The sequence below is a fragment of the Nyctibius grandis genome, chromosome 5, assembly GCF_013368605.1.
Source record: "Nyctibius grandis isolate bNycGra1 chromosome 5, bNycGra1.pri, whole genome shotgun sequence".
In the NCBI taxonomy this organism is placed as follows: domain Eukaryota; kingdom Metazoa; phylum Chordata; class Aves; order Nyctibiiformes; family Nyctibiidae; genus Nyctibius; species Nyctibius grandis.
In genome coordinates this window covers 44,415,745-44,487,833 of record NC_090662.1, presented here as the reverse complement: position 1 = coordinate 44,487,833, position 72,089 = coordinate 44,415,745, and positions in this window count along the sequence as shown.

The following is a 72,089-nucleotide window of genomic DNA, read 5'->3' as shown; positions in this document are numbered from 1 at the left end:
TATTTGCTTGCTGAGCTGTCTGCTGCCGGTTTACAAACAGTGGTGCTTGACCCCTTGGGCTCTGTGAGTGATAGCTAAGAAAACAAGATGCACTGTCAGTGGATTTAATTTCCCTACTCAAAGTTTCCTGCACTCCTAGGAAAAAAAATCTTAGGGATCTTCAAACTGGAAAAAGATCTAAAAATCACTGATGGAGGTTCTAAGTAATACATTCTTGAGTGATGATATTTTTATTTAATCCTTAATATTTTAGCATACAAAACAAATCAGCATCTTCATAGTATTAAATCTTTCACCCACATACCAGAGTGACAGTTCCTCGGGTATTATCTAGAAGAGTAATATTTGCTCAAGTCATTTACCTCCAAGCAAGACTACTCATCCAATAGCTCAGGAAGGAAAGAAAGAGCACATGTTACCTCTTCAGCTCTGTGTTCAGCATTGGGGCACAGAAGCCTGTGTGATCTTTGACTGTATGTACCTTATGTTATAGCTGGGGAGCACCTCTGCGGAGGAGGTCCTGGGAGTGCTGGTGGGCAGCAAGCTGAGTACTGGCCAGCAGTGAGCCGTGGCAGCGATGAAGGCCAACAGCACCCTGGGCTGTGTCAGCAGAAGCACAGCCAGCAGATCAAGGAAAGTGATTATTCCCTTTACTCAGCAGCTGTCAGACCACATCTAGAGCACTGCACCCAGTCTTGGGCTCCCCAGTATGGGAAAGGAACTGATAAACTGGGGTGAGTCCAGGGGAGGGCCACCATGACGGCTGGGGTTGGAGCATGTGCACTGTGAGGGCAGGCAGAGGGACCAGGGCTTGTTCACCTGGGGAGGGAAAGGCTCTGGGGGCACCCCACAAAAGCCCCCAGCACCTCCGAGGAGCTTAACAAGGAACTGGAGCCAGGCTCTTCCCAGCGGTGCATGTCTGGAGCCTGAGAGACAATGGACATAAAGTGAACCACGGAGGTTCAGACTGGATAGAATAAATGTTTCCCCACAAGAACAGCTAAGCAGTGGAACAAACTGTTCAGAGAGGCTGTGCAGTCTCTGTCCCTGGAGAAGCCCACACTGTGCGTACAGCCCTGAGCAATCTGTTCTGAACTTGTAGCTGAGCCTGCAGTGAGCATGAGTTTGGGCTAGAGGCCTCCTGAGGCCCCTTCCAGCTCAAATTACCCTGTAATCTTATGATTCTATGTGGCTGGGTTACCTGAACCATAGTATAACCAGCATTGAATTTCAGTTAGTCAATAACAGCAAAATAGCCCTCTGCAAACTCAAGTTTTCCATACAGATCTGCAAGGAAAGTCTACCAGGTTTATTCAAGGCTTGTTTTGCTATTAAGAAATGAAAACTAGTGCTGACACAAATTTTACAAATGTTCTTGTAACGGAACTTGAATAGTCTTACAGCTTCACATCTACAGCTTATGTCTAGAGTCACATGATAGGCTTTGTAAAAATATATCTCCGTTTTTACCAACAGCAAAATTGGCCAGCTGATCCTATTCACTGTGCTACATCCAGCTAGAGATTGAAGGCCACATATTGCTGCTGGCTACATATTTTCATCATCTGAATCTCACTGTCATGGTCAGACGCTTTTTGTGCTTTGGCCTCTGAAAAATATTGCACTTGGAGAAGGTGGATGATCAAACCTATCTGGAGACAATTACTGAAACAGCTTCAAAATCTTGACTTATCATTATGAGTTAGAATAACTTAATAATCTGAATTGGACTTTGAATCTTTGCAGTTATTTTTATTCTGTTAGCTATATAAATGTTTGACAGGTAGTATTCTCAGTTTTCTCTGGCTGGTACTACTAAGTACAGATTCCACTTTCCTGTGCCAGCAAAATGGCTTATCCCTCGGGGTAAAATGATTCCTAAAGGAGAATCCTCATTGTTTTTCTTGCTGTTGTTCCTCGAAGATTATACTTTCAAACTATCTAACATTGCTTTCACCAGGGAGCCTCATGGAAAGGCTGTCTTGGCATTATATTGAATTAACTTAATCTCTAGGCACCTTTCTTCATTTTGCCTGGCTTTATTTCCTCTTCTCATTGGGCCATAAAGCCTCTTGGTAGAAGCAGGACTGAATCTTTATTATCACTTCCTCTAGATGTTCTCTGCTGGATGTCCTGAACTGTATTCTATTCCAATGTTTGGTTTTGCTAAAGAAATTGGAAGTTCATTTAAAAAAAAAATAGTATGCAAGAGTTTATAACGGAATTTATTCAACACTAGCAGAACTAAGGGGAGCTCAGTCTATAGTTTCCTTAAACTTGAACATTTCCTAATAGAGTAACAGTGATACCAGGACGTGCTAATGAACACGTTTGTGTGTGGGCAGACAAACATGCTATGGTACAGCAGGTACAGACAAACCCATAAGCATCTCCCTCTTCTCTTGTCTCCTGAAGCCTATGTATTCTCTCTCATTAATTTTTGTCCTTGTATAGGACAAAAATATATTGTATAGGAATATATTTCTTGCCTTACTTTTCCAAGGACCACTTTGCTAACGTATCTATCCTGTTCATACGCTTTCTTCTAGCTTTTGAGTCGTCAGTCTCCATTCTGCTCTCCTGCTCTCCTCCATGCCAGACTCCTTTTCCATGTTCTTGTGATGATGGGGTAATCTGACAATGGTATTTCTTAAAAGTATCTCCATTTCTGTGTGTGTACATGTACATGTAGGTGTGTTTGGACAGAAGAGGTAAAGAAAAGTAACGAATTCTGAAGGGAGCTTCTTTAGCTGAACAAAGCACTTAAGTCTTTGTTAGAATCTTGCCAATTTCAACAGCATCTAGGAATAAGCATGTGCATATGTGCTTTGCTGAATAAACGTAATACTTAAAGCTAGACACAAACAAGTACCCAATGAAGTGGCAAGGAATGGAGAGGAAATGGCATGTTATTAGCCCGTTCTTTATGGTTCTTCCCTGTCCCACGCTGCTGCTATTATGAGCTAAGGGGAGTGACAACAGCAGTAGCCACCTTCAGAACTGTGAGAAGGGATAATAAATACAGTTTGACAAGCCAAAAGTCTAAAGGTAACCAATATCAGACCTGACTTGTCCCTTTTAAATGAGATAATTTAATGAGGTTGCTTTCAAGATGAGTTTTGACCATCACAGCCCCAATGGGTGATAGCAATTTGGGAAAAATCCAATATAATTTTCAAACATCATGAACACTTAAATCATGATGCCCTGCACAAAAACTGAACACTTTAGAGTGTAAAGCTGGTAGTCTGGCATCCAAGCAATGTTGTTGATGCCTGGAAACAAACTGGAGATCTTGATTTATAACATCCAAGTTTGGAAACTGGCCTATGGGTTAATATTGTTTGTCAGGATGAGTTAATGAAAATGACTCTCCTGGGTGGTGGTCAGTTCAGATTACCACAGAGACCAGCTGGATACTTGCTACGCATCAACAGAAGAAATGTGCATCACTTGCTTCCTTCAGGCACGCTTGTTAGCTTTTAATATGTCATTTTGGTGGTCATAACAGAGAAACCAGATTATATAACCATCTTAAAAGATTGCTACTAATAATTTCTGGATGAAACATGGTTTTTGCTGATGGTGAAACTCAGAAAAGCCTGCAATGTTTTTAGAGGGTTCGGTACTGAGTGCGCTTCTGCCAGATGCTCTCACTTGCGACGTGGAAGCCAGGGCTGTGTGACAGCTGAGGACATCTACAGAGGGCACAGCGGTTTGCAGCACAGCAGATATCACTGAAGACAAATCTCTGGATTGAGGCGTCGGCGTTGCCACGCTCAACCTAGTGAGATGGGTTAGGCCTCCCCAGACCCTTCTTTATAAAGTTTGGGGGTATTTTATCAAAATGCTTGAATTGGCCAATAAATGCAGCCCCACACCTCGTGGGAGGATTTTTGCACTAACTCTCAGCCAGAGTAAAGAGAGGCTTTCAAGCACCAACAACTGGAGAATTAGCTCCTGCATGGCAGAACTGGGATCTTGCCCTGGCAACTGCCTCCCTTTTTGTCAGGCGGAAGGATAGAGAGGTTAGGGAAAACAGCGGACTGTCCCACCCCACCACAGAGCTGGCAGGCATGCTGGGGAGGAGATGCTGATGGTGCCACTTGTCTAAAGCTCCCTTGTCAGCCCCCTGGTCCAGCTGAATGTCCCCACCAGAGAGCAGCTGTGTGCATTTGCCTATACCATTGCTTTATGTCTGCACCTTTGGGAAGTGGACCTGAAGACATTAGTGCAAAAAAATGGCCAGAAGGTCAAGGTTTTAAAGTTGTATTTATAGACAATGGGTAACCAAACAATTTTACTGGAGAGTTATAAACTGTAAAAACACTCAAGGAAACCTGTAGTCAGTGAAAAGCAAGTGTAAATGAAATTCAGTACTAGAAATAAGCTCAGTTCTTACTGTTCTCCAAATGTGGTGAAGACATTTGACACCTTACAGGGTCTCTGTCCTGCAACAGAGCAACAATAATGTTCAGTGCCTATCTGTATATGGATGTATGCACAAAACCATTTGAAGCAAAGAGTTCATTTCAACATTTTTGCCACTTCTGTACAAAGACTTCCAGGTTTAAAAAGAGACTATTTTAACATATATTTCTACTCAAGAACATTGGTTTTAATTCAAATAGCCTTCGTTTCAAAAGTCTCATCAATTTATATTAAAAGAAGGAAACAGTGGAAGAAAAAAAAAGAAAAATATTTTATTGAGTCAATCTGATGTTTTCCTTCATTATCAATAAATTGTAATTTTTAGAATACTGTTGTTTTGTACCAATATGGCCAAAACTCTAACAAATATTGCTGAGGAAAACCATTAAGGACTATCTATACAGCTACAGATAGCAGAAATTAGATTTAGTTATGTATCCTCTGGCAAAACAAAAGATTGATTATGAACTTTTATTTGAATGGAAGGAAAAAAATCCATCTTCAAATTAAAATTGTCATGCAGGCAAGAAAAAGAATAATGCAACAAATGGCTCTTGCTAGCGTGACCTAAACCAAGGAGATGGAAAATAAGAGCCCTGCAAAGCAAAGAATAATCTGGTCTTTACATTTGTCAAAAATATTTCAGAACAGAAGTATCTATTAGCTGGCTGATGAAACAAAATCTGATCTGAATATATTTTTTTTCCCCCCATAAATTATATCAAGGGCATCTAGAGAATTAGTCTCTATTCTCCTTATGTTTGTCTTCATGAAAATAAACAAATGAAATAAATAAATGCATTTGCATAGCTAATTAAAAAGGTAGTGAAGAAAATAAAGTATTTTTCAATTTTTTGCTTAATACCTGCTGTCTTCTGTACTCCACAGATTTGCTTTGCAGAGTCCTATTCCACTGTGGATAAAAAAACTGAATGAACAGTACAACCAGCAGTGAGAGAAGGTTATTAAACTTGTAAATAAATAAACAGCACAAAGAATAAGGACACCTTGCAAACAGAATTCCCTGACTCTAGAGAGGAAATACAGCAGGGTTGTTTGGTTAAGGGGATATGCATATTGTAGAGCATATGCTCAAACATAAAAGGCAAGTGGCTTTAGTAATGAAAACTCCCACATAAAGAAAGTAAGAGGATCAAATGTCACGTGTACCCTCTAAGGAGCTTGCAAAGATACCAGTGCTACAACACATGTAGCTGTCTTTGAACTAGTCATTTCAGGTCTGTATCCTTCAAGACATAATAACTGTAAATAACATTTCCATTGTCACTGTTTCATTAGTTTCTAATAAAATGTGAGGAGAAGATGCTGGCAGAAGGAAGGAGAATGACTGGCTGATGAAACTAGGTGTCAAGCAAAAGGTTAGCTACCAGACAAATGTCGTTGTTGAGGCTGTTACTTAAGAGGTACAGGGGCAGCCTTTTGTACTTTCTTTCACTCTTTAAACTGAAATGTTAATAGAGCAAAGCTAGAAGGAAAAAAAACCCCACATGCAGATGAGATTGTGTTTCCTATCACCAGAGAAATCTGTGAAGTGACAGATAAAGCTGTGAAAGGAAAAGAAAGGGGACTGGTAAACATTTTATTCTTTTGAGTTTATAACTGCTGTGAATTTAATGTTAATGTTAATTAAAAATTTAATGTTAATTTTTGGAGAGCAGTTCAAATGAAGTAACAAAAGAAATCCTGTCTCACTGGGAACAGGAAGAAGTAAAAAACACTCTCACAATTTGGGAAAGAAGTAGAGATTAAAAAAAAAGCTACCAGTTTGTGGTTAGGAAATAGAACAGAATATGGTGCCAATACACTGCAAAAAAATAAATCATTACAGTTTTGTGGGAGGGCCACAAGTGCCTGTGTATTGTGAGGAGCCAACTGTGAAGTTCTTTAAAGCCTTTTTTTGATTTTGAGAAAACCTGCCATGCATTTATCTGCGCTAACTTCTAGAGCAGCAACTAGATACAGTACTTTTAAGTAAGTTGGGTCAGATTTTTCTGCCATTACTAACATTCTGTCCAAGTCTGAGTTTAAACAGCCTTTGGGCATTTAAGGAGTAACATTTGCTCACTAAAAATCAATTCTCATCAAGATCTCCTTGGCATATATACTAGAATACATACTTTGAGGCTCAGAGGAATTACTGAGAATTTAAATGGGGGAACAGGGAAAAAGGGACCAGAGAAGAGGCTCGGAAGTCCAGCGGGGAAAAAGCTTCTTTTCCCCATCCACTATACATTACTGGACTGCGAGAGAAATAATGAAACCAAAGGAGACCTGAGAGGAAGCTTATGATTAAGCAAGGTGTATGGCTTCTGTCTTTTGAGAGCCAATTTAGATGAATCTTCAGGCTGAATCTTTGTGACATTTTATTTACTGAATGCTGCTTTCCAATTGTCTGATAAGAAAGTAAATCAAAACCCATCTGCTGGAGATGCTACAAGAGGGGTGAGTATGTCTGGCTCTTTCCAAACAGTATCACAAGAGGAAAGTGGAGAAGCAGCAGGTGGAAGAGTTGCAATGGCACAGCTGACCCCACGCCTTATAGGGTGCAGGTTCAAGAACAGACCCTGTCCCCATTCTCAGGAGTTTCTCATCACCAGACCAAGCCCTTCCTCCACCATGGTGCCAGATGACAGAAGCTTTGCAAAGGTAGAGATATATAGAAAGCAGGCTCAGAGGAGGCGCTGAAGTTTGCCATCTCCTATGTGATGAGGATTCAAAAACTTCATGGTCAATATCAGTTTCTGTTTAAAAAAAAATATATTCTTGAACCTGCTTGCAGTCTCATGTATCACAATCACCAGTGGAAGAAAAGGTCACCAGTTTAATTCTTCATTCAGGCACAGGAATATTAAAATGTAAGAGGCAATGTGAAATATCATATACAATAATTAGGATCTAACTATGTTCATATATTTTCCTATAGATGGAATTACTTTGTCTGCACTTCCACTTTAAGAAATTACAGTGGACATTGTTCCTATGGTTACTGGGAGGTAGCATTTACAGACACAGCTGGTTTCTATAAAAGGAGAAAAAAATCACTTCAACTGGAATTGTCTGCTGTGTTAAAAGTCACTTTGCACTACACTTTTTATTTGTTAAAAGGATGCTGAAGATTTTGCACTTGATCAGGTACAATGTGACTAATTAATCATTTTAGATGAGTAATACCGCATAATTAATTTTGTCAGCTTTTATCCTTTTGCACCCCCCCTCTGCCCCCAAAGATTTGAAATTTAGGATGTCAAAAACCTTCAAGAAGATTTTAGGACAGCAAAGGACAGACAGATCTTAAATGTGGTCAGAAGAGAATTGCTAAGAATAAAATCCACTACACATTGCTGTCTGTAGTACTACCATTTGATCCAGATTTGAGGTGTATTTTGAAATATTGACCTATTATAATCCACATTCACAGACCACATATTTTTCTTTTTTTTTCTTCATATATGAGCTAAAAGGAAATTTGGAATTATTTATTTTGGGAAAGGAGTTGCTCTTCTTTTGAAAAGTTATAACAATGCTCAAAGTAATTCTAGTGGTTTTAGCAAGGACAGGATAAAAGGTAGTGAAAAGTTTTACCTGTCTGAGAGGAAAATGTTTTGTCAGGCTGGTTATTATAATCTCTTTCAGCAAGCCAGGTCAGGAATAGACTTCATCAACTTAAAAGTTTTCAGATTTTTCAAATCTTGGTTAAAGTGTAAAAAATAATTTACACAAAAATGAAAAGATCTTGTTTATTTCACTGATATCTGTTGCTCTGCCCTCATGGCAATTCTATTTCAAAGTAGTTTATGCTGATAACAGAAAGCCTTTGTTATGGATTTAGGGTAGAAGTACCCCAAGAGTCAACTTAGAGCAAATGTTATCTTTTATATACTTTCTCTGGGGTCACAGATAAAAGCATCTTTATGATCATGAAGTTTCGTTCTTGCTACACAATATAAAGCACAAAGAATATTGCTTATTTATTTCTGCATCATATCTGTAAATCCTGTTGGAGCTGCAATTTATATTTTAGAAGCATATTCAGTTTTGATTTGGAAAAGAAAACACAGGATAGATTAAAAAAAATCTTTTTATATTCAAATTTTTTTCTTCATATCACTGATCCTTTTTCTGTTGTTTTTTTCCATTCTGTTTTTCATTCTGCTTTCTTTTTTTACCACCACTGGGTTATTTCTTTTTATTCTTTGTTCACTTGCCTAGCAGGGGAAAACAACAATGAAGCAGAACAAAGCAAATCACTCCTCAACGGACTGAAAAGCCAAAATGTTAGTATTCAAGACAGAAAGTCAAAACTTCGATATTTGAGTAGGTTTCAAAATTAGGCAAAAAATTACTTTGGCTGCTTTTGTAGCTCTGAATGGCTGATGATCTCAAAATTAATTTATTGGTCCAACCAGCAGACCAATGAGTAGCTGAACATGTTGCTCATCCCTGAGTGTCCAAGGCTGACTGTTTTTGGGCAGTGCAATGACTTCATTTTGCTTTAGCTGGGGCTACACCACTGCTTTCCTCATTCTGAGCAGTTATTTTTGGATTGCCTGTGGATTTACACTGTCATTCAAAGCAGACACCTGGGTGACATTTACTGTGAACATTAACCATGGGCATCCAATAAAATGTTTAAACCATTATGTACTGAATCTCGTCTCTAACTCACACGTTCTCATAAAATATGTCGGAGTGCGGCAGCACTCATCAACACAGCAAAGCTCACTCCCCAAGCTCTCACAGCTGACAAAACAAGTTATCTACACAGAACCTACATGGCAACAAACTTATGCAAATGCACTAATTATGGCTTGGGAATTCAAAGAAATCCACTTGAACTCTCCTGCAAATTTCCTGGCTCTTTTCTTTAGGTCTGACCAAGCTGCAACTCTTTGTCTTTCAGAAAATGTCTTGGGCAATGCCTGACAGCAAAATATCATCAGTTAAAGAACTGGCAGGATCCTTTTTACTTTGATGAGCACTGACATAATTACTAGGACAGATTCTGCCATCTTCCTTACATTTCCTTTGGACTATTCAGAAGGAAATTGTTACTGCAGGGGAGTTGTAAGAACGACAAGATACTAATGAACAGATTCTTCCACCAATACTTTCCTTGATTGATTCTTCACTCTTACAGTAAATTAATGGGTTAACTCTATAACTGGTGTAAACTGGAATGGTTTCACTGGTTTCATTGAAGAAGTATAGGTGCATAACTGCAGATATGTCCCGGAGAGGAACCTTGAAGAATGAAATATTGCAGAAGACAGAAAAGAAGACAAAATCTCTATGTTAATGACTTAGGATCAGTGTTTTTCCGATAGAAACATTTGAAGAAAACAGGAAAGGGAATCATCAAGGCTTAAAATGTGCCTTGTGTATAGCATTTATTCTGCGGTAGTAAGAATACCAGTATAAGTGAAATCTCACACTTCCCATAGCCCTTCACTAAGTACAATACTTCGGAAGGGAAAGGAAGAGCTGAGTTGCCATAACTGACTGTTTGGTACTCAGCAGAGAAGGAACAGTGGGAGGACTCCCAAACTCCTTACAAATCCTCCTAATGAAGAATGGCAAGAACATGTCATCATTCAAAATCACCTGTCTGCAAGCACACATCCTGCATTAAAGGTTCAAAAAGGAACCTTGAAGGGATCAGTAAAAGTTCAATTGCTTAAATGAAAGCTCAACCTGAGCTTAGTGAGGTTTCTAGGTAAAAGCTGGCAGCTTTTTTGTTGGATAATGTGGACCCTGAGTGTGAATTGTTCTCAGTATACGAAGATACTGTACACAGAGAGAAGGCAAACTGCTCTCTGCTACTCACTTCCACAAGAATCATGCTTCCTAAAGGTTATTTGCTGTCTTTTCATGCATTCTGAGAAATGTGAACAAGGGAGAAAAAAAACAACCCCCAAACCCTGACAGTGTTGAAAATGCTCCAAACCCAAGACTAGTTATTGCACTTCTTCACCTGCTATCCGTTAATATTTAATCTGCACATAGATAAAATGTCAACTGAGCTGTCCAGAAACATCTGGATGTTATGATACCTAACAAATCTAATAGGCACAGCTAATGAGCCCAAAGATGGGAAATGCATTATGTGGTTGCTGTTACAGCCTTCATCCAATGAATATAAATAGGCTTTCGTTGATCTTTTGCCCTACTAAAATGTAATCCAGTTTATTGAACTGGTGAATTGCATTAACCATTTTGACATTATTTCCTTATAAATCTAACATGGTGTCCTTGTTCTGTTCTTCATCTGTACATAACACTAACCAAAAAGAAAGGACAACATCCCACAGCAGAAAGGGGTTCCAAACCACTAATGGATGTTGATTTAAATGGGAAATGTCTTTTAAAGCTCGAAGAGAACACCACGTATCTGCAGAAAAGGGCTGGGGAGAAGGTTGGAGGAATGCATTGTAAAGGACACATTTCATACTCAGGACATGCGTTACAGACTTGGAGCACAGGTAAATGAAGATTTGTAAGTAGAACTCAGGAAAGGCTTACATGTCTGAAAGATTGCCTACTTTTCACTAGTATAGCAGTTTATCATGTATTTACAAATCTCACTTCACTAACTAAAAGCAGCGTGGCTACCACAACATAAATTAAACAACAGTCTTTAATTAGCAGTGGTTAATTTACCATTCCATTTTAAAACATCTTAAAAATATTTCATAAGCTGGCAGTTATGAACATGGCAATAAAAATTTGCCAAAGTTGGGGTTGCATATGTAAGTCTGTACTGTTTCTATGCAAGTGACTCAAAGGTTTGAAAACATACAGTTGTGCCTAAGAGGCAAAATATGAACTTATTCTCACTATGTCTAATTTCTTCTTCATTCAGCTCACAAAGGACCTTATTTTGTGAAATGCTGGATTAACTGCATTTGTGGTGTCATTGTTTATTGCATGTATGTTAGCATAAACACAAAATAAATGCTTCTACTACCTGGTTTTATAATAGCCATAGACAAATCTAGAATTTTTCTTCAGATTCACAGCTTATGAATCTGAAAAGTTAAACATAAAATCTTTCTGACAATAAACGCTTAGTACATTTTAGAGGCAGATTTTATTCCCTCTACTGTTTTTACTCTCATACCAACCTATGATTCCCTTTCATTTTAAAAACATGTATTTATTTCCAGGTGACAGCAGCAAAACAGCTGAGGTAAAGGCAGATTACAAAATTCTTGTCTAGTAGGTATGTGCATCCCCAGGAATCAGACTGCAAAGGCAGGAAATGTCCCCACAGCTCCTCTGAAAGAATAAGGAGGTGGCTCACCCCAAACACCTGAGTCCAGTTAAGCCCTTTTACCTGTGAACTTGTTTCTGTCAGTCTTCTGTGTATTTTCTTTTCCACAGTCATTTCTTCTGCAGGTCTGCAGGATATTCAGCAAGCTGAATATCAAGGGTAAGATTTCCATGATTTCCTCAGCTTCCACTCACATTCAGACCCTGTTTATATAAGCCTCTCAAAGACTGTCAGGCTGTGATTAAGAGTATGGACAAAAGATTTAGTGAGGAAATAGTAGGCAAGAAATGAATCTATAACCTTGACTAGGCTTATCCAAGAGACTGTTTTCAGTATTGAATAGAAAACGTTGTGGATTTGCTTTCACTACAAAAATACTGAATTTTTATAGAAAAACCATTTGCCTTTACTGGATTTTCTTGTCCAATAACTTTTTTTAAAAAAAAAAAAAAGAAAAAGGACAGGAAAAGCATAGACTACATATTTCTTTGCTTTTAAGTTTTCAAGTTTTAGAAAAAAGTATCATTTATTCTAAAACTTAAATCCCTACCAAAACACAGTTTTGATGAAAAAAATTCACCTGATTCTAGCATCATTGCAGTTTTCCATACAAACGTCAATACGGATGGTAAAAATAATTTATTACAAATTTACTCCTATAACTACCAAATAGAGCTTTCTGAATGTGCAGACAGGATTGCAGAAAGATAAACAGAAACTCGCTGTATTTGGTAATTTGTTTTGTACTTATTTAATGTTGCAGGATATCCTAAGGACTGTGAAGGACCAGTTGTGCAAATCACTGCACAGCAGCGGAAGAGGGAGATGCATGCATCAGAGAGGGGACACAAACAAAGGACACGGCAGGTCAATGAGCAGCGAACTGCTGTGGTATGGAAAGTAACTTGGCTCGGGGGAAAAGCAGAAATTGCTGCCTGCTTTTCAGACAGTTTTCACAGATGTAGGTTACCCATGCCAGCTGACTATAATCCTCAGTTAAGCATTCATATTTTCTTGACAACTAATATGAAATTAGTCTGAGTAAATTATCCAGAAATAAATACCGTGTATCTTTCTTTTTCCTACTTATGTTGCTTTTCAGTTGTCTCCATGCCTATGGACACCACCCATTTCCTTTGGAGACAAGTGGGGTTTTAAAATTTTAGTCGTAGTTTTTGTAACATTTATGACTTAGCCTCACTTTTCAGGGCTAAAACTTTTTTATTTTAAGCTTTTTTTTTTTCTTTCCCCATTGCAATTTGTCTGGCTCTGCTTGTACAGCAGCAATTTCATGGACCAAAGCCTTCCACTGGGGGTAACAGAATACGTGTAACAATTTGTATTGAGTTTCCATCGTGTTGTACTAGTTGCCACATATGAACAAATTTAGGTTTGCAACACCCCTGTGAGGTAGGGACATATTGATTTCCCTTTATTATACATTGGGAAACAAAGAGTTTAAGCAACAAAGCCTCAGTCAATCACAGAGCTAAGAGCAGATCCCAACTTTCCCAAAACCTGACTTGTGTGGGGTATTGCAAGGCTATTTTTCCTACCTTCAAGATGGTGTTATTTTCAGATAAAAAACTACAAGGGACAATAATGTTAATATCAGATGACTCACAAAACCATAAGACCAGATGTACATGTGGACATCCTTTTAAGACGGTTTCTATAATCTACTATATGTATTTTGGAGACTGTAATATTGCTGACTAATTTGATATACAATCATTTTGCAAGAGTTTGAGTAGAAATTTTAAAATATTTGCCACTGGACTCTATTAGCTGGTAGTTTTTGTGGTATTAAGTAGCTCAATCCATGGTGTTTTCAAAATATCAATTATTTCTGAACTTTTCACCTCCATTCTTTTTTTCCCTAGAAAGGAAGGCCTAGTAACCCTGAGCTACAGTTAAGAATACTTGAGCTCCCCACATCTCAGAGAACTAAAGAATGACAGGTTCTTTCTAATAATAGCGAGATTACCCCTTTTTTTGGCAGTAAATAAGCTAGTTGTACCTGCAGTGGAGTATATAACTCAAGTCAGTTTTAAAGAAATTTTAATGAAATGTTTGAAAGTTAATTTCAGTGATTGAAATCCTAAAGTTCCAAAGTCAGTATATTTTTTCACTTAATAGAATCCTTTGTGACTACTTCTTGACAATTCCCCCTGGAAACACTTTCTAGGAAGTCTTACAAGGTATAAGTGAAAAGTCAGAAGTATTTCTGTTATTTTTAAAACTCCTTGGGTTTTGTTCTCTTATATAGTTTTCCTCTTAAGAGTTAATTACATCCTGCCTGAAAATCAGCAGCTGAAAAAATGATAATTCAGTAGTAGGTTTACACATGCCCTTAGATAGATCAGGAGTTTTCTGAAATGCTGCACAGATATTGACTATATTTAAACAGCTAGCATTCAAACAAATCCTTGATATTCACATGTTGTATGCAGAATGCTACAAAACCAAATTGGATTCGATCTAATCTCTGCACACAAGCCTGTGCTGAACTTGTACATGAAAATACAGTTTTATAATAAAGCAGGGAAATAGAGACAAACGTGAGAACAACAGTTTGCATTTATCCACTGAGGAATTCATGATGCTTATAACACTAAGTTCAGTGCCTTGACTACAAGCAGTTTCACCATGGGGACCAGCATAGTGAGAAAAGCAGGTGAAAACACAAAGCAGAAAATAAGAGGCTGAGGGACGTTAGTCAAATACATGCTATTTCCCAATTTTTTGAATAAGTGAACTACAGAAGAGCAGCTTTCTTTTGTTATTGCAGCAGCAAAAGACAGGAAAAATGAAAACTGTAGAATGATTGAAATATGGATGATTAATTAAATACACCTGTTTTTACTGAGTTTTTTCTGGAATGAAATAAGCCAACACTGAAAATGTATGGGCCAACTTACCATGGTCAAACCATCACTCAAACAGGGCTAGAGATCTGGGTCGTGATTGTTGTATGTTGTTGTCATAACATAACAATACTAAGTATGCACCCCTGCAGCATATAGAACAGCTTCAGGTATGGACATGCCTACCTAACCATAGTGTGAAACACAGGTGAAATAGTATCAATTTAGTGTGACTGTCATCAGAAGATAAAACTATCTAAAATACAGTGTCAGTTCTACAAGGTATGAAGAGTTGCTTCTATGTTGGGAGTTAAATGTTTAATTTAATGCTATAAAATAAAATCACTTATAAAAATTGCCCTGGAAAAAGGTCCTTCACAATAAGACTTCTCTCTGCAATAATTCACACTAGTATGGGTGTAGTTGCTGAGCCTGTTGGGAAATTAATGAGAAAATGGGTCACTGAGCTAAGTACGTGCTATAAGCATATACTCATTAACAAGGTAGTACTTCACACTATCCCATGTTTTATTATCATACAACACTACTATGAACAACTACATTCAAAGAACATCATTAAGCTTGCAAAACCAATCTCCCCAAAGAAGCAAAATGCCAGAATTAAATTTGCTTTTGCAGCCTTAGTATAATCTCATCCTCAGACAGTGGTCTCTGCTTACATTATTCTTCAGCTGCATGATCTTGATTATCTTTTGGTCTGCACCAGAACTCTCCTCTGTCCAGTGCACAGAAGGGTTAATTCTTGGCTCCTAGCTCCGTGTTTTCTTTTGTTCTGTATTAGCACCCAGGATTTTTTTACAAGAAGCCCATTCCCGGGTCAGAATTCTTCTGTTCTTTTTGGCTGCGTTATGGTGCTCACCAATATGCGATCTGCGGTCACAGACACCACATTCACACAGCAGCACTTTGCATCACTGTCTGTTGTTGATGGGAGTGACCAAAGCTGGCTCAGGCTCCCTCTGAGGATAGACCAAATTATCTGGCTCACAGTGCTGTCGTACAGCCCGCGCTTTAGGGATCAGTGGCAATTCTTGAGAGGCAATGCCAAACACTCTGGTTTTCTGTCAACAGTGGCATCGTCTCCATTTTTCTGCCTCCCTATGTATCAGCAATGGTTTGCAACAGCAGATATCTTGCCTCCCTCAGTGAGGTGGGAAAAGGCAACCCTAAAGTCGCAGTGAGAAGCAGAGCCCATGCCACCAGCTCACAGAATAGCAGTGCCAACTGACTCCCTCCCTTTCCCCTTTCCTAGGAGTGATGCTGCCTCATCCTCACTCTCCCATGCTCTCCAAACAGTATATCCCTCTTCCTCTGCTTGAGGTCAATCCTTTATTTTCTCTGTGCCTCCAGGTCTTCTCCATTCAAAACAGCATGGTTGGCTGCAAGTGTTTACATGCTTTGCAGCTAGAGAAGCAGATCTTTAATAACGGGTCCACATAGTTCAATATGCAAAAGCAGAGAAAAGGAAGGACAAAAAGAATGAACTTGTAGAGGGGATTATTTACTGACCACCACAAATGCACCGCTCAATATCTCTCCCCGTCATTTCTGTGTTATGCTTGAAGGGGACTTGATGGGGAGCAGGGTACCTTAGAAGACCTTGACCTGGAAGGGGACACTCTGTGCCCTTATGTCAGCTGTGGGCAAAGTAGTTAGACCCTTCTTCTGCTGTCATTTTATTGACCCCTTCATTCTGTTCCAAGTAACACCTTGTACTTGGACCTCTGTGTTTGTGAACCCAAAGGTGCTGGGAGAGATGGCATGGAATATGAGACACATGGAAGCAGTAGGTACCTATGCAAAACTCATCAGACATATAAGTTCTTCAATAAAACCAAAGATTGAACACAGTTCTCAAGGTTACCTTTGCCTACTAAAGACTGATCTTTCTCTCATGTAAGTGACTTGCTTCTTCCACTGCTTATCAACTTCTGCAACATGCAGATATCTATCTTCCCTTGCCTTTCTGTCTACCTCCTCACATCGAGTCATTTGTGGGCAGTGGTTGGTTCTGAAGATGCTGAAAGAATGACTATCCTTAATTGAAGATCATTCTTCTTTCCATAGGAGTTCCAATGAAAATAGCTGTGAATACAAATATGGATATTTACTTTTTGAAAATACTCTGCTTTTGTTCATATGATTTACTCGTTAACCTCACATGCAAGAAACATACACTGAACATCGACACAAAAACTGAAATATTTTATGAGCCTCGAAGTTATGAGAAATCTGCTTTTTCTAGAATAAGAATATATAAATGTTCACAGAATTCTATCAGAAATGCTTGTGCAGTTTTATCAAATCTTAAAAATAAGGTTTAAGGGTGATTTTAGCATGGCACAGAATTGCCCCCAGAACTCTGGAGAACCTTGAATGTAATTATTTGTGAATTTCTACCATATGTACTGTGAAATAGACCCTTAGGTCTCTGAAGACTTGGCTGAAGTTTTTCCATTGAAAAACTTTCCATTCAGTAGAGCCAGGTTTTCAATCAGGAGGTACCAAGGTCAGTTTCTTTTTTTTTAAAAAAAATTTGAATAACTGAAATTTAATCTAGCACAAATACCTGCCGTATGGTATAAAATGGATATTGCCATTTCCATTCCTTACTTTGGAAACTATATGGACTTTCCCTTTAATGAATTAGCATGTGGGATTCTGGAGGGATAAATCTGTTTTACCTTGTCCCTAAGAAACAGATTCACATTGAGAAAACCTAATAGATTTAAGTTTCACCAAACTCCAGTGTAACTGCAGGGCTTAAAAAAAAGTAAAAAAAAAGGTTTCTGAATCTCTCTTTATAAAGGATATATGTATTCAGGTGATAGATTAGAATTGACAGTCTCACAGGGTAAGAGTTTGTCACCTAGATTCTCTTCAAAAATGTGTATGGATGAGTGATGTGAAATACAGTCTGTGAGAGGAATTGAAGACTTCTCCTCTCCATTTAGGACTAATCTTTCAGTCTGCAAAACAGTTTTCTAAAATGAAAACTAATAGGTTTTCAGATTTAGGGTTATTTATAAAAAAGCTTTTTACATTCTGTAGGTTTACAGTGTTCTGAAGACAGCTGGCAGTGCTGTAAGTTTGAGGAGATGTCTGAGTCACTTCAAAATACATTGTTATGCATTTATATTAAATATCTTAAAACACTGACTGATGCAGAAAAACATCTCCACATATATTTTTTTTTTCCTTACTTCATTGCTTTTAAAAGAAAGTTTTGCTTTTTGGAGCTATCACCATGTGATGTGTAAAACATTAATGTATTCCATTGTCTATCCGTCATGTCATACAATTATCACTGTTATAGTTACACAGTATTGGGCTTCTGTGCAAGATGTACAAAACATAAACCTAAAAACATCATTCTAGTCAAATGAAGAGTTACACTTGCAGTAGTCTTTAGCACTGTCGAGGGCAGTAGATAATCGTCTGACACTTTGCCTTATCTTCAATAGGATAAATTATGGATCACAATTTGTCCTTTAGTGTTTGCATGCACTTAAAAAGTTCATCTGCCAGAGAGACAGCACAACTTATTTGAGAATGAAGCACATTTCTTCTGAATGGGCTTTTGACTCACGGTGCATTTGACTGTAAACAAAATGAAATAGGAACCTTTACCCATTACTCATGGGGTGATAAATTCTAGATACACGTGTACTTGCTGGGTAAATGGCACTCATTTCCTACGAGACTATGTGGCTTGGGATTTCTTAAATTTTTAGATTCTCAGTCTGAAACACACCAATTCATCATCTAGTCAGACACTTGCTAGCCCTGGAATTTCATCCAGTTACCCCAGTGCTGAGCTCAGCAATTTGGATTTATGCTGCACTGCAGAGAGTTTCCACAACTGCATCCATTCTTGACCCACTCAGAAAAGAAGCTGTTCTTTCCCATAGGTGATTTTGTCCAGTGATTCATCACTTTCACTGCTAAAAGCATAGGCATTTGTAAATTCTTAGCTATGTTTCTACAATATATTGCTCCCTTTTTTCCCCAATGCAAATATAATTATTTCTGATTTCTTGTAGTATACATGTGGAACATTTGATGACTTTCAATAATTTATACAGGTTCCTAAATTCTAGTCTTACTATAGTCAATAGGACTTATGAACCCAAATTTAGTTCATAGTCTTATTCAATGCATGTACTACTAAGAAGTTTGCCAGAAAATTTTCTTCCTAACTGTTGACAAAGTTATTTACCTTGATTTTATTTGTCATTATCTGAATGAGTTCAGTATTAAAATAGTGTGCCATCTCAGACATGTGAAAACAGATCAAATATTCCCAAAACAAAATCCTGGCTTCCAAGAAGAAAAAACTTTTGAATTCTAAATGCTAAACTCTCTTCTTTTCTGAGCATCAAAATTTGCAAATATTATGAATGCATCCTGAACTGTAATTGAGGCACTGTTTTCAGCCTCTAGTCTAAGCATTTCTTCTAATCTTTCTTGTTTCACAAAGCTCAGATCCTGAGATGTACAAGACCCATTGGCAGTGGTTCATCCTCTGTTATGGGGGCTTGTGATTCAGACAAAACTTGATATTTTAGACGAGTACATTTTTCTTCTTCTCTTTGGGAAAAGAAAACAAAATCAACCAAACAAAAAAGAAGATAGAGAAGTAATTTGCTGAGTTTAATTTATGCCATGCATTTGGGAAAAATGTGTTCTTCTGAGCTAACCCCTGCGGCTACTCGGTCAACGGGGAGTTTTCTTGTTATAGCACATGTGGTTTAACACTTTTTCAGGTACTCCAGATATTCAAATGCAAAATCCAGCATTCAGAGACATCATGTGGAGTTTTGACATTCCCAGGGCACCCAGGGTCTGGAAGCTGGTGAATGGATTACAGTGAGACATAAATATAGTATTTTTAACCCTGACAGATATAAACTAGTGCCAGTAATATTTCTCATTTCATATAAGAGAAAACAGTATGCACGCTGATCCACGAAAGAAACTAAAACTTGGCAAGTATAAGCAGCATTTCTTAGGAATTATTAAAAAGCTTTTCTTTTCACTTTCTCTAAGAAAATGGGAAAATCAAATTTTCACAACATATTCAACTTGAGGAAGTTTTTAACATCTTCTGAAATTTCGGACTGCTAGGTTGAGCAAAATAGGGATAGCTTTCAACTTTTCAGAATTTGAACACCATGTAGGGAACTACATAACAGTAATGAAATTGCTTTTATAAAATATAGGAGTGGGTTGCAGCTCCCTGTGGCCTGTGTCATCCCTCTTTGTGAACTGAAAGGCATGTTATACAATGGCTCTTCAAAACCAACATTTCATAGAGGAGGTCACATACTGCAAACAAAGAGCTGTCATATGGAGGACCTATAAACACAAAATACTACAATCTTTACAAAATGTTATAGTACATTTTGGTCTTGTACATTACATTACTGGATTACTCAAGTATTGTTTGCCTTAGCATTTACAGCAGGATTATTTTTTGTGGGGGAAAAAAAACCAAAAACATTTTAATCTGGGTTTTTATCTTCTGGAAGCACATGAAGGCCGAGAAGTACCTAGCTGGACAGTCTCCTTGTAAGAATACTCACAATTCCTTGTAAGAATACTCACAATTACCAGAGCAATTTTTGGGTGATACTCTATAAAGAATGACAAGAAAGCCAACTGTGAACTGGAATGTTGTTAAAATATGTGGACAGGTATATGATATCCTATACCATTTAGTGATTATACAAGCATCCTTTCTGGCCATATTTATGAGGTTTGGAAGCACACCACCATGAAAATCGGTCTCACTAGATACAGAGCTAGAGGTACCCTGGGTGTGTGAATAGAGGTGTTCAAAAAAGATGTTTACTACTTTCATTGCTGTGATGAGGATACTTTTCTAGGAAGAAAAAACTGTAGTAGCTATTTCTATGCAAAAGCTGGAACCAGTTACCTTGTTAATACCTATGATAACTGTTAGTGAATTCATTCAAAGTTTAACAGAGAATCTTTCCATTAGTTCAGCTGCTGTAGATGAAAGAAGTATTACAGAGTGAGATATATTTTACAGTCTTCCACTCACCTTCTCTTCTAGCAAGTTTATTCTTATGTCCACAGAAAAAGTCTGAGATGCAGTGAGGAAATAACAATAAAAAACGACAAACTGAAGTCTAAGTTCTTTTGCAAAACATAGAGGTTCTATGAAGAGAAGTCATAATCAGCACTCAGTACCATCAATGTATAAGAAATAAATGGAGATTTATATTAAGTGGTGAGATTAACTGGTGCAAACTGAGCCATGTGCCAAACACAAAGCCCTTTAGACTTTCTGGATTCTATATAACCATGTCTGACTCAACACTGAATTTGGGTCATTCTTTATGCGAAGCTTTCTTTGGCACAGAATTTCTTCAGTATAAACCTTGAGTGTGCAATATATCTAACTTCTAATGATAACAACAATTGAAAATATTATTATTACTAATATTGTTATTTCACCAGTTCTGATGCCCAGCTGGCTCCATTATAGATCCTGACTACATTATGTTAACTGCTGTATGAAGAGACAAAAAAAGACTCCTCTGTAGAGAAGTGCCTTCAACTTAATTTATAACAAGATACAATAAAGCGACTGTTGCAAATACAAGAGGGTAAAGGGCTGAGAGACTGAAGGAAGAAATAATAAAAATCTGCATTTATACTGGTCACTAGTCTGCATTGCTTCATGCTTCTACATTAGCTGAAGGTGTTTTTTAAATTATAAATGCATGTCCACCATTTTCAGTGGCCTTCTACCTACCTATTTTCAAAGGTGATTGATTTACTGTAGGAAATATAGAGTAAGACACAGATGCTGATCAGAATTTCATGCCTGATATATCCATCTGTTTCATTTTGATTTCTCCTTTTGTACGTAATGGTGCTTTTCTGATATGAAGTGTTAGTTATGATTTTCTGTTTGAAATATATATGCGTAATGAAAACAAACTCAAACCAAAAATACTTCAAAGGAATGACTGCTGACAAAAAAACTGAAATATTCTGTTATTTTTATCTGACATGCTCATGATTTAATTGATCATAAAAAAGGCAACCAAGGAAATTCAGTTGAAGGGTTGACTATCTTTAATTATTTTAGTTTTCCAGATGACAGATCTCTCTGTCTTTTTTCCTTTGTATAAATGACATGTGGTGAATTAAAATATGAAAAAAAGATATTGTCTAAATGAAGAATTCGACTGACTGTATTTACCAAGCATTAAAATCTATTGGTGTCATGTAGAAATTATATTAATGAATCTATATCACATAACGTTACTTCAATATTATTGTTATGACTACATCATATTAACACCCATGGGGTGATTGGTATTTCCCAAGCATAAGGGGACAAATATCCTGTCAGGAGGAGCAACAGATTAAAAATAGGACAAAAAATTTGGTACACTGGCAGGATATTGAGCACAAAGGTTAGAAAAGATCATCTGACTTATTAGGAGTGTCTTCTCATTCTCTTGTTTTTAACACCTTTTCTTAGAAATAAATAACCCCCTGCTGTAATCAACTTTTATCTCTGATGTCCTGCCTTAATTTCATCTACTAAATAAACTATATCAGTTAGAAAAAATACTGGGAAGAACACACAGATTGCAAAATTTAATGATTTTACAGTCATGATGAAAGCAAAAAGGAATGCTGCCTGGTGAAGATGTACTATGGTTCACCCAGTCAGGAATGTCAGGAAAGGAAGGCTTCCTGGGAGAAACTAAGACCACCATGTGATACACAGTGAGCAACTAGTAAAGGGGGGGAAGGTAAACTCTCCACATATCTTTTTTTGAAAAATGTGTTTAAGGAGTCATATTGAAGATGGCGGAAGTCATTGCTAGGCCACTCTCCATCATCTTTGCTAAGTCGTGGGCAACGGGAGAGGTGCCTGAGGACTGGAGGAAAGCGAATGTCACTCCAGTCTTCAAAAAGGGCAAGAAGGAGGACCCGGGTAACTATAGACCGGTCAGCCTCACCTCCATCCCTGGAAAGGTGATGGAGCAACTTGTTCTTGGTGCTGTCTCTAGGCACATCAAGGATAGGGGGATCATTAGGGGCACTCAGCATGGCTTCACCAAGGGGAAGTCTTGCTCAACCAACTTGATAGCCTTTTATGAGGATGTTACCCTGTGGATAGATGATGGTAAAGCTGTGGATGTGGTCTATCTCGATTTCAGTAAAGCGTTTGACACGGTCTCCCACAGCATCCTCGCAGCTAAACTGGGGAAGTGTGGTCTGGATGATCGGGTAGTGAGGTGGATTGTGAACTGGCTGAAGGAAAGAAGCCAGAGAGTAGTGGTCAGCGGGACAGAGTCCAGTTGGAGGTCTGTGTCTAGCGGAGTTCCGCAAGGATCGGTTCTGGGACCAGTTCTATTCAATATATTCATTAATGACTTGGATGAGGGATTAGAGTGCGCTGTCAGCAAGTTCGCTGATGACACAAAACTGGGAGGAGTGGCTGATGTGCCGGAAGGCTGCGCAGCCATTCAGAGAGACCTGGACAGGCTGGAGAGTTGGGCGGGGAGAAATTTAATGAACTATAACAAGGGCAAGTGTAGAGTCCTGCATCTGGGCAAGAACAACCCCATGTACCAGTACAAGTTGGGGGCAGAGCTGTTGGAGACCAGCGTAGGGGAAAGGAACCTGGGGGTCCTAGTGGACAACAGGATGACCATGAGCCAGCAGTGTGCCCTTGTGGCCAAGAAGGCCAATGGCATCCTGGGGTGGATTAGAAGGGGTGTGGTTAGCAGGTCAAGAGAGGTTCTCCTCCCCCTCTACTCTGCCCTGGTGAGGCCGCATCTGGAATATTGTGTCCAGTTCTGGGCCCCTCAGTTCAAGAAGGACAGGGAACTGCTAGAGAGAGTCCAGCGCAGAGCCACGAAGATGATTAAGGGAGTGGAACATCTCCCTTATGAGGAGAGGCTGAGGGAGCTGGGTCTCTTTAGCTTGGAGAAGAGGAGACTGAGGGGTGACCTCATTAATGTTTATAAATATGTAAAGGGCAAGTGTCAAGAGGATGGAGCCAGGCTCTTCTCAGTGACATCCCTTGACAGGACAAGGGGCAATGGGTGCAAGCTGGAACACAGGAGGTTCCACTTAAATTTGAGGAAAAACTTCTTTACAGTGAGGGTGACTGAACACTGGAACAGGCTGCCCAGAGAGGTTGTGGAGTCTCCTTCTCTGGAGACATTCAAAACCCGCCTGGACGCGTTCCTGTGTGATATGGTCTAGGCAATCCTGCCCCGGCAGGGGGATTGGACTAGATGATCTTTCGAGGTCCCTTCCAATCCCTAACATTCTGTGATTCTGTGATTCTGTGAAGGTGCATTCCCAAATTGACGCAAATAGGGAGTTGCTTATTCTGGGCCTGGTACTATTCAATACTTTAATGACTGACCTTGGATAGTGGAGTAGAGAACGCAGGTTTTTTAAACTTGCAAATGACTCCATGCTGGGAAGGGTTGCAAACATTTTGAAGGACAGGATTAGAATTCAAAATAATTTTGACAAATTGGACAAGTGGCCTGGGAAAATGGATGTAATTCAATAAAGATAAATGCATCTATCTAGGATCTGGGAAGTGTAGTGGATGACAGAGTGAACAAATCTAAAAACATCATGCTTTTGTAAAAAAAAAAACAAAGTAAAATAAAACTAGCCTATGAATATCACACTGGTATGTACAAATATCTATATTTTAAGATGTGGAATAATCTTATTTGGATCTGATAAAAATGCAGTGGAAGAACTCTGTAACAGAAGGTCCAGTGGGAGAAAAACAGCAAAACCAAGAATGATCAGAGAACTAAATAACATGATTTCTGAAGATCTAAAGTAGCTGAGTTATCTAGTTTAGAGTAAAGAAATCATGACAGCAAACTTTAAATACACGGAAGGTTAGTTTCAAAGATTATGATGATAAACTGTCTTGTCATAGTCACTTTAGCTAGAATAAGAAGCAATAGGCGTAATTTGCAAAATGGTTAGGGATTAGGAAATGCATTATAGCAGGAAGAATAGTTAAACAGTAAAATGCTGTCTGGAGAAATTTGTAGTGTTTTTTTGTTTGGCTGTTTTGTTTTGTTTTGTTTTTTCTCCTTGAAAGAAGGCTAGAACAAGTCAGGTGATCTTCTAAGGTCTAGCAAGAGGTAGACTGCTCTGGTCTCTTTGCAGGTTAGATGATCTCTTGACCTTTTTTCCAATCCTATTTTCTATTATTCTATCTTCAGTCAATCTAATCATACATCCTATACTTTTGTATCTTAGTTGTTTGTAAAATGTATTGATAGAGATTTTGCTATTTCCGAAGTTGTGAAGTGAAGACAGTAAAGTGGGGCCAGAAGAACAGAAGCAGAGCACAGCTCTGGCTTTCACCCCAGTGCTAGCTGGAGACCAACGGGAAAGTGCAGATATGAAAAATGATGAGGAAAGTGTGACAAATGTGCGGATAGATTCATTGCCCCTAGGAAGGAAACCTGATACAGTTAGGAGTCCTAACTATCCTTTTATAAAAAAACATTGTTATGACTAGATAGTAGGCATACAGACTACTATATGTATCTCTCTTCAGATTAATAGACAGAAAAACCTCTGTGTGGATAGAGGAGGGGTGTACACGTGTGTTTGTTTGCTCAGACACAGGAATAAGGAGCAACAGGACATTTCTCTGTCAGGGGAAGACATGGTTCCCCATTTGTGTCTTCTTACATGAACAGTTTGCAGCAAACCTACTGAATAAAAGACTTAACTCTTGCCCTCACCTGATCAATCTATTCCAATCTTTACTCAAGAGTTCCAGGGAGAAGCTTTTCCTATTAAGGGTACCACTGGCCAGAAATTTTCCAGTCAGAAGTTTTTTCCACTGAAAAATGAAAATCCACCAAAAAAAAAACAACCTGTGAAATTACTTAGTGCAGGATCTGAGTGACCATAAATTTACTTCAGGTCCAGGATCTCTTTTTTAAGTCAGAGAGAGACAGAGACAGAAGGGACAATAGATACGATATTGGTAATTTGGCATGGTGTTTCTATAACAGATCACTTGATTCTGAGTTCTTGCTTTCTGTTCTTCCACATTGCACAGGACTGCCCTGCAGCCTGTGGCACAGTGATGCTGGCCTTTCTTGTTCTGTCCCATTCAGGGGACAGTGGAACAACCTTCCTCTCTGTATATGCGATGGACCATTGATTAGAGAAGGGTCTTGAGCCTAGTTTACTACGTGACACGCAGCATCTCTTTTCCAAAAATTGCAGGATATCACGTGGTTGGGAACAAAAAAAAGAAAGAATTGAGCTAAAGTTGATGAGGAGGAGAACTTTACCGTTCAGCACTCTGGTCAATGTCTTTACTTACTTCACCGATTGGGGGAAATGGTAATGCCTGAGATTTTTATCATTCCTGCTTCATTCCTTTCTGATCAAAGATGTTAAAAATAAAATAATTGGTAGTTCAGGTATGTAATAAAAACATTAAACTAAATTTGTATTCTTAATTCAAAATTCAAAATAGTAGAAAATATGGTTTTCCTTTTTTTTTTTAGCTTGTATTAATCCTGTTCTCACAGTTTGTGTTTCCTCAGGTTCTCTCTTGTCTACCTTTCTTTATATTTTGGTTCAATGGTTTATCTTGTGTTTAATTAACCTTACTCTAATCTCTTTTTCTACTGAAGCCCCAAATGACCAAAGGCTCACTCCTGTTCTGATTTAAATACATGGCAGCCATCATATTGACTTCAGTGGTGCAGGAGATCAAATCTCTTGTGGTTCCAGAGCAGTAGAGTTACACTTTGATCCATTTCGTACTAATAATACATTAATTTTCTTTAGCAAATTTAAAGGTAAACTAAGACACATGGACAGTGGAAATTGAGTTCTTATACATCACAGATGAGTGGAATAATAAACATGATAAAAAATAAATACATTGATTGCATTGTAGCTATAAAACTGAAAGGATGCAGAAAAGTGGTGACTATTTATATGACAGAAATACTACATGCATGTTCCCACTTCATTTCATTAACAGATCTGAAAAAAACTTCACATTTTTTCATTCTGTCCACAAACTGAGAAGATGAAGCTAAAAGACTGGAGGAAAAGGCAAGTAAACTGCTTATCATGGGACCAGCTTTTCATTATCTTACTTTTTCCCAGCTTTTCAGAGATACAAAGCATTCTAGTGTATTTGTAAAACTACAGTTTGAATAGCTGCATTTAGCAGTGAAAGTATATGGGGATATTTGAAAGCACAATCAGAGACAGATTTAAACAGGTTTGATTGGTATGATTGTTATGACTCACTGAGGCCCTGCATTCAAAGGGACCTGCTGGGATTGCCAGTTATGTTATTTACTGAGAAATAATGCGGGTTACGGCTCTGTGTGTGGTCAATATGCACACCAGACATGAAAGTCTGGTAGGTAATTGTCTACACTGAAGCTAGTCACCCTGGACTCTTAAATAAGATACTTATTTCTCTAGTAAGCATCTAATGCTAAGCATGATCATAGAATCATAGAGTCATAGAATACCAGGTTGGAAAAGAACTCAAGGTTCATCTGGTCCAACCTTTCTTGGCAAAAGCACGGTCTAGACAAGATGGCCCAGCACCCTGTCCAGCTGAATCTTAAAAGTGTCCAATGTTGAGGGATCCACCACTTTCCTGGGGAGATTATTCCAATGGCTGATTGTTCCTGTTGTGAAAAATTTTCCTCTTGTGTCTGATCGGAATCCCCCCAAGAGTAACTTGTACCCATTAGCCCTCATCTTTTCCACATGCCTCCTTGTAAAAAGGGAGTCTCCATCTTCTTTGTAGCCACCCTTTAAGTACTGAAACATGGTGATGAGATCTCCCCTAAGTCTTCTATTCTCAAGGCTGAACAAACCCAATTGTCTCAGCCTTTCCTCATATGGCAGGCTTCCCAGTCCTTTGGTCATCTTTGTGGCCCTTCTCTAGACCCTCTCCAGCCTGTCCACAACTTTTTTGTGTAGTAGGGATCAAAACTGAGCACAGTATTCCAGGTGTGACCTCATAAGTGCTGAGTAGAGAGGGATAATGACTTTTTTATCTCTGCTGGTGATGCCCTTGTTGATGCAACCCAGCACCCTGTTGGCTTTCTTTGCTGCTGCGGCACACTGTTCACTCATATTGATCTTGTCGTCCACCAGGACCCCCAGGTCCCTTTCCACAGAGCTGCTCTCCAGCCAGGTAGAACCCAGCCTGTGCTGCACTCTTGGATTATTTTCCCAGGTGCAAGACCTTACACTTGTCCTTGATGAACTTCAAAAGTTCTTGCTAGCCCACTCTTCCAGCCTATCCGGTCTTCCTGCACAGTGGTTCTCCCTTCCGAAGTGTCCACTTCCCCTCCCAGTTTGATATCATCATCAAACTTCATGAGGGTAAACTTGATCCCATCATCCAGATCACTTACAAGATATTAAACAATGTTGGGCCCAATAGATAGGTCAGAGGTGCTTCTGGAGGATTTTTTCTTTCTTGACTATGAAGTAACTTTTAGATGCCTGAATGAGATGAGGCAATACTGAGCTCAGGTGCCGGGAAACAAGCTCCATCTCTCATCTCTTTGCTCACCTCAGGCCAAGGCAAGAAGGCTGTGTACGGCTATGCCACCTTCTGCTCTGCTTCTGCCCACTTCCCCTTCCTTCATCTGCTCTTCCTTCCTCTGGCACATCTGCACCCGGCCACGGCGGCTGGGTATCACACATTTTTATATCCAGCATAAGACGTATATTTTGGTGCCAGTCTTCTGCTCTTTCACTGTGGAGATTACCTCCCATACATTCACAGCGTAATATTTTGGTGCCTTTTCTGGCCTGTAATCAGCAGTACCAGTAGCAACCACAGGCAGTTTTGGGGCTACAGACCAGTAAAGATGTTTCAGAACTGCATGGCAATGGGGAATGCACCTTTGTCAGGGACTGGCACTTGGAAAAGTATCCAGTAATAGGCACATTTACACCCAGTGGGCTTTGTGCTGCAATTGCTGTGCCTGTGGTGGATGTACAGGCACAGGCATGACTGGCCTGACATGGCTTTGAGAAAGGGTTCAGCTTAGAAGTGTTCAGGCCTTCCTGCAACTGCTGCTGAATTGTCTTTTTTAAACACAAGAACATACTTTGTTGGTTGCATTAAATACTAAAAGCATACAGCCATATCATATTGTAGAGCAAAGTCACTTTTCAAAAACATACTTTAAAAAAATCAGCAGCTGACTTACTAGATAATTAAGACAGGACAGAGGCAAGGTACCTCCTGACTCCAAGAAAACCCACAACAACAAAAACCCCACATTTGCTTCAGAAAGTAAATTTTTCAGTGTCACAACTCAACTATGTGCTGAACAATACCAATAAATCTGTTTCAGACCTGTGTTTCTGACACACATTTGTCCCTTTTCCCCTCAGCTCTTTCTCTCCCTTTCTTGGGAAGGAACCACGTGGCAGATAATATTAATCTGACCTTCTTCTTGTCCTGGTATGTAAAGTTTTTTCTCTCCTTTCATTATCACTCTTCATATACAACTACAATAATTTTCAGGAACTGATGAGCAGTAAAACAATTTGTTCTCACAGAATCAGAGAATGGTTGGGGTTGGAAGGGATCTCTGGAGATCATCTAGTCCAAACCCCTGCCAAAGCAGGTTCACCTACAGCATGTTGCACAGGGTAGTGTCCAATGGGTTTTGAATATCTCCAGAGAAGGAGCCTCCACAGCCTCCCTGGGCAGCCTGTTCCAGTGCTCTGTCACCCCCAAGGTAAAGAAGTTCCTCCTCATATTCAGATGGAACTTCTCATGTTTCAGTTTGTGCCCATTGCCCCTTGTCCTGTCGCTGGGCACCACTGTACAGAGTCTGGCTCCATGCTCTTGACAACTGCCCTTAAGGTATTTGTAAGTAAGTGTTGATAAGATCCCCTCTTAGTCTTCTCTTCTCCAGGCTAAACAGACTCAGCTCTCAGCTTTTCCTCATAAGAGAGATGCTCCAGTCCTCTGATCATCTTTGTGGCCCTCCACTGGACTCTCTTCAGGAGTTTCTTGTCTTTCTTGAACTGGGAAGCCCAGAACTGCACACAGTACTCCATATGTGGCCTCACTGGGGCAGTGTAGAGGGGGAGGATAACTTCCCTTGACCTGCTGGCCACTCTCTTCCGAATGCACCCCAGGATACCATTGGCCTTCTTGGCCACAAGAGCACATTGCTGGCTCACAGTAAACTATTTGTCTACCAGGACTCCCAGGTCCTTCTGCACAGAGCTGCTTTCCAGTAGGTCAACTCCCAACCTATACTGGTGCATGGGGTTATTCCTACCTAGGTGTAGGACCCTCCATTTGCCTTTGTTAAACTTCATTAGGTTCCTCTCCGCCCAACTCTCTAGCCTGTCTAGGTCTCACTGAATGGCAGCACAGCCTTCTGGTGTGGAGCCTTCCCTTCCAGCTCATGTGTAAGTTAGCCAACAGAAGAAAAGGCATCTTACAGTAAGATATTATACAGACAGATATTTTTATACAATGTTTTGTGAAACGAGTGACACTGCTACTCGTATTATCTAATTCCAGAGTGAAACCAAAGACCAAGTGAGGAACATGCTTTTGAAGTGAAGAAGTGAAGCAGTGCTGTCTCAGCACTGTACAGCAAGTCACGTCCATCCTACCCCTTTTGGACAGGTCTTCTGGAGCTGTCAGCCACTCATCTCTCCTTAAAAGCTTAATCTTGTTAGTGTACAACTTTCCTCCCATTTCAAAGACTAGTTTTAAAATAACCTTTTATTTAAAATAAGAGAGGATTTTGGAAATATCATATTATGTTTTACTTCAACAAGACAGAACAGCTTCTCCCTCTCATCTCCCTCCCCTTAAAACAAAATAAGCTTTAATTTTACTGGTATTTCTTAAATAGAGTGGTTTTTTAAGGTAAGTGCTGAAATTGTTTTTCTATCATAGGCTTATTCTGTCACACTTTTAATCTAAGACTACATATAACAGTTTATATAGAGTTAATAAATTATGAATAACTTTCTCAATAAATTTTTGATCAATTGTTAAACATCCCAACAGGCTGTTAGCTTGCTTATCACTTTAGTTTATAACCTTGAAGTGGTGGGCTTAGAGCTGCCTACAGCAAGTATTATTCATACCTGTAACTATTAATTACTTATTAACCATTCGTTATGACTGTGCAGTTGTTACAAAGTGCTACCTGATTTTTTTCCTCACTGTTCTCTATCTGTTGAGTTCCTGGACTAGTGAAGTGGGTCAAGTACCAGAGGTTGCCTCCTGGCCCCAAGGAACCAATATTTTTGCTATTGCCTGCAACAACCTCAGGATTTTTGCCACAAAGTTCTTCCTCTAAGTGAGAGGTTTATGTATGATGATTGGGACATAAAAGGGCTTGGAGGAGGGGCAGAGAATGAAAGTAGTTCACAGCCTTGGTTCCTAGGGCTTTACTGACAGCCTATTGACATTTCTAAAATATTCTCCCAGTGTAACTTCCTTTCCTACTTCTCACCTGTCACTTGATTCAGGGAGACTAAAAATAAAATCGAAAGTTACACAGAAGGTATGCTGAGTCCTTCTTGTACAATATTCATGAATTTATCAAGCTCTAAAACTAACTGATTGAGGGAATGGTAGCCTCCTCAGTGCAGCCCCTCGAAAGGCTTCCTAGAAAAAGCCCTTACACTCACACCTCCCTGTTACGACCTGGTCACAACTAGTTCATAAATCCCTTGGAGTAAATTAAGGTGAAACGACACCAAATAACTGGTATGAAATTCAGAACAATTTATTAATAGAGGGAAAGTGGCATGGTTGTAAGTGTCTTGGGTTTCTAAAGGCATTGAGAAAAGAGAGAAAAGAAAAGGAAAAAGAGAGAGAGGATAGAGACTATGAGAGAGAGGAAAAGAGATATCACCACCCTTGGATCCAGCGATGTAAGTTGTCTGTAGAGTTGGTAAATTGCTTGCAGAGTTGCTCCTCCGGTAAATCGGTAAATCACTTGCAGGATCGGTTCTCAGGTGGAGGGCCGGAGCGGGCACCAGCATCCCAAGTGAGAAGGTCTAAATACTTTAGGTCATTTGCATGCAAGATAGGAGAGGGTGGTAACATCCCTCTTGTCTCCCCCCCCTCTGCTCCCTTCTCATGCTAATTGGGACGCCTGCGCTTTGTAGTCTTAGATTGTTCTCAATCCCCCAAGGGGTGTCTGGTGGTTGTGGTCGCTCCTAGTTGTGGTGTCCGCTGTATGACCCCGCTTCTGCACAAGCGTGGTTGATGCCTTGCAAAGTTGTTACAGATGTAGGCTGGCCCCAAGGAAAAGATACTGTCTTTTCCTTCAGCCAGAGTTGTAAATCACAACAATTAAGGCACAGCAGGGGTATTGTTCTGTTCCCAGGACACTTATCTCTTGCCAGAATTCCAGGCCTCTGTAGCACCCATCCCCTCCTCCAGCCAGAGTTGTCAAACAAGTTGTTTAAGGCATACAAACTCTGTCCGTCACACTCCCCTTCCCCTTTACCAGATCAGTGGTGTTGAATAGTATATTTTAAACAGAATGGACAAACCTTTCAAACTTAAGAAAAACCAAGATCAGAAACAAATCCAAAAGCAAACCTCTCCATTTTGGGCTGATAATGTAAGCTCCCTTGTACTTTTTTTTAGATGCAGCTGTGGATAACAAACCACTTGCACAATCTGATACAACAGTTTCTATATACTTGTGCTAACTTTTCCTTCTCTACTTATGAATGCATAAATACATATACTTAATTGTTCTGTAATAAATAGGCTGATGTGGTGCAGATCTACCGAAGCTTAAACATAGACCTTTTTTTTAAAATTCTGAATACTGTTTCTCCCTCTTCCCCATCCAGTCCTCCAAGGCTCCACTTCTTTATATAACCTCTGTCTTGGTAGTGCTTGGGGTGTATCAGAGCCCTCATTATGGAACAGATGCTTAATGGGGGCGGGGGGGAGGGGCTGCTGAATGACTAGCTGAGAAGCTGGAGTATAAGAGAGGGAGCAAGGGCCAAAGAGACTGAACAACTTGTCTGTAGGAATTAGGGGAATAAAGGAAATACTGGGAATGAAGGGCCTTTGATCCTGCACTATGCACTACATGGAACTTACCAGAGAGGTCAAGTAGTGCAGCAGCAAGGAGAGATCCTGTCTCAAAAGCAGAGCTGTTTTTCAAAGCGAGGGCCAATGCATCAATGTACAGCTGAACCAAAGCAGAGGAAGCACTTCCTCATTTGAAGATCCTGTTCCAAACCCATTGTCACAGTTTAAAGCTGGCTATTAAACCGGTGGCAGATGCTCTCTATTAACCCTCTCCCCCCCTCAGAAGAGGAAGGGAAAGAGAAAAGGGAGAGAGATCTATGGGTTGGAAAAATAAAACAGTTTTAATAAACTGTAATAACGAAAAGGAGTGTAATAATAATAATGGAAATAATTAAATATGTACAAATACATATAAACCCAAGATCGAGCTCCCCCCCATGACGGTCATGTCACCACCAGCCTGCAGGGCAGGCTCCAGGAAGGCCCAGGCTGGGCTCAGTGATGGACGGGAACTGGATTCAGGAACACATGGATTGGGATTGAGGGCAAGAGAAAAAATGGACAGAGTCCTCTTTGGACGCCAGCCATAGAAGAAGAGCATGAGATACTTGTGAGCCCTCAGCTTTATACTGAGAATGACGTGTATGGGATGGAATATCTTGTTGGTCAATTTTGGGTCACCTCTCCCAGACGCTCCTCTCTGGTGGTATGACCCCGCTTCGGCTCTTCAGTTGTAATCAGTGAGGAATTTAGTAGTGACCTTGGTTTCTCTAAGAATAAGTACAGCAAGAGCCTTTCTGCATAACATCCCTACTGGTGCCTCAGTGATAACTATAAACTTCGAGTGTTATCAGTCCTAGAAGAAGACGCTGTCTGCAAAAGATACAGTTAGTTTCAGAAAGTGCAGTTACTTACAAGAGACTTAGCCGAAAGTAAAAATCACTGAAAGGAAAATTGGTTCTGTTTTAGGCCAAACCAGGACACTTATATTCAGGGAGGTGTGAAAGATATGTGTGGGGGGGGTTTAAGAAGTAAAAACAACAAAAAAAGTTTTTTCTTTCTTTTTTTTTCCCATAAGACAAAGCTTTTTGCTTTTTTGCTTTGACTTAAAGTAGTTACTTTAACCTTGAAGGTACAAATTGTGAAAGGGAGCTTTGGCTGCTAAATCACCTTTCCACAACATACCCAAGTAATGCATACCTTTCTGTAGCATGCAAAGAATAAAACAACTGGAAGACAAAAGTCTTAGAAGTTCCCAACTCCAGCAGTCTGGCACCACAAGATCAGCCACTGTAGTAGCTCCATCACCTGTGAATGTCTGTGCTCATCTCCAGAGCCAGAAGCTGAGAGCAATCCCCTCCTGAACCCAGGGAATTTGAAAGCATGTGGGGACCTGCAGCTGACTCTACTCACAAATGAACAACACCCAGCCAGTGGAGGAAACCTGACTGTCCTAACCGAGCTTATTCCATCCACATCATACTGGTGAAACACACACCACCAGACGGTGCTGCAGTAAATGAAGCTTTACTCCAGATGTTTGTTTTTAATTTCCCACTATCTTTTCTGTATATATGTACAATAAATGTGGATTAAAAATAACAGTACTAGCAAACTCATATTGATAAATTAATTCAGCAGTCCATGATAAAATTGCTAACCTTTTGCAGTTAATTTGTTAAACATGTCATAAAATATTGTCGTATTTAAACAGTTTTAATTTGAGCACAAAATATTCAGGGATGTAGCAAGTTCACAAATTGACATAAACTGAGAAACAGATTAGTATATCAATGGAATACATGAATTCTAATATGACTTAAATTTAAATGTAAACGAGCTAAAAGCTATTAATAAAGCATTCAGACACACTAGGAAGGTAAACTACGCCAAAGAAATTTTGATCAAGTAGCAGTCTATCCCATTTGTAGTCCAGCACTTTGTAACTAATTACAGAAGACTAAAGAAAATAGAATTGCTACTTTCTGAAAGTAAGAACACAATGGATGAGATAATGTCATGTAGAAAGGTCACAAGGACTCCATTTCCATATATTTTGGATGTATAACACTATGTGAGAGCATAGACACAGCCACAGCTCCATTATCCTCAGTTCATGTCTCACATTCATCTCTAACGTCACCCAGATGACATCTGACACAACTTTGATTTCATAACCATGTCACTTCTGTCTGTAAGTCTATCAGTCCAAAAGACTACCAGAATTCTCAGTGATTCCTCTGCCGAAACAATTGTTCATGATTCAACTGCATTTCAGCTTCATTGCTGCAGTTCCCAATCTGTCTAATCCCAACTACCCAGAAGATTACACATCATTGCCTCATCCCTACATAGAAATAAGAGTGTTTCTCCTCCAACTTCATTAATTTCATGTTCACTTTTGGATTAATTTTCATGTCACAGCTATTGCGAGATATCAAGTCTGTGCAGCTCAATCTGCTTCAGCACAACTGGCTGTTAAAAATCTCACTGTAGCCAGCTCTCTCCTTGCTGCTGTTCCAGGGTTGCCTGGAAGCTTTGCTGCTGGTGCTTTGCATGACAGGCAGCTTTCCCTGCTCCTTCAGGCTTGAACCATGAAGTGCTTACTCCAGGTTCTACCACTTACCTGTACTCCCTTATTCCCCTTCTCTGCCACTGGAAAAAAAAAAAATGTTAGTTTGGTGTCATGCCACTGTGAGCATGAAGGTACAGACAGGACTTTCGGCAGCGGTGGCTGAGGAGGATGCTACTCAAAACAGATGTGGCTATTGGAAGAGATGGGTTCACGCACAAGAAGAGGACAAGACCCAATTTGCAAACACCCAGAAAATAATATTTTAGCTTCAGTATTTTTTCCCCCACATTAAAATAAAAATTCTGGCTTCAGAACTTTGGCTGCCAGGATAAAACAACACCTCTGTGTGTTGGTACTCACCATCTCTCTATAGCACAACATTTTTGCGCAGTTTGGTGTTCTCAGACGACCTTGGGGTAGCATATAGATTTAAGGATCAAACATATAAAGATATTTTTTAGTCACTTGGAGACTACTTACCAGGTGATAGAAGCAAAGTTTGTAATGTACTTTTCAAAAAATCTAGTTGCAAGAAATCCAGCAGAGGACTGTCTCCTCTGTCTAATCTCCACTTACACCTGTCATGGAGGAAAGGAGGAACTCACACACTCTGTACACAGCCTCACACCTTAGATCTTATTCTCCTTTATACTTAGAAAAGTCACAGACTCTTTTCTGTCTCTTTTAGCTTTCTAAATTTCAGAATCTTTCTCCTCACCTACATTAATCTTTTAGATTCTCCACAACATTTTTTCTCAGTTTCTTTCTATGTCTTAATGTTTAAATTTGGCACAGTATGGCTAAAAGTTTGCTAATTTGCTCTCTCCCTATCTTTTTTTTTTTTTCCAGAAGAACTTTAAAAGTGAATCTTTTCTGTCCCTGATTGTTGTGGTTTAACCCCAGTAGGCAGCTCAGCCCCACACAGCCAGTTACTCACTCCCCTCCAGTGGGATGGGGAGGGGAATTACAAGAGTAAAACTGAGAAAACTCATGGTTTGAGATAAATACAGTTTAATAGGTTAAGTAAAGGCTGTGCAAGCAAGCAAAACGAAATAAGGAATTCATTCACTACTTCCTATCAGCAGGCAGGTGTTCAGCCATCTCCAGGAAAGCAGGGCTCCATCACACATAATGGTCATTTGGGAAGGCAGACACCATGACTCTGAATGTACTTCCTTCCTCATTCTTTCCCCTACCTTTTATTGCTGAGCATGATGTCATGTGGCATGGAATATCCCTTTGGTCAGTTGAGGTCAGCAGTCCCAGATGTGTCCCCTCTCAAATTCTTGTGCACCCCCAGCCTACTCGCTGGTGGGGTGGTGTGAAAAGCAGAAAATGCCTTGAGCTTGTGTAAGCACTGCTCAACGACAGCTAAAACATCCCTGTGTTATCAGCAATGTTTTCGGCACAAATCCAAAACATAGCCCCATACAAGCTACTATGAAGAAAATTAAGTCTATCCCAGCCAAAACCAGCACACAGATATAACCAGCTTTGAAGTTTTATGGGTACTTCTGAAAAAGCCCTTTGGCTACTGCTGAGAAGGCAGCATGCCTCACCTACACACATCCCAGAAGATGATGGACTGTGAAACAACAGCTCCTCTGTCCTGTGAGCAGTTACCACACTGGCAACCCTGGAGGGACCCCTCTGCACCCTGTTCTGACTTCAAAGCAGGTGTAAGTTTGGAGTGACGTAGAATAGGGGTAATGATGGAGTTTGTAACAGTAAGAGATGAGAGTAAAAGCCAAGGCTCCTTGATTAGGACTTTAAACTTTTTATGTTACTCCTGGTATGAATGAATGCAGTAAGGATTAGTTTCTGGGCAGAGAAATACTTCAGAACTCAACCTCTTCTTCTGAGAAAGGTAGTCCTATTCAATTCAATTTGATTCTGATTCGATTTGATCTGATTTAATTTTGTTCCCTTACATAAAGTATCTGAGCATCTGGAAACATGCACTTCATTTATCAAATAAAACTGGGCTTGCTCAATGTGACAGGATTACATTGAGTGATGCAGTTTATACGACCACAATAGAAATATTGGCTTTCAGATTGTAGAAAGCTGAAGCAAAACTAGAAGCAGAGAAAAATAGTGCTTGAAAAACAATGATCTGGTTGTAAATCCTTAGGACAATAGCATTGGACAACTGAATTGATGACCTGGAAAATATGTTCAAATTAAGAAACATTAGGCTATAAGAATATTGGAGGCACAGCAACAAAAGAAAAATATTTTATGATGCATCATAAAAATGAGGAGACTGAGTAATTTTGAACTCTTTCTAGATGGTGCAGCAGTGTGCTGTAACCATGAGAAACCTAATCAGGTAATGGCTTGCCAGTGCTTACAAAATGTGTATCTGTTGGAATGAGGCATCATTTTTCTAAACTGCCACATAAATTTGAGTCTAATTTTCAGGGTTCAATACTTTTATTGAGATTGCAGTTTTTCTCTATCAATGTCAGAAGTGTATGAAAGCATTTATGGTAATTAAAAGAGGAATGAAAAATATATGACCCTAGAAGGAGCATTGCTCTGTCCTGCCAACCTGGGAGTCTATGATTGCAGACTAATGGATGCTGAATTCTTCTATGTCACATACAAATGTCATTGCATTTCTGGAAAAGGTACAAAGTAGGAAACTGAATGGAAGGACCCTTCTATATACTACATAGTGAATTCTATCCCAAAATTAGCTCAGCTTTGTTATATATATATATTCAAACCCCGCCTGGACGTGACCCTGTGCGATATGCTCTAGGGGAACCTGCTTTGGCAAGGGGTTGGACTAGATGATCTCCAGAGGTCCCTTTCAACACTTAGCATTCTGTGATTCTACGACTTTGGCAACTCTTACTGTGAGCTGTTCTGTACAATACTTTGAGCTTTCTCCTGCTGTTAGTTCCTGCTGTATTTTTTTACCTTAACTATGTTACTTTTGTCTGCCATCTTTCATTATTGTGTGAGATTAGTCTCCAAACATCACAGACAGGTAGCTCTGGTTCACAGTCATTGTCATTCTAACTGCTGGGTAGAAAAAACAGCTGAACTTTTCAGAGTGTGATGCTGAGTGCTTTGATTTATAGATTTACGTCTGTTAATGCTGGAAACTTACTTGCCTTTCCCTTTGGATGAATTCATAGCAATAAAATGTTTTGTAAGTTGAAAACTAAATAATTGCTAATGTGTGAAATACTGTCCATGTGTCACATCATCTACATTTCTATCTGATGCGATAATGGGCTTAGATAAAGGAATTTTTGATAGAGTGGCTGTGATATTCTGTACTGTTTAAAAATGGGTTTTAAAATTTTGACAGAGTTAATTATGGACTATAAATGTTTTCTTACATCCTAAAAAATGCAGGTTTACATCAGAGAATAAACTGACTCCTCATTGTTTAATTGCATTAAACAGACTATATGGAAAAACAAGGAGAAGATAATATTTGTTTCTACATGTTTCTGGTATATATGATTGTATGTATTGTAGTCATTAGAATAATAAGGAAAGAATGTCATTTGTGCAAAAAAAAAGTTGTTGGTGTTGAAATTGTATACAGCTGCAGTAATTGTAGCAGAGTCAGTGATGCAAGTGTGCAATAAAAACAACCCCCTGAAATGACAAAACTTGCTTTTTGATATCCAGGCTTAATTCGTATAAAAGCTGTGCAGGAAAGAATGGAAGCCAAACTGAGGCAGAGTACCCACATAAAAAGCAAACTCCGTGTATTAAAGTTGTTACTGGATGTAGTCTTCCATACACATCAGGCCCATTTGGTGGGTTCCCGATGTTTATCCTGTTAGATGGCTCTGGTCTGAAATTCCTGCAATGAGGATTAGTGATTTCTTCACAGAGACAATTAACAAATACCAGAACGTATACCCTGCTGCTGATACGGCAGTCGGGGGAGATGTTGCTGAGACATTCCTCAGCAAGGCTGAACAGCTGGAGTTTGACTCTAACTGTTTTTCAGGAGGCTGTTTCTTTCCCACTTCTAGGCAATACCGGAGTTACCATGTGCACAAGCAGAGTAAAATCAGTGCTACAGTACAAATTAAATATGGGAAATAATGACATGGGTGAATGATGTGAAAAAGAAAAGCCTAAGAAAGCTAAACATGAATCAGTTTAGTGAAATAGTTTCTACATCTTGATTATATATTCTAATGCATTTAATTTTCCTCCTTGCCAATCAAGTTCTACTTTTAAACTTGACTTAGTCAAGAAAAATAAAAAAGCCCCTTTTCTTCTTCTTTTTTTTTCTTTTTTTAATAACAGAAGGGGAATGTGATTCTCCTGCAGAGATGCAGAGAGTTAATAGAGCCTGGCAATGCCATGCTTAGGAAACTCTTGCTTAGGTCCTTGGTCTATTCTGGTGGTCTATTTTCAGGGAATACATATTCAAACTTTCTGCTAAGGAGTGATCTGTGGCAGTTCCATGAAAAATGGCAGTTGAAAGAGGCTTGGGAGAGGGGAAAGTGTAAGAATGAGGAAGTCTGGCATGGTGGTGAAGTGGCGGAAAAGGAGAGAAAGGGAACTGAAAGATCATTCATTCTTTTTGTTTCAGGGTGACAAAAAGCAAGGAGTGAAATAGCCAGTATGAGACCTCCTCTTCTCCTATGCTGAACCTCAACGAAGTCTGCAAGGGTGAAGCCTAGAAATGCAGGACTTTAATGCAGATAGCATTGACTATTACAGATTATATTACACTTGGACATGAATGCTGTCTCATTTCATGGCTTGCCAGTCCCACTTCTGCAAAGTTTCAATGACAACCCAAAACTAAGAGTAAATATTTGTAATTTCTAGTCACTTTCCAGGAACTCCTGGGAATGATGCATCCAGTTACTCTCCATCTAATATTGTCTATCCCTTTGCTAAAATTGTCCTGTTTCCATCACAAACATTTTTCTTCAGAAAAAGTGTGTTTATTGATTGTAATATGCTTAGATGCTGGTTAAGAGAAGACCAGTTGCTGGTGTTAGGTGAAAACAGCGCCAGGATGATTCTGATGGGGAAGTGCAGGAGACCACAAAAAAAACACATTAGAAGTCAGAAGGGTCTTGTGTAAAGCTCAGAGAATAATGTTCTGCCATTAAAAAAATCTCATTTAGGAGTTGGACTCACTCATGCTGAGCTGGTGGCTGACTAAAGTTCTCAAATAGTAGAGAAATTCTCCAGCAATCCTAATCCAGCTTCATGACACACAGATGAGACCAGGGTTGCTCTCCTTAAATGGGGCTCTGAAAGCTCCAAAGGAACTCCCATCTAAGGAAGCAGCTGTCTGTCCACAGGGGCTCGGTTTATGGTGTGAAATCCTCCCTCCTTCCTTAGCTTGTGGTCTTTGAAGCCCTCCTCCTCTCTGACTCACTTCCCCAGTATTTAATAAACCTTAAATCCCTTCTGTAAGTGTAATGTAAAAGATCTGAATTCTTCTTGCCCTCCTGCCTCTTTCATGCTCACTAACAGAGTTGTTTCCATGGCCAAGGTATTCTTTTCCTTCATTGGTGTTCCCTCTCCTTCCCGCTGTTACTGACCTGAGCAGAAGAGCAGTGACCCCCACTGCTGAGCAGCCCCAGAGCCAAGTCCTCAGACTTGTGGTCACTAGTGAGCTTTCAGCCCATCACTGACAGAAGCTAATATGCTGTTAAGGTGGTGCTGGGACGGCAGGGTGGGATCAGAGGTGTTATAAGGCTAGAGACAGACCGAGCAGCATTCAGACTACTGCCTACTTACTTCTGATCCAGGCCAGCAGGAAGTTCAGACTTCTGAAAGAAACAACATGGGGCAAATGATCAGAGACTAGTCATACTGTGGTACTGATGTGGCAAAACTGCTGGCAAAAGCAAGCAAAAATAACATGAAAGAAGAGAGAGGAAAAGTCTTAACTGGTCACAATACTGAGATATCTGTATATTACCAAAGCTAGCCTTGCCCTACCTGGCCACTCTATGGAGAGGCATGCATCAGTGGCCACAGGGTGCTCAAACTGGATGCCACAACCTGACCAAGAATGGAGGCACACGGGGCCCTTAGACCAGAGCTAGTGAGTTTAAAGCTAGTTTTAGTATATCCGTGCTACTGTGCTTGTCATATGGGTCTCACTGTTAAATAAAAGCACTTTGGCATGAATCTAGTCAAATGCACTGCACTGAATGCGGAAGGGTTTGTGGATGCAAAATACACTTCTGATTTTGAAGTCTGTTTCTAGTGTAGTATACAGCCTAAAAATATGATTTTTCATCAGAGTGTAAAAGAACTACTTTTCTCACACTTGCAGAAGGTTCCCAAGTAATGGGGAATGGTCAATAGTTAAACGTTTAATCTATACATAAATTTGAACTCTAAATACACTGAGCCTATTAAGTTTTGATACATTGCTTAAATACTAAAGGTAAAGCATAGTGTATGATTTAGTTACCTTCATATCTGAGAAATGTTCTTATTTAAATAAATATTTTGTGGTTAACTTCTGTGATTTTGCAAGAAGAAAACACTTAAGGAAATAAAAACATTTCAAGATTTTTTTTAAATTACTTTCAAGAGAAGCCTTATTAGCCAGGTTGAGGTTTGGTGTCTGTGTATACCTGTATCGCTATTCAGTAGCAAATGGTCAAGTTATTAATCTTCTGTTTATGGTTAACAACATTGATGAATTTTCATCTTCATCTTTGCAGACAGATTAAGACTAACACAGAAATTTGCAATCCAGCAAGTTTTAGCTGTGAGATGCCAACAGACTCACAAATTCTGGCCATTAAAGATAGGCACTCTTAAAAAAAACTTAGACTCGTTTGGTTAACTAAAATGGTTTTCATGAGTACTATGGCAATTTAGCTGAAGAAAGAGGTATCTGCTGTTACTCAGAACCCCTGTTCTCTAGGGCTCCTAAGTCCTATATTATCAGTGGAGAAACGTAATTACAACGCCTTATCCTGGAAATAAGGTTATTTATTTCTTGTATAGGATAGAAAGAAGTGTTTTGCAGCTGCCAGATACAGATATATATATACACTGCAGCTGAGCCCTGGTACAACATCAGGATGAAACGTTGCATGTACCATCCCTTCCTGTGCTTTCCTTCAGAAAGCATCTCTGGTTCATGGGCTGAAAGAGAAACAGCGTCCCTTAACACATACCCTGGTTGTCCACCCCTGGAATGGACAGCTTCTGAAGGAAATATCCTGGAAGGAATCTGAGTGCTGTATGCAATCTGACCTGTTTTGATATGCATGTGTAGGGAGTACAAGGGCAGGATATTGATCTGAGCATATCAAGACCCATTTACTCTTAATCCACCACTGGTTACTTGTTCTTACTATAATTTATAACCTATAGTCTTATCATGCACTGATCTCAGACTTGTGCTTTGCCTGGACAAAACACGAACAGGAGAGAAAATGTTGTCACTAACGTTAAGCGGATTTTGTGGCTATGGCAATATGAACGGAATATCAGTGCATTACATTTTACCCAGATTTCCTGCAGCAAACAGAATCCCATTACACTCACTTCAGTGAACACCATTTTTTAGGTTCTTGAACAGGCAGGTCTTTTATTTTGGGTTTTCTCCCCGTAAGCAATGTGATACCACTCATCTGTGTTAAGCAAAATTTTCTTCACTTAGCCCAAACCTTTGTTTTTATTATCTGCTACTTTAACCATCTTATATCTTTCCCTCTGCAGTTAAATCTGTGTCTCTTTATAAATGATTCTTTAAGAAAAACAAGTCTAAGCCTATTTCTGCAGGGTCTTTATCTGCAGTGACTGATGACCTGATGATGACTTAATGTATCTAATACCTACATTTGGCATTATTTTGCAACTGAACTTCTAAAAACAGGAAGACCTCACAATAGAAACAACACAATTGCATTTTTTTCTCACAGATTCTGCCAGTGGAGGCTTTTGCCAGCCCTCATCTCCCTGTTTTCCTTCTCTGACATCTCTTTTAGTTGAAACTTGCATCAAGCTGAATATTGAAAAGGTGCAATGCTGGAAACAACTTGGGGAGATGCCTGAAACTACAGAAACAGAATAGAAATATATGTGAGAACCACCCACTCTTTCAGATGCATAGAAAGAAGCCTGCTTCTCTGCAATAGCAAGGGAATGGATGTACTCACCTCTTATCAGAAGGTGTCAGTGTTGCCTCTGGCCTTCCCTGTGCAGCAAGGCTGAACAAACAAAAGCCCATGGGTCATTCATGAAGTTTACTTTTGCCCTACTAGAATGCCTTTCAACACCTGCACATATGGCTGCAATATTTCAGAAAATATTTCTGAATACCAGTTGGTCACTGGGAGATGTATAACATCGCTGTTACCAAATGGTGGAACAAGGTGGGGGTGTTGGTGGTGGGGGTGAGAAGGTTGGATTTACAGCACTGAATATGTTTTTTATACCACTGCCATTTGAGCTGCCAGAACATAAAAATATTTTAAGTCTAGTTCAGCTATATTTTATTTGTCAAATACTAACTGTGCACATAAGCAATTTTTAATTCCTAGGTGCTGAAAATCAGTTATGGCTTCCCCCCAAAAAATTGTGAAAGTATACCAAGATGCATTTGAACCCAAAATTTCTGCTCCTTATGCTCTTGTCTAAATCCTTCTGACATTGTTACTTTCAGCTCAGGGAAGGGGAAGAAAAGAGGTAAAAAAGATCATTCCAAAACCTATGAAGTACACAAAATGTAGGGCAACCAAATCCAGCCACCTTCTCAACTGCATGGGGCCTCCAGGTAGTTGAGGCACTGTACCCCTGTCAGGTGAGATGTAAAGGTCTGGGAACTCAGTAGTGCTTTATTTAAACCTCCCAGCAATAAAGCAGTTCTGCTATCAGTTCTTTTCATACTTTTGTTCCTGTTGGGGAGATTACATTTATATTCATTATACTTTGTCAAGTCTACCGCCCACAAACATCATTTAAATAAACTTTTAGAAATTATGTTAACAAAGCAAAATGCATACAGGCTTTGGATGGACTTGATGTTGACATCAGCCTTAAACTAGCAAAAAATTTGCTATGTTTGACTGGGATTTTTAATGATTAGGTAAGATACTAAAATAAATCCTTGCGTTCACTTATGCTGAGTAATACTTTTGCACTGATTTAGTTGTTTAAGGAAACAAACGAAGCAGAAGGAGCTTGTTATATAGACATTTTGACTTTGGATAACTTCTTCTCTTCCAAATCTTGATCACAGTATTTCTAAAACCTAAAAGAATTTTCAGTGAATTGCATGTTAAACATTGGGATTTTCTTACCATAGTGTGTATGTTTCCAATTAAAAGACTTATTCTATTGCCACTGGAGTAACTGGTAAACTTCCCATCATCTTCAGTGACTGTAAAGTGAAGCCCAAATGCTTCTACTATTCTAGATTAATAAAAGTATTTTTGACCTCCTTGGATAAACAACCACCTAAGAAAACTGTCCTGAACACACCAACTATTAAAAAAAATAGTTTTAGGAAAATGGTAGTATGCTTTTGTTTTATTCTCTGTCTCTTGAAGTAACTAGCATCTGGTGCTTCCCAGACTTCATTAATTATATTTAGCCAAGAGCGTTATGCAACACATGGACTGAGACAGAGAACTTTTTCCTTCATTCTTTCAATAATCAGTTTATGCCTTGAAGCAAAAGAGATTATTATATTTAAGTTTAATTCATGCAACAAAAATGTTTATCCATAAAGCCATTTAGCACATCTAAAACTAGAGGCTAGAGAATTGGACTCTGGCCTTCTATAACACTGAATCTCAGAAGCTGACTCCAGACAAAGACTCATGTCTTTCCTTGATTTTGTTCCAGTCCTGCAAAGGGAACTCTGCTCTCTCCATTCACTAATAAGAATTGATGCTTAAGTAACTGGGATGTTGGAAGAGATTATCATCCCCACCCACTTGGCAGGAAAGTCTGCAAGAAAAAAAGGCAGCAGTTGAACTAGTTTTTGTCTGCATACAATTGTGCTCAGCTGAGGAACTGTTGAAAGAGCTCTTTGCAGGAGGTAGGTTTCAGAAATATCAGAAGAACAAGAGGAAACTGATTATTTTCGTATCATTCTTACATAATCTTGGACCTCAAATACCAAATCATCTCTAAGCTTCCTGTATACTGTCACAGGGCACGTCAACCATACTGCCTTGCTAATGACTGCAGGTCTTATAGCCAGGATAAGCTCCAAGCAAAGCAGCTAATTGTTCTTCAGCATTAGTGATAAAAAAGGATTTTGCTGTCTGTTTCATGGGACCAGCTTGCCGCTGCTGTTGTTAGGAGGCCTTGGAGGGAAGTCATTGGTGGGAGAGAGAGAGGAGTAGTGGCTTCTGTTTCCAGAAAAAGATAAAAGGTTCAGTATCTCTGGTCCAAGGTCTACTTTGGACATCGTACAGCTGAGTAATTGTAACCCACTTGCTCTGTAGTCCCCTCTGTAATCTTTCCTCCCTCCCCATGGTTCAGCTCAGGTCTAGTAAGTTCAGCTGCATAACCTTGGCTGAGGCTGTTGAAGAAATTGTGAAATTCTGAAAACGAGCTGTGAAATGGTCTGTAGAGCAGAGCCATGTGAGAAAAGAAAAGTAAAACTGAAGAGGCAGGACTGTTTAGGCAGGGGTAAGTTGCAGCTCAAGGATTCAAGAGGAAAAACATGAACACGAAAAGCAGAAAATATTACAAGGGGTTGGAATATGGCAAGTCAGCCACACTGAGGATCAAGTCTAGGGAACAGCAAGGGCCAACCCTTCCTCTCCTGAGAGAGCTCTGCCTGGCCTCCAGAGACCTCATAATGAGTATACTAATACTAAGCCTAGTAGCAGCTCCTTAATCCTAGCTCTACTGGGTGTAGAGCTCGTAAATAATAAACCCATAAATAATTGCTTTATACTTTTAAGTAGTATATACCCTGCTTACAAAGTCTGTTTGTGCGTTGCTTAAGGTGCCCAAACAAAGTGCCCCAAGGAGGAAGGGTTATAAGAGAGACCTTTCAGTCACAGGTGACTGTATGCCACATACTCCATCTTTTCTCCTGGCATCATTAGCAGTCAACTCAGCTTTCCAGGGGGCTGCTGTGGTAAAAACAGGCCACAGGACCAAGTGTTGCTATCATCATTTGTCTTCTGCCCTTGACAGCATCTGGCTCTGACTATACCTTACATGAGCCTTGCCTTCAAGCTAGCTAGTCTGCATGCTGCTGGCAATGACGAGGCTGTCTATCACAGGCTAGCAGGGTTCTTTTGTATCTGCCACAAGAGCTGTCCACTAGACAATACCAACATAATTGCATTAGAGCAAGTGTTGCTCAAGTGCAAATTAATATATAGCTCCTGCTCCAGGCTCAGGACTTTGTTTTGATTGATTAGATTAAATTGATAACATTTGGTGTTGAAAAAGTACAAGGATCCCTGGTCAAGCAAACAGGAGTAATAAAGGTATATACTGTTCAAGTAACTTGCTGAGGTACAGCTGACCTCAGGACAGATGAGCTGCAAGCTAAAGGAACTGACAGGTCTTCTCATCTCTACCTGGGTACTAAAGTTGCTGTCCTGTTTTTGCTGTGTTATATTGCCTTCCTGTCTCAAATTTCTCAGGTACATATTTAGCATAACTATTCTTGGGCAATAGCCTTAAAAGACTTCTGTTATTTATTTGAATAGGGTTGTCATCTTATCGTGATCCTAATCATCACATATAACTCTAAAGAGTCTATTTTTTACTTAATGTCTATGCGAAGGGCAGCTTCCCACACTACCTGTATATTAACTGGCTACAGTCCCACCATACTGGGGATGCTATTCTTACATATTTACCATCCTCATCAGATGGTAGCTCAGGGAATGATGTTAGTTCATTAGTTATGACTTATAATAGATCTTCACAAATTATTGAAAATCAAGGTACGCTTCTCTTACGTTAAATGACTAATAACTTGCACTTTCCATTTTGATGGACTCTTTGCTATTTTCCCTTCAAAATGGTGAAATAGATCTATATAAAAGGGAGAATTGCTTACTATTGCTTAAGGAGCACATAAATCGACTGACAGTTGACTAATTTTCACATATTCCTCTTATTTTAACTGCATCAGACTACAACAGCAGAGGACAAGCAGGACAATGCCCTTGTCTAGAAATTCAGGTGCCTGCTGTGTTTAGAATTGACTATGTCTCTGCAAATTTAATCAATTTAACTCAGAACAGGTACCACTAGAAAGGATGAATACAGCAACACATTTGTGCAAGAAAACATATCCTCTCTACTCACAGCCTTGAGCTTTATATCAAAAAATACACCAGCAAAAATATTAAAAGTGCAAAACCAAAACTAAGGAAAGCAGTGAAAAGTAAAGATTTAAGGAAAGCTAGAATGCTGCTGATTTTTTTCTTAGGATAATACTGTTGATTACTGCAATGGAAAAATACTTAAGAGAAAAAAAAATCAAGTCATGACTTCCTCCCTTGAGTTCCCACACTCTCACTGCTGAGCAGAACTATAATTGCACTTTATTGAACGTGTGGTCAGGCTAATCAGGAATAAAAGAGTCCTGAGTGAGACTTTGCCCTTTGCAAACTAGTCTACAAATTGTTTTAGTGCAGCTTTCTAATACATTGGGGAAGGAGAAAGGCAAAGAAGAACTATTTGAAGTAATTTGGGCTTAATATGCATTAACTACTAGCACAAATACTTAAGGGAGGAAATGTTCTCTTTTCTGAAACAGCCTTTCTACTTAATCAACAATTAGAAGCTAAAAGAAAAGGTAAGAAAGAAGATGGGGGAGAAAGGAAAATTGAAAAGAAAGAGAACTTCTGTTCTGATATTTTCCCTGATACTGTGAGCTTCCCAATGCTCCAAGGTGGCTGATACTGTCAGTCATGGTGATACTGAAGGATTCAGGGAGGCCCATTGCAGTCAAGTGTTCTGGATATCCTGCAAACCAGAGATGATATCAGAATTTGAGAGGATATATACTAAAAGGAGTGTGGTTATCCAAAAAAGAACAAGCAAAAATGACACAAAATAGAAAGCAGGTGAAGAAAGGATGCTGAGAAGGAAGCAAAAACCAGAGAATTTTCACAACCCCTGCCACACACGTTCTTCCCTCAGTAGTTTCAAAAGCTGAAATTTTAAGCTGTAAAAGATGAAACATTTTCGCCATCTATAATTAATGACAAAAAAAAATGCTAAAATGGAAGGGAAAGATTTGCTAAGATTTTTTAAAGACATTTCTGCCTTTCTGAATCAAAACTAGTTTCAGTGGATTTCTTTTTCACTCCTTGGTACAAGTATTTAGAAATCCTAAATATGAGTGAGAACTTCAGTTAAACACAATAACAGATTTATTCAGAAGGCAAAATAAAAGTAAAATCACTTCTTCCCTCTACCCAAGAAGTTTAATGACTTTCTGTTGTCTCCTATGGTACCCTGCTCATGATACTTGATTGTAAAGGAAGGAGATAGGCAGCTGTGAAGCTTACATACTGTTTTTCAGTTCACTAACTTTGTCAAATCCAGTGCTGTGGAAATCCAGAGTAGTGCTGTAAATAGAGTCACAGATAGAGAGGAATATCTCTGAATGTATGGTCTGTACAGTGGCCTTCTCCTCCACAGTGATTGTAGTCACAGCCCCGAAGCTCTTGTTCTGGAAAACAATTCTTACGGCCTAACAGAGTGAGGATTAAGGAATTTCAATAGGTTGTTTAGACATCTGTAGGTCTCAGACTTTACAATTTATGGGTATATTCTACCCTGCAGTTGCATAACCTATGTAATTACATTTATTACACATTGATATATAGTATTTTTAATTTCCTTTGTAGCCACATGGCAAAGCATTATTTTTCTACTTCAGGAAAGAAGCCAGAGAGTGGTGGTCAATGGGACTGAGTCCAGTTGGAGGCCTGTGTCTAGCGGAGTCCCTCAAGGGTTGGTACTGGGACCAGTTCTATTCAATATATTCATTAATGACTTGGGTGAGGGAATAGAGTGCACTGTCAGCAAGTTTGCTCATGACACAAAACTGGGAGGAGTGGCTGACACAACGGAAGGCTGCGCAGCCATTCAGAGGGACCTAGACAGGCTGGAGAGTTGGGCGGGGAGAAACTTAATGAAATATAACAAGGGCAAGTGTAGAGTCCTGCATCTGGGCAAGAACAACCCCATGTATGCGTACAAGTTTGGGACAGAGCTGTTGGAGAGCAGTGTAGGGGAAAGGGACCTGGGGGTCCTAGTGGACAGCAGGATGACCATGAGCCAGCAGTGTGCCCTTGTGGCCAAGAAGGCCAATGGCATCCTGGGGTGGATTAGAAGGGGTGTGGTTAGCAGGTCAAGAGAGGTTCTCCTCCCCCTCTACTCTGCCCTGGTGAGGCCGCATCTGGAATATTGTGTCCAGTTCTGGGCCCCTCAGTTCAAGAAGGACAGGGAACTGCTAGAGAGAGTCCAGCACAGAGACACGAAGATGATTAAGGGGGTGGAACATCTCCCTTATGAGGAGAGGCTGAGGGAGCTGGGTCTCTTTAGCTTGGAGAAGAGGAGACTGAGGGGTGACCTCATTAATGTTTATAAATATGTAAAGGGCAAGTGTCATGAGGATGAAGCCAGGCTCTTCTCAGTGACATCCCTTGACAGGACAAGGGGCAATGGGTGCAAGCTGGAACACAGGAGGTTCCACATAAATATGAGGAAAAACTTCTTTACGGTGAGGGTGACCGAACACTGGAACAGGCTGCCCAGAGAGGTTGTGGAGTTTCCTTCTCTGGAGACATTCAAAACCCGCCTGGACGCGTTCCTGTGTGATATGGTCTAGGTAATCCTGCTCCGGCAGGGGGATTGGACTAGATGATCTTTCGAGGTCCCTTCCAATCCCTAACATTCTGTGATTCTGTGATTCTGTGATTATCTTTTCAAAGAATATCCCCTCTCTCCATGGGTTCATGGGCAAACATCCTTGTTAGAGATAGGTTCATTAGAGTCTTAATTATTTTCTAATTGTATGATATTTTGTCTTATTTTTTTCCCTAACTGATGAGATTCACATGTCCTCTTGACCTGATCTTAAATCCACTATAATTATTTATGTAATGGTACATTGTATTAAAGTATCTACCAAGGTACACTATAAGAGAATGTGTGTGTGTGTGTGTGTGTGACATACTCAAAAGGGTAATCGTGGTTGTAAGAGCGCATTACAGATAACTATTTCAAGTACTATTGAAAAAGTGTATTTTTGTTGTGGGCAATATTTTGCAATCATAAAATAGGCTGCATGTCTTCACATGTATACTCACTTGCACTCAGCATGTCTGCAAGGGAGGATAATCACTTTGGATGCACAATCCCAACAGTTGCATCTGCCAGAGAGTGTGTGCACAAACATTTGAACAATGAGCTTTGGATCTTAAAGGCAGTAAAATACACCATATGAATTCAAGTTTATGATGCAGTCAGAAACAGTGCCTTTCAAAGATCAGGGCTGGCGTTTGGACATGTTCTTTTTCATTTACCACATCACTGGAGGGTTCTTGTGCCTGTGAAAGACTGTGCACATTTCAAGTATATCTTATTTAATCTTACAAATAAACAATCCTATACTTTCTTATTTTTTCTTATGTTTTCTATTGCTTTGTCCCTGTAAATGGAAAAATACATACTTTCTTCTTTGAATCATGCTTAAACTCTGTGGCCTGTGTCATTTTAAACTGAAACTACATAACCTGAAATTTGTTGTCTGAGCAGGTCCCTGATGCCTACTGCTTTTTATGAAACATATTGCTATTCGAATTCAGTAATTTGCCCGAGACTAGAATTTCCTTGTCAGATTAACACTTCTTCCCAGGGATAAAACTTGAAAAGTTGTCTGATTTTGCAGAGTCTGTAAGGATTTGAATTAATCATTTTCAAAGTCAGCACTGTGTCAATCCCAGATGAATATTGCTCCTGCAGAAAAAAAAATCCGCGTGAATTATGTGCTACTCTGGAAAGCTGTCAACTCCCATTCAACATCAACCAGGACTCGGGTGACCTTTGATTAGCCTGGTGTTACCCTCCAGCTAAATGAATTAGTAGCTATTAAAGCTGAAACACACATCCTACCTTGAATTATAAAAGAGTATTTAGTATTTATTCAGCTATGGACAGCTTCTAAAACTAGTGTACAAAGACATTCAACCTATAATGATCTTCCCACTTACAAAAAGATCCTTCTTTCATCTGATTACTTCTGGCAGTGGTAAAAAAAAAGCATTTATTTAATTATAACATTTAAAATAAAGATCCCATTGACTGCTGCACCTCACAAATTGCCTTTCATTCAGCAATTCAGGCAATGCTTATAACACTATTAATAGGGAGTTTTGAAGTGTAGAGGAGCACGCACTGAGGGCAGGAATTTAATTTTGGGTGTATACTGTTTTCTCAGTTTTCAGTATTCATTCTTGCCATATGTCCTCCATAACTACTTCTTCCTTTCAACCTGCAAAGGCCCTGCAGTGAGAAGCAACATGCAAAGCACTAAACGGAGGGTACGAAAGACATGTATAGACCAAGTAATGAAGAAAGGTTAATGTTCTGGTATTCCTCTCTTAGGATAAATCACTGAAACTGCCTTCCTCCCAAGAAGAATAATGGGTAGCAACAAATGTATGTAAAAACAGAGGTAGCACTGGAGTTAAACTACAGGCATTAGAGCATCTGTCCAAGGTCATATGAAGGGTCTGTGTAGTTTGGCATCTTGTCTCTGATGGTGGCCAACAACAGATGCCCAGGGAGCAGTATGAAGCAGCACAAGCATGCAGGGAGGGATATTTTCCTTGAACGGTGGAAACAGTCCAGCTTTCAGCAATCTGTGGCTCTGGGACATCCTCAGAACATGGTATCAGTGATGTCTCAGAAAAAGAGATATTCTTGAGGCACACAGAGGCAATTCAGGCACCTCTTCTCATCACTAGTCATCACATCCTTTTCTTTTGCCACTGGCCACATCACTATTCTTCCTCGAGTCGGGGTGACATGCGCTCTGGTCCTCTTTCATTTTCCCAAACTTCTGGATCTCTTCTGCTTTGAATAGAGCTGGCAAGTCGCACTTGCCCACTGTATGCTGGGAGTCCACTGTGTACTACAGTCCCTTAGCAGTTCCTCCACAGAAATCAGGTACTTGAAAGCTGACCACTTACCACAGCAGTCACCGTGTAAAAAAAGTGTAGATTCACAATATTTGTACTTAGCTACTGACTAGGTTTGGAGGCAACTGAAGTCAATAAACCATAATTCCCTAATGTTCCCTACATACGTTGATAGGAAAGGTCAAAATCTTCAGCAGCTATGCACTCTGCTTGCGCTGGATCTCTGCTGAGATCTGAAAATGGAGCTGAAGTCCTGTTTATTTTTGCCTCTAGAAGTTGCTCCATTCAGGATGCCCGGAACACACTTCTCAGGTCTGATATCATGCAGTACCTGGCCTAAACCCATGAGTCCAGCTTTAAGGCCGCTGGCTGTGAATGTAGCAGATTCAGGCTCAGCTCTGAAAATAGTCTGACCTGCATCACCTGCTTCCCAGATAAATGCTCTGGACGTAACTTCTCTGACTTCTTACAGCTAAAGCTATTTTGTTTTGTAGGGGTTTCATAAAACTTTGTGCCAGACAGAAATCATGACCACAGTGTTTTATGGTTAGGACACCCACCGGAGAGAAAGTAAGCATAGCTTACACACCCCTGCTGTCACAATTATAGGTATGACTAGTGAAAATAGAGAATCTCCACTCAGTCCTTTGCTGCCACTCAGTATTGTTACTAATGAGTTTGATTGCTCTGCTAAGCATTTTTCTTAAAGTTTTCCTGGCAGCAGTTAGTTTTCACTTGGTAGCTTCATCTGGGCATCTACACATCACTATCCAAGACACAGGTTTCTGGTATGTTATACACTCCCTTCTGATTCAGGTGAAGCTGGGCTGCAGCTAATGATGGCTACATTCTCCATATTGGTCTTTCCCTCAAATACCAGAAGGAATTAATACATCCCACCATATTAATGCTTGGTTAATCTTCAGTTCCTTCAGATATGTACTAGCTTTAAGGTTAGAGATAAAAAAATTTGTCTTGTTTCTGCTGCTGTAAATTTCCTGTTTCTGTGCAGATGTTAGACAGAGTTTGTGATGTAGATATACCTCCTGCCTCTAATGTTACTTTCTTTATAAGATAATATACTAGGAAAATAATCTGATGTGTCCTTTGAGACGGAGAATTGAAAGGTCTTTTTTTTAGAATCCTTCATGTTAACTATCCTATGACTACCCTTTGCCAGGTTGTCTCTCTTTGTAGTTTCAAAGGTAACTGATCAGTGATGCATTTCTGTAATCAAAGTTTGAGTGGAAGGGTTGTGCTGTACCAGTGTTTCTTGCATTATTATGTTTCTAAAAGGCAATACTAACCAGCTCTGCCTCATACAAAATTCCACATTGAACTGCTTTGATTCCTTCGTCCTACAGAGGGTTTTGTGGAGCTCCGTTCCTTAACATATTATACAAAAATTTTCTGAAGATAGCAGGGTGTAACTCTGCATAGAGTTGATTTTAGAGCTGGTAATAACAGTTTGAAAGGGAAAAAAGACAATGATTGACATTAGCCAAGAAAACTCTAATAGGAAATAAAGAAGTGAAGAATATTCCCAAAGGTCCTTCTTTGTGACACCTGGAATGCATAGGGCATTTTAGCCCTGAATCTAGTCTGTTGTTCTTGAAGTTTTGCACTGTTACCATCTTCTGTCCTTCACATTCATGCTTCAAATGACCTTCACTTCTCCAGAGCATGGTGTTACTGTTGGGTTCTCTGATAGTTTTGGTTTTTTAATGAACCGGAGAAGTCCTGTATTCTTCTGACTGTACTGGACAATTCTGTTGGTTTCATTAGCACAGTGATGTCAAGTGCTGTTTAGCACCTCTGTTGTGAGTTTGTTGCCTCTTGTTTGCTTTTTTCAACTTCTGATTTCTACCTGTACTTCAAACACCAAAGTTTATCCAATACAAACATTAAACTGTTTGAGTTTACATGTCAGCACGTGATGTTGAGGTGGGACCTGGTGAAGACTTGTGTGAACTGCTCTGTTTCGTAGTTTGTGGTGTCTCTGCTGTCAGTTTTCCATTTTTTGTTCTGAAATTTCCCTGTGGTCTTTTAGGCACTTTGGGAAATTATATGTAGACATCTACAATCTAGATGTAGAAGGCGGAGTTACTGAATGCCTTCTTTGCCTCTGTCTATACTGCTGGAGGCTGTCCTGAGGAGCCCCGGACCCCTGAGGACACAGAAGAAGTCAGGATAGAGGAGGAATCTGTCTTGGTTGATGAGGGCTGGGTCAGGGACCAATTAAGCAATCTGGACGTCCATAAATCTATGGGCCCTGATGGGATGCACCTGCGGGTGCTGAGGGAGCTGGCAGAAGTCATTGCTAGGCCACTCTCCATCATCTTTGCTAAGTTGTGGGCAACGGGAGAGGTGCCTGAGGACTGGAGGAAAGCGAATGTCACTCCAGTCTTCAAAAAGGGCAGGAAAGAGGACCCGGGTAACTATAGACCGGTCAGCCTCACCTCCATCCCTGGAAAGGTGATGGAACAACTTGTTCTTGGTGCTGTCTCTAGGCACATCAAGGATAGGGGGATCATTAGGGGCACTCAGCATGGCTTCACCAAGGGGAAGTCTTGCTCAACCAACTTGATAGCCTTTTATGAGGACGTAACCCGGTGGATAGATGATGGTAAAGCTGTGGATGTGGTCTATCTCGATTTCAGTAAAGCGTTTGACATGGTCTCCCACAGCATCCTCGCAGCTAAACTGGGGAAGTGTGGTCTGGATGATCGGGTAGTGAGGTGGATTGTGAACTGGCTGAAGGAAAGAAGCCAGAGAGTGGTGGTCAATGGGACAGAGTCCAGTTGGAGGCCTGTGTCTAGAGGAGTCCCTCAAGGGTCGGTTCTGGGACCAGTACTATTCAATATATTCATTAATGACTTGGATGAGGGAATAGAGTGCACTGTCAACAAGTTTGCTGACGACACAAAACTGGGAGGAGTGGCTGATGTGCCGGAAGGCTGCGCAGCCATTCAGAGAGACCTGGACAGGCTGGAGAGTTGGGCGGGGAGAAATTTAATGAACTATAACAAGGGCAAGTGTAGAGTCCTGCATCTGGGCAAGAACAACCCCATGTACCAGTACAAGTTGGGGGCAGAGCTGTTGGAGAGCAGCGTAGGGGAAAGGGACCTGGGGGTCCTAGTGGACAACAGGATGACCATGAGCCAGCAGTGTGCCCTTGTGGCCAAGAAGGCCAATGGCATCCTGGGGTGGATTAGAAGGGGTGTGGTCAGCAGGTCAAGAGAGGTTCTCCTCCCCCTCTACTCTGCTCTGGTGAGGCCGCATCTGGAATATTGTGTCCAGTTCTGGGCCCCTCAGTTCAAGAAGGACAGGGAACTGCTAGAGAGAGTCCAGCACAGAGACACGAAGATGATTAAGGGGGTGGAACATCTCCCTTATGAGGAGAGGCTGAGGGAGCTGGGTCTCTTTAGCTTAGAGAAGAGGAGACTGAGGGGTGACCTCATTAATGTTTATAAATATGTAAAGGGCAAGTGTCATGAGGATGGAGCCAGGCTCTTCTCAGTGACATCCTTTGACAGGACAAGGGGCAATGGGTGCAAGCTGGAACACAGGAGGTTCCACATAAATATGAGGAAAAACTTCTTTACGGTGAGGGTGACCGAACACTGGAACAGGCTGCCCAGAGAGGTTGTGGAGTCTCCTTCTCTGGAGACATTCAAAACCCGCCTGGACGCGTTCCTGTGTGATATGGTCTAGGCAATCCTGCTCCGGCAGGGGGATTGGACTAGATGATCTTTCGAGGTCCCTTCCAATCCCTAACATTCTGTGATTCTGTGATCTTCATCTGAGCTAGTCACTTTAGACCGTTCTGTTATCGTTGATAAAGAGCCTCCTGGAGGGCAGGGACTAGTCCCTGCCCAGAAGGGAGTGGGAGAGGGAGACTCAGCAGTGCCTGTGTGAATCTGCAGTGACTGGGTGTGTCCCAGGGCAGGAGAGGCTGCAGTTGTTTGCAGCTCGTTGGGGAGGGCACTGACTCCCTCCCAGTACACAAGGCGAGGAAGGTGCCAAGGAGCTGTGAACCAGGGGTGCCACCAACAGGTATTTCCCAGCTCAGTGAAAGAACAATGGTATCTACCCGGTGGAAGAAGACCAAAATGGATGTGGGAACCCAGACAGAGCTCCCACGGAAGGAGGCGATGGTGCAGGTTGCGGGCTGCAGGGAATGCTACACTGTCTCTGTGGTGTCAGGGGGCTGTGTGCGCTGTGAGCAAGTAGATGATCTGCTTGGCCGAGCGGCACAGCTGCAAAGCCAGGTTGAAAGGCTTCAAGCCGAAGTAGAAAGACTTAAGAGCATTCGGGAGGCTGAAATGGAGATAGACTGGTGGAGCCAGGCTCTGCCCTCCCTGCAACAAAAATGGGAGCACCTGCCGGAGAGCTCCCAGGATCGAGGGACACCTGTACTCTGCCCCTCTCAGGTGGAAAACGATAACCTAGAGGAGAGGAGTGAGTGGAGGCAAGTCTATGGCCGTGGCAAAAGGCGAGTGCCCTCCTTGCCTACCTTGCCTCCACAGGTGCCTCTGAGCAATAGATATGAAGCCCTAGTGGAATACAGCCGGTCCAATGGGGATGTGGTGGAGAGGCAACCTATATCAGAGGTCCCACCACAGTCAGAAAAACCTGACGGGCGTATAGCTACCTCCTCCACAAGGAAGAAGAGAAGAGTTTTAGTGGTTGGAGACTCCTTCCTAAAGGGATCTGAGGGCCCAATATGCAGAGCTGACCCCCATCACAGGGAGGTCTGCAGCCTGCCTGGAGCCCGAATCAGGGATATCACCAGGCAACTCCCCAACCTGGTGAAAGCCACAGACTACTACCCCCTGCTGATCTTCCAGACAGGTGGGGAAGAAGCTGCATCCCGTAGTCTGAGGGGGATGAAGAAAGACTACAAGGCCCTAGGGCGGTTGGTGAAAGAGTCTGGAGCACAAGTTGTTTTCTCCTCCCTCCTTCCATTTTCAGGTGATGACGTGGGATGCAATAGTAGGATTCTCTCTATTAACGCCTGGCTACGAGACTGGTGCTACAGGCAGGGCTTTGGGTTCTTTGATAATGGCTGGTTTTATAAGACAACAAGCGTGACAGTGATACATGGGAAAGGTTTATGTCGTAGGGGCAAAAGGGTTCTGGGACAGGAATTAGCAGGGCTCATTCGGAGAGCTTTAAACTAGATTCGAAGGGGGATGGGGTGGTAGCTGGGCTTGCACCACTGGGGCAACGCTCTAGTGTTGAGGTAGACCAGGAGGCCCCCCATCCCCCTGGGGTGAAATCAGGGGCTGAATCTGGGATGAAATCGGTGTGCCCAGCTCACTCCCTGAAATGCCTGTACACCAATGCACGCAGCATGGGGAATAAGCAGGAGGAGTTAGAAATCCGTGTTTGGTCGGGGGGCTATGATCTAGTGGCAATCACAGAGACTTGGTGGGACGCCTCGCATGACTGGAATGTGGTCATGGATGACTATGTCCTGTTCAGGAAAGACAGGCCGCTAAGGAGAGGTGGTGGAGTTGCTCTTTATGTGAGTGAGCAGCTAGAATGTATTGAGTTCTGTCCAGAGGCGGATCAGGAGCGAGTTGAGAGTTTGTGGGTGCGAATTAAGGGGCAGGCTGGCAGGGGTGATACCGTTGTGGGTGTCTATTACAGGCCACCGGATCAGGATGAGGACGGTGATGAGGCCTTCTACAGGCAGCTGAGAGCAGTCTCGCAATTACAGGGCCTGGTTGTTGTGGGGGATTTCAACTACCCTGATATTTGCTGGGAGGCCTACTCAACCAGCCATCCCCAGTCCAGGAGGTTCCTCCAGTGTGTTGATGATAACTTTCTGATGCAAATGGTGGATGAGCCAACTAGGAGAGGAGCGCTGCTGGATCTGATCCTCACTAACAAGGAGGGTCTGGTTGAAGAGGTGAAGGTTGAGGGCAGCCTTGGTTGTAGTGACCATGAGATGGTAGAGTTCAGGATCTCATGTGGCAGGAACAGAATAGCTAGCAGAATCACAACCCTGAACTTCAGGAGGGCCAACTTTGGCCTTTTCAAGCAATTGCTAGGGGAAATCCCATGGGACAGGGTACTAGAAGGTAAGGGGGCCCAAGATAGTTGGTTAGCATTCAAGGACTGCTTCTTCCGAGCTCAAGATCAGAGCATCCCAACAGGTAGGAAGTCAAGGAAGGGTACCAGGAGACCTGCATGGTTAAACAGGGAACTGCTGGGCAAACTCAAGTGGAAGAAGAGGGTGTACAGATCGTGGAAGGAGGGGCTGGCCACTTGTGAGGAATATAAGTCTGTTGTCAGAGGATGTAGGGAGGCAACTAGGAAAGCTAAGGCCTCCATGGAATTAAACCTTGCAAGAGAGGTCAAGGACAACAGAAAGGGCTTCTTCAAATACATTGCAGGTAAAGCCAACACTAGAGGCAATGTAGGCCCACTGATGAATGAGGTGGGGGTCCTGGAGACAGAGGATAAAAAGAAGGCGGAGTTACTGAATGCCTTCTTTGCCTCTGTCTATACTGTTGGAGGCTGTCCTGAGGAGCCCTGGACCCCTGAGGACACAGAAGAAGTCAGGATAGAGGAGGAATCTGTCTTGGTAGATGAGGGCTGGGTCAGGGACCAATTAAGTAATCTGGACATCCATAAATCCAGGGGCCCTGATAGGATGCACCCGCGGGTGCTGAGGGAGCTGGTGGAAGTCATTGCTAGGCCACTCTTCATCATCTTTGCTAAGTCGTGGGCAACGGGAGAGGTGCCTGAGGACTGGAGGAAAGTGAATGTCACTCCAGTCTTCAAAAAGGGCAGGAAAGAGGACCCGGGTAACTATAGACCGGTCAGCCTCACCTCCATCCCCGGAAAGGTGATGGAGCAACTTGTCCTTGGTGCTGTCTCTAGGCACATCAAGGATAGGGGGATCATTAGGGGCACTCAGCATGGCTTCACCAAGGGGAAGTCTTGCTCAACCAACTTGATAGCCTTTTATGAGGACGTAACCCGGTGGATAGATGATGGTAAAGCTGTGGATGTGGTCTATCTCAATTTCAGTAAAGCGTTTGACACGGTCTCCCACAGCATCCTCGCAGCTAAACTGGGGAAGTGTGGTCTGGATGATCGGGTAGTGAGGTGGATTGTGAACTGGCTGAAGGAAAGAAGCCAGAGAGTAGTGGTCAGCGGGACAGAGTCCAGTTGGAGGTCTGTGTCTAGCGGAGTCCCTCAAGGATCGGTTCTGGGACCAGTTCTATTCAATATATTCATTAATGACTTGGATGAAGGATTAGAGTGCGCTGTCAGCAAGTTCGCTGATGACACAAAACTGGGAGGAGTGGCTGATGTGCCGGAAGGCTGCGCAGCCATTCAGAGAGACCTGGACAGGCTGGAGAGTTGGGCGGGGAGAAATTTAATGAAATATAACAAGGGCAAGTGTAGAGTCCTGCATCTGGGCAAGAACAACCCCATGTACCAGTACAAGTTGGGGGCAGAGCTGTTGGAGACCAGCGTAGGGGAAAGGGACCTGGGGGTCCTAGTGGACAGCAGGATGACCATGAGCCAGCAGTGTGCCCTTGTGGCCAAGAAGGCCAATGGCATCCTGGGGTGGATTAGAAGGGGTGTGGTCAGCAGGTCGAGAGAGGTTCTCCTCCCCCTCTACTCTGCCCTGGTGAGGCCGCATCTGGCATATTGTATCCAGTTCTGGGCCCCTCAGTTCAAGAAGGACAGGGAACTGCTAGAGAGAGTCCAGCGCAGAGCCACGAAGATGATTAAGGGGGTGGAACATCTCCCTTATGAGGAGAGGCTGAGGGAGCTGGGTCTCTTTAGCTTAGAGAAGAGGAGACTGAGGGGTGACCTCATTAATGTTTATAAATATGTAAAGGGCAAGTGTCATGAGGATGGAGCCAGGCTCTTCTCAGTGACATCCTTTGACAGGACAAGGGGCAATGGGTGCAAGCTGGAACACAGGAGGTTCCACATAAATATGAGGAAAAACTTCTTTACGGTGAGGGTGACCGAACACTGGAACAGGCTGCCCAGAGAGGTTGTGGAGTCTCCTTCTCTGGAGACATTCAAAACCCGCCTGGACGCGTTCCTGTGTGATATGGTCTAGGCAATCCTGCTCCGGCAGGGGGATTGGACTAGATGATCTTTCGAGGTCCCTTCCAATCCCTAACATTCTGTGATTCTGTGATCTTCATCTGAGCTAGTCACTTTAGACCGTTCTGTTATCGTTGATAAAGAGCCTCCTGGAGGGCAGGGACTAGTCCCTGCCCAGAAGGGAGTGGGAGAGGGAGACTCAGCAGTGCCTGTGTGAATCTGCAGTGACTGGGTGTGTCCCAGGGCAGGAGAGGCTGCAGTTGTTTGCAGCTCGTTGGGGAGGGCACTGACTCCCTCCCAGTACACAAGGCGAGGAAGGTGCCAAGGAGCTGTGAACCAGGGGTGCCACCAACAGGTATTTCCCAGCTCAGTGAAAGAACAATGGTATCTACCCGGTGGAAGAAGACCAAAATGGATGTGGGAACCCAGACAGAGCTCCCACGGAAGGAGGCGATGGTGCAGGTTGCGGGCTGCAGGGAATGCTACACTGTCTCTGTGGTGTCAGGGGGCTGTGTGCGCTGTGAGCAAGTAGATGATCTGCTTGGCCGAGCGGCACAGCTGCAAAGCCAGGTTGAAAGGCTTCAAGCCGAAGTAGAAAGACTTAAGAGCATTCGGGAGGCTGAAATGGAGATAGACTGGTGGAGCCAGGCTCTGCCCTCCCTGCAACAAAAATGGGAGCACCTGCCGGAGAGCTCCCAGGATCGAGGGACACCTGTACTCTGCCCCTCTCAGGTGGAAAACGATAACCTAGAGGAGAGGAGTGAGTGGAGGCAAGTCTATGGCCGTGGCAAAAGGCGAGTGCCCTCCTTGCCTACCTTGCCTCCACAGGTGCCTCTGAGCAATAGATATGAAGCCCTAGTGGAATACAGCCGGTCCAATGGGGATGTGGTGGAGAGGCAACCTATATCAGAGGTCCCACCACAGTCAGAAAAACCTGACGGGCGTATAGCTACCTCCTCCACAAGGAAGAAGAGAAGAGTTTTAGTGGTTGGAGACTCCTTCCTAAAGGGATCTGAGGGCCCAATATGCAGAGCTGACCCCCATCACAGGGAGGTCTGCAGCCTGCCTGGAGCCCGAATCAGGGATATCACCAGGCAACTCCCCAACCTGGTGAAAGCCACAGACTACTACCCCCTGCTGATCTTCCAGACAGGTGGGGAAGAAGCTGCATCCCGTAGTCTGAGGGGGATGAAGAAAGACTACAAGGCCCTAGGGCGGTTGGTGAAAGAGTCTGGAGCACAAGTTGTTTTCTCCTCCCTCCTTCCATTTTCAGGTGATGACGTGGGATGCAATAGTAGGATTCTCTCTATTAACGCCTGGCTACGAGACTGGTGCTACAGGCAGGGCTTTGGGTTCTTTGATAATGGCTGGTTTTATAAGACAACAAGCGTGACAGTGATACATGGGAAAGGTTTATGTCGTAGGGGCAAAAGGGTTCTGGGACAGGAATTAGCAGGGCTCATTCGGAGAGCTTTAAACTAGATTCGAAGGGGGATGGGGTGGTAGCTGGGCTTGCACCACTGGGGCAACGCTCTAGTGTTGAGGTAGACCAGGAGGCCCCCCATCCCCCTGGGGTGAAATCAGGGGCTGAATCTGGGATGAAATCGGTGTGCCCAGCTCACTCCCTGAAATGCCTGTACACCAATGCACGCAGCATGGGGAATAAGCAGGAGGAGTTAGAAATCCGTGTTTGGTCGGGGGGCTATGATCTAGTGGCAATCACAGAGACTTGGTGGGACGCCTCGCATGACTGGAATGTGGTCATGGATGACTATGTCCTGTTCAGGAAAGACAGGCCGCTAAGGAGAGGTGGTGGAGTTGCTCTTTATGTGAGTGAGCAGCTAGAATGTATTGAGTTCTGTCCAGAGGCGGATCAGGAGCGAGTTGAGAGTTTGTGGGTGCGAATTAAGGGGCAGGCTGGCAGGGGTGATACCGTTGTGGGTGTCTATTACAGGCCACCGGATCAGGATGAGGACGGTGATGAGGCCTTCTACAGGCAGCTGAGAGCAGTCTCGCAATTACAGGGCCTGGTTGTTGTGGGGGATTTCAACTACCCTGATATTTGCTGGGAGGCCTACTCAACCAGCCATCCCCAGTCCAGGAGGTTCCTCCAGTGTGTTGATGATAACTTTCTGATGCAAATGGTGGATGAGCCAACTAGGAGAGGAGCGCTGCTGGATCTGATCCTCACTAACAAGGAGGGTCTGGTTGAAGCGGTGAAGGTTGAGGGCAGCCTTGGTTGTAGTGACCATGAGATGGTAGAGTTCAGGATCTCATGTGGCAGGAACAGAATAGCTAGCAGAATCACAACCCTGAACTTCAGGAGGGCCAACTTTGGCCTTTTCAAGCAATTGCTAGGGGAAATCCCATGGGACAGGGTACTAGAAGGTAAGGGGGCCCAAGATAGTTGGTTAGCATTCAAGGACTGCTTCTTCCGAGCTCAAGATCAGAGCATCCCAACAGGTAGGAAGTCAAGGAAGGGTACCAGGAGACCTGCATGGTTAAACAGGGAACTGCTGGGCAAACTCAAGTGGAAGAAGAGGGTGTACAGATCGTGGAAGGAGGGGCTGGCCACTTGTGAGGAATATAAGTCTGTTGTCAGAGGATGTAGGGAGGCAACTAGGAAAGCTAAGGCCTCCATGGAATTAAACCTTGCAAGAGAGGTCAAGGACAACAGAAAGGGCTTCTTCAAATACATTGCAGGTAAAGCCAACACTAGAGGCAATGTAGGCCCACTGATGAATGAGGTGGGGGTCCTGGAGACAGAGGATAAAAAGAAGGCGGAGTTACTGAATGCCTTCTTTGCCTCTGTCTATACTGTTGGAGGCTGTCCTGAGGAGCCCTGGACCCCTGAGGACACAGAAGAAGTCAGGATAGAGGAGGAATCTGTCTTGGTAGATGAGGGCTGGGTCAGGGACCAATTAAGTAATCTGGACATCCATAAATCCAGGGGCCCTGATAGGATGCACCCGCGGGTGCTGAGGGAGCTGGTGGAAGTCATTGCTAGGCCACTCTTCATCATCTTTGCTAAGTCGTGGGCAACGGGAGAGGTGCCTGAGGACTGGAGGAAAGTGAATGTCACTCCAGTCTTCAAAAAGGGCAGGAAAGAGGACCCGGGTAACTATAGACCGGTCAGCCTCACCTCCATCCCCGGAAAGGTGATGGAGCAACTTGTCCTTGGTGCTGTCTCTAGGCACATCAAGGATAGGGGGATCATTAGGGGCACTCAGCATGGCTTCACCAAGGGGAAGTCTTGCTCAACCAACTTGATAGCCTTTTATGAGGACGTAACCCGGTGGATAGATGATGGTAAAGCTGTGGATGTGGTCTATCTCAATTTCAGTAAAGCGTTTGACACGGTCTCCCACAGCATCCTCGCAGCTAAACTGGGGAAGTGTGGTCTGGATGATCGGGTAGTGAGGTGGATTGTGAACTGGCTGAAGGAAAGAAGCCAGAGAGTAGTGGTCAGCGGGACAGAGTCCAGTTGGAGGTCTGTGTCTAGCGGAGTCCCTCAAGGATCGGTTCTGGGACCAGTTCTATTCAATATATTCATTAATGACTTGGATGAAGGATTAGAGTGCGCTGTCAGCAAGTTCGCTGATGACACAAAACTGGGAGGAGTGGCTGATGTGCCGGAAGGCTGCGCAGCCATTCAGAGAGACCTGGACAGGCTGGAGAGTTGGGCGGGGAGAAATTTAATGAAATATAACAAGGGCAAGTGTAGAGTCCTGCATCTGGGCAAGAACAACCCCATGTACCAGTACAAGTTGGGGGCAGAGCTGTTGGAGACCAGCGTAGGGGAAAGGGACCTGGGGGTCCTAGTGGACAGCAGGATGACCATGAGCCAGCAGTGTGCCCTTGTGGCCAAGAAGGCCAATGGCATCCTGGGGTGGATTAGAAGGGGTGTGGTCAGCAGGTCGAGAGAGGTTCTCCTCCCCCTCTACTCTGCCCTGGTGAGGCCGCATCTGGCATATTGTGTCCAGTTCTGGGCCCCTCAGTTCAAGAAGGACAGGGAACTGCTAGAGAGAGTCCAGCGCAGAGCCACGAAGATGATTAAGGGGGTGGAACATCTCCCTTATGAGGAGAGGCTGAGGGAGCTGGGTCTCTTTAGCTTAGAGAAGAGGAGACTGAGGGGTGACCTCATTAATGTTTATAAATATGTAAAGGGCAAGTGTCATGAGGATGGAGCCAGGCTCTTCTCAGTGACATCCTTTGACAGGACAAGGGGCAATGGGTGCAAGCTGGAACACAGGAGGTTCCACTTAAATTTGAGGAAAAACTTCTTTACAGTGAGGGTGACTGAACACTGGAACAGGCTGCCCAGAGAGGTTGTGGAGTCTCCTTCTCTGGAGACATTCAAAACCCGCCTGGACGCGTTCCTGTGTGATATGGTCTAGGCAATCCTGCCCCGGCAGGGGGATTGGACTAGATGATCTTTCGAGGTCCCTTCCAATCCCTAACATTCTGTGATTCTGTGATTCTGTGATTCTGTGATTCTTTTAGTTAATGAAGAGAAACAGGAACTTTTAAGCCACTACTAATCTGATTTAGAGGACTCGTAGAAGATGGGGTGAGCTGCACTGTAAAAGTGCTTATTTCTCTATATTGCCTAGAGAGGAAACTAGGTGAGATTAGGTTAGACTAATCCCAATGCTTATTACTTTTCCCTGTTCCTACCATAAAAGCAGCAACTCCTACCAAACCTTCAAGAAACCTATGATTATATTTTCTTGCAAGGCTTTTCTGCTATTTCATGCTCCTTTCCTTCTCCTCCTTCCAATATTTTACTGGGATTAGCATTCAAGAAAATGTCTGCCCTGGGGTCTTTATTTCCTTGAGGCATGATATTTCTTCTGCAGTTCTGCAGAATTTTTTTCCTTTCTTCTGAAATCCAGTTGTGATTTCTGTAACTTCAAACCCATTGCTTCAACGTACTGATATTTTTTTGTTCAGTTCCAGTCTCTAGTTCGTATTTCTATGCCTTTCTCACTGCCTAATGTGTCTCTTAGTTCAAAATAGAATTTCAGAGAGTACAGTTGTGGTTTTAGATTTGCACTGTTCATTTTCTTTTCCATCATCTCTTTACTCCCCAAATTTATACATATTTTGTCATGGAAGGGCTGTGACAGCTGCTGTTTCTTGCTTCCCTATGTGATCTTGAGTCTTAGAGGATCTGAATTTCTTGTTCATGCAAATGTGGTTTATCCATTTTTTTTACAGTGACATCTGAAGAGTTCTGTGTTTTCCTGTGTTGGAATGAGAATAACAAGAAAAAAAGCATGATTTGGCCAACAATATCCAAGCCCAAATACTCTTATGTTGTTATATGTTCCTTTGACATGGCACTGGTGTGTCACACACCTCTGTGACACCTGTCACAAAGAGTAAGTGGTTGACATTCAGCTAATTGCTCTCTGAATGTAAAATATTTTCGTCCTGCTTTCCTCATTGGGGCAATGACTAATTGACATACTATTTTGAGACCAGGAATATGAAGCCTTTATTCTTACCTGAATATTGTGTTCTCTGTAAAGTATGATCACATGAGCACCACCTCCCCTAAGTGCTTACCTTTACTGCTGCCTGAGGAGCTGAGATTCTTCTTTTTTTTTGTAAGCACTTTTTGTCTGCAGCAACTCCCTTTGATGTGAAGAGTTTCAGATTTGTGGTTTTCTCTCTTTTGTCATGATATATGACCTCTTTACCAGGCCTGTTACTTTTTCAAAGTCATCAAGTTCAGAGTTGGCAGCCATGAAACAGAAGAATAGGCAGTGTTGTGAGGAGTGTGAGGGTCCTACCCCACATCTACAGGAGGGAGGGGATGGGGCAGAGATTTCTTGTGCCAGGACAGGTAAGGGTACAATGGAGGAGCTGCCTGCCAGTCTAATCATGGGAGGAGATGGAATTTCAGCGAGAAAAAAAAGGACACAGTGGTGGGAAACATATCACTTTGTCAGAGTAATAACACTTGTGATACCATAAACCGATTTAATCACAGTCAGACTGTGGTTTGGTCACAGTCCTGATCTTTGTTTTTTTAAAATATTGTTTCCACAAGTCAGTAACTAACTTGGATTTTTTTTTCTTGGTGCTGAAATGAAACTCCAGATCATTGGTTCCCAGAGACCGGCTTTCACCAGCAGCTTTTGTGCAGTATGAAGAATAATAAAATTCTCTATTAGTCATGTTAGTTGGACAATCAACCTTGACCACCTTTGGAATAAGTTATATCATGGCTATACTTTACAGCAGAGCTCTCAGGCATGTGAGAAACAAAAGTTCAAGTTACTCCAGAGATGAGAAATCAAACTTGCATAGGCAAAAAGTCCTGTAAGGGAGAAAGAATTATTGAGTTATCAGGCTCAGTTTCTCTTCCCCTCTTCTGACAATATTTTGAGAGAAAGAGTTTGAACAGGTGAATAACTTTAGGAAAGGATTAATAATTTAACCCTAAGCAGTGATAAAAATAGGGCAGAATTACATAACTTAGTCTTAGATTCTGAAGTCCACGTTCTGCCATCAATATTGCAAGCAGCTTCTTCTAGGTGCTGCATGGATTTAAGCTGCCTGGTCATACATGGGCATTATACTGATATGGGCAGGAATGCAATGGCAGGAGAGCCACAGGTAGCTCAACTGGGATTTCCCAGGAGATCCTTGTTAGCAAGACATATCCCTTCTTCACCTCCTGGGGACCATCAGTCATCTAAGAATCTGGCTTGTAATTGTCTGTTGTATCCCTTCTGGCACAGTCTTTGTATACGTGTAAATGGACCCTCTTTACATTAGGTGGTCTCTTCAAAAGGCTAATGAGAATTTATTCTTTTAGAGAAAAACTCTCAGAAATTTCAGATATTATGAAATAACCTCCAAAAAAAAAAAAGACAGTGCATCTGCTAAGTTTATAACACTGGATAATAATTCGTGGAATTCAAGGTGAAAATATAAGGGTTTGGGAGGAAAAGAAAAGAAATCTTGGGAAGAACATGTATGTTTCAAGTGAAAGCAATGGCACTGGCATTCCTTCAAATCCATGTATCTGATAATAGCCACTTCTGAAAGCAATCTCTGTTCCCTGTGCTCACTTGGAGTTAGAATTGCTGAGACTTGTGACAATGCCAGCTTTTGTGACAAATATAAGGAAAAAAAAAGGTGAAATATGAGAACATTCATCATGAATATTTTCACAAAACTGTGTCCTTTCCATCAACTTCCTTTTTAATTTCAAATTGTATGGCCAGCTCTGACATCAACAGCTAAGCCATTCTTTGTGTAGAGCCGCTTGCCTTCTGTCTTGTTTCTCTTTCCATTGAAATAAATCTTACATTGAATCATTTGAAATGATAGAGTTTTTTAACAACTTTGAGTACTTAAGGCTCCTTCCTTTAACAGCTGATAGTAATGGAGCATTGTATCTTTTGGGCTGACAGACAAAAAAATCATTACTATATATTAACACAATTAAATATATAAGAAGTAAAATAACTGCCTCTTTGGAATAACACTCCACTGATGAGTGGTACACACGAGCAATATAATTTTCAGAGGTAGTCTTCCAAACAACTCCCTCTTGACTAGCTATTTTTTGGCATGTTACAAGATGGAGTTTCACAGAAGGTGGGGGTAACAATACAGAGACACTTAGAACACTAAAGCATAAAGAAGAGTTGCATCAGACTGAACTTCTGTAGAAAAGCTGCAAAGATTTAAGGATGTAAGGCTCCTTCCTACCTAATGCTAAAAGAAAACTTCAGGAGCAGAAAACAGCTATTTTCTACCCATGCCTTAACCTTTCAAAGTATGGAGGGCATTCATCCAACATTTGTACTTTCTTTGCTATTCCTTCCTTTTCAATTACATTGAATTTCCATAATGCTTCACAGTGACATTTCTTTAGCCTCAGCTTTCTTATAACCACCTCATTCTTCCAGAAAATAAATCACAGATAAAGTGGAAAACTACCAACACAGCCTTATACCACCAGCTCTGAGCATGGGAATGAGTTCAGTGGAAAAACACAGCATTTGGCTGTAGAAACACAAAACAGGTGGCTATAGGTCAGTTCATGTTCTTGTAGTCCCAAATTACCTTAACAAGCAAATCCACAGTGCTTAGTTTCTCAGCACGTTCCTTCTATAATGTCACCAACTGGACTTTGAGCACCAAGTAGTTCAGCTTCATGTTATTGCCATCAGTTAGAGTTGTCTGCCACCTGGCCAGATTTTAAGCAATCCACTTTTAAACAGTAAGGCTACGCTGAAATAAAGCACAAGCTCTTTCTTCTTTCACAAACTATCACATGCAGTATTGTCTTCTTCTGTAGATCAAGTACATCATTGGTATAAAAAGAACAAAAACAGTATCAAATGTGTTATGCAAGTACATTAAGAGACACACCCTTGAATATTACCATTCTTCAGAAGGAATCATAAGGGTATGGGTCTAGAGCTCTAAAATAAATAATTAATATATTTGGATGCTGCTAGTGAAATGTCAGAAATAATAACATCTAAAGCCATTCTCCTACTGCTCTCCCTCATCACCTTCCCACCTCCCCTTCCCTGCTGTGAATTGGAACCAATCCGGAAGGTAAAATGATAACAAAGATGATAAGTATTCCTCTATTCATCGTGAAAATGCATGCAGGGTAACCTCTGGCAGCAATTCTATCTCTTTTCAACTTACTTTATTCTAAGTGCTATAATTAAAGGACACTTCCCTCCATTAAAGTTTAGAACAAAGAATAGTCTTCGTAACTGTTAACCTCAACTCCTCTCAGATTGTGCTCTTGTTTTCCTAAGTGGAGCACCTGAGCAGTAAAGCAACCCTTCAGTGCTGTGCAGTAAAAGCATATTGTAGTATGTAATGTATTTTGGCTTGCTACTGTGGCATATCTTAGTGTCTTTAAGAACAAATGGGAGCAGTTGACTGTAGATCATTAAAGAGCTATCTAGTGATAGGGTGTCTAATTACCAATGTGCACTTAATAGAAACCAGTGACCTAAGGCAAAGGAGTCTTACTCAACATCCTGCCCCTTCTTTCTCACCCTCCCACTCAGTGGTTTGTCCTCTACCCTTTGTCAGTAGTTCGGGGAAAATGGAGGATTTAGCCTTTCTTTGCCCACAGCCATCTGTGTTTTCTTGGGTTTCATAGAGGGCAAGCTGTTCCTGAGCTGACCTACAAATATATTTATCTTCTGATCTGATTGTACCAAAATATTCCACTTTTTCCTTTGGACCTGCAGAAAAGTAAACAATTCAGTCTTTCAGGTCTGCTTTGCATATTGGTTCCCTGCCTGTCTATCAGAGAAAGGTAAGGGAAAACACTGAAAACATACTGCAAACAGCTGGAGAGGAAAACTGCAGGCTTGGTGAGAGACACTGGCAGTATTAATGGTTTTAATCTAAGACAAAACTTCTCAGGGGATGCTAATGACATGTTAATCTACCACAGATCAGCTAATTTTCTTTAGTTTCTCCCACCTTTAATTCCCTGGCACATAATCCGTTGTTCCATGACTATTTTCATTTTTCTTTTCTCTTCATTCCTTTATCTGTCTTAGTTTCTCAGGGCATATTTTTTGTTTGTTTGCTTTTAAGATTATGAGGTACTGGAACACAATGCGTGCAAAACATTCAGTGCTGCTGGCAAACCAGCAGTGATGAGAGCTAGTGAGAACACTTTGAACGGACCATTTCAAGTCAGGAAAAACTTTTTGCTCAAAACAAAGAATGCTCTCTTAACTTGCTTTTAATGGCTTTTCCCACAGACATGTTTCTGAGGTGTGGGATGAAGTCTCCAGTAAAAGACTGGGTCTGAAACCTCGTCTTTCCTATCTCAAAATGGACATTTCAACACAGCTCCATTCTGTGATATTTTTAAAAAAAAAAGAGTTTGCAAGTAATCTTCTTCCCAGAAATTTAAAAAAAATCTTCAAAGTTTTCACCAAATTTACATTCTCCTGTCAGATCTCAATAATGTTTATAAGTAGGCAAATTAATGTCTTTGACTGATGTGTAATTCTAACCTGATTTAATCTGTTTTCTGGCTTTTCTACTATTATCTAATATTCTGCTCATAATCTACTTTTCAGACCATGTATTTTTTAAGGACCTTGATATGACCTCTTCAACTAGTTGTTTTAAATGATTCACATTTTCCCTCACATTGACTTTGCTCTGTTCCAGAAGAGGCAAGAGGCCTTTTATTTCTTGGTTGAAATCCTGAGTCCTTTGAACTTAATAGCATGCCTGTGCTTAGTTTCAGTACAGCCACAACTTCACCCTTTATTTCTCTTTCTCCTCTTCTTGAGAAAGTGGTGATCATTCCTACTTATTTACCTGTGGCTATTTACTGCATGATGAAAGCTCTTTCCAGAACCAAAGTAGAGGCCATTCTACACAATCACATGTACCAGAGGTACTCAGTGTACTGTGACAATATTAAATCATCCTTTCCTCTACAGTGTATAAGGCATGTATTGCTGAGGACCTAGAGGCATGGGGATGATATGCATTACTTAAGAGTACACTGCAATTCACTCCCAGGAGTTATGAAAGTCTGAACAAAGCCTTAACTATGTATTTATCCTAGTAGTCCAGTTTGTTTCCCTGGCTGTGAGAGAAGTATAACATTAGAGCTCCATTAGGAGGTTTCCTTATTCACTGGAATCCATTGTATTTACATGCATAAAACGAAAGCAGTCACATAACCCTTCATTCCCCCACAAAGTCCAGGTTTGACACAGGTTTTACCTGCTTACTTGTGCCTTTTAGGAAAGCAAGTTACTTGAAAGTCACAGTATGCAGTACCTTATAGCTTGTTAGAGGAGTCCGCCTTTGTTTGCCTATTCCTGTCCCTTTGCTGTGGTTCACTTCCCCTTCATCTGCATGAGCATAACCACAGGGTCACTGTGCTGGGAGATGGGTTAGGAATATAACGATAACAATTTAGAGACGAAACAGGTATCAGGACTGTTTTAAATCCAGATAATTTCACTCTTCTGAGTTTACAGTTCATCCCATTAACAGTTGCACAAGTGCAGCTGAGGACATTAATTTGTGTATCGGTAAGATCAGAGGGAGAAACTCCTGGGACAGTTTCATCATCAAGCAAAAGGGCCATGGGAATCTAATAAGGTTTTTTAAAGAAAAATACCAAGTAATGTGAGACACCAAAAATTAATGAGAGCTAGCAAAGTTGTTCTTTTTGATTTAGTTTCTATCAACCATAAATGTGGTGCTGTTTCTGGTTTCTTTACAGTGGTTTCCTTCCACCTTACAGTTCTGTCACAAGTTTTAATTCACAAAATGTTTGCAATACACTTTGGGATGCTGAGATAGAAGGCAAAATCTGTATTGATATAAAGAACGAGTTATTACAAAAATGTAAATTAAAGAAATTATCAACACAAACTTCCATGAAGCTGTTTAATAAGGCACTTAATAGAGTTTCATTCTTTATGCCTACATGTGAGCTATGTAGCTTGTTATGACATCATTTATTTCATCCGCACATGCACTGCTCTAGTCTACATAAAATGCACATGTGCTTAAAATAAACCTGACCCTTCACTGACTCACTATAAAAACCAGA